General features: G+C 40.5%; 4 protein-coding genes across 5 annotated transcripts; 1 reads left to right on the forward strand and 3 right to left on the reverse strand.

Moving 5' to 3' along the window:
- Nucleotides 1-6,701: 6,701 nt before the first annotated feature.
- On the reverse strand, nucleotides 6,702-8,221 carry sox32 (SRY-box transcription factor 32). The gene is made up of 2 exons (XM_049565380.1): nucleotides 7,869-8,221; nucleotides 6,702-7,372 (listed from the first exon to the last, which is right to left on the reverse strand). Exons 1-2 carry the CDS (start codon nucleotides 8,176-8,178, stop codon nucleotides 6,702-6,704), a joined length of 981 nt encoding a protein of 326 aa, XP_049421337.1. The 5' UTR covers nucleotides 8,179-8,221.
- A 7,316-nt stretch (nucleotides 8,222-15,537) lies between these two features.
- mrpl15 (mitochondrial ribosomal protein L15) lies at nucleotides 15,538-19,355 on the reverse strand. Its single transcript, XM_049565382.1, has 5 exons — nucleotides 19,195-19,355; nucleotides 18,912-19,069; nucleotides 18,258-18,423; nucleotides 16,152-16,275; nucleotides 15,538-16,057 (listed from the first exon to the last, which is right to left on the reverse strand). Exons 1-5 carry the CDS (start codon nucleotides 19,297-19,299, stop codon nucleotides 15,720-15,722), a joined length of 891 nt encoding a protein of 296 aa, XP_049421339.1. The 5' UTR covers nucleotides 19,300-19,355; the 3' UTR covers nucleotides 15,538-15,719.
- A 465-nt stretch (nucleotides 19,356-19,820) lies between these two features.
- On the forward strand, nucleotides 19,821-27,168 carry lypla1 (lysophospholipase 1). Its single transcript, XM_049565330.1, has 9 exons — nucleotides 19,821-20,159; nucleotides 20,330-20,361; nucleotides 20,469-20,534; nucleotides 20,718-20,765; nucleotides 20,853-20,923; nucleotides 21,036-21,109; nucleotides 22,298-22,399; nucleotides 25,175-25,351; nucleotides 25,437-27,168. The coding sequence occupies exons 1-9, from the start codon at nucleotides 20,091-20,093 to the stop codon at nucleotides 25,494-25,496; spliced, it is 699 nt and encodes a 232-aa protein (XP_049421287.1). The 5' UTR covers nucleotides 19,821-20,090; the 3' UTR covers nucleotides 25,497-27,168.
- Nucleotides 27,169-27,348: 180 nt separating this feature from the next.
- Nucleotides 27,349-37,972, reverse strand: LOC125881901 (regulator of G-protein signaling 20). 2 transcript variants are annotated; one of them, XM_049565331.1, is made up of 5 exons: nucleotides 37,879-37,972; nucleotides 36,800-36,960; nucleotides 31,355-31,438; nucleotides 31,034-31,268; nucleotides 27,349-28,228 (listed from the first exon to the last, which is right to left on the reverse strand). In XM_049565331.1, exons 2-5 carry the CDS (start codon nucleotides 36,955-36,957, stop codon nucleotides 28,040-28,042), a joined length of 666 nt encoding a protein of 221 aa, XP_049421288.1. In that variant the 5' UTR covers nucleotides 36,958-36,960; nucleotides 37,879-37,972; the 3' UTR covers nucleotides 27,349-28,039. The 2 variants fall into 2 exon arrangements, with proteins under 2 accessions (XP_049421288.1, XP_049421289.1); XM_049565332.1 differs by lacking the exon at nucleotides 37,879-37,972 and adding an exon at nucleotides 37,325-37,402.
- Nucleotides 37,973-72,089: the final 34,117 nt, after the last annotated feature.

Genomic DNA, 72,089 nt, shown 5'->3' on the forward strand with positions numbered 1-72,089 from the left:
GTGAGAACAGAAAGCTTCACAGGCGTAGCATCAAGCAAACTGTCAGTTGGCATGTCAAAAAATGTAAATGAGGAAATACGAATGTTTAATTCCTGGTTACAGTTCTGCTGTTTTATTCCAGTGAAAAGGGGGTAGTGGTCAAATAACAAGGAAATGCACTTCAACAGAATATCAAAATAGAGTTGTGTCCTGGAAAAGCTCTGATAGGTGCGTCTCAGCTCTGTATCTGGAATGATCATTTAATCAGTATCCGAAAACAATTATGCTTACTCATCTCACACATGCACGCACACACACACACACACACACACTACACACACACTGCAGATACACTCATGGACATACTCGCAGACTGAGTCATAAAGTACCGACACTGAGGAAGAAGGTGTGATGTTATTTCCACACAAAATAATCTGGTAGGAATGACTCTGAACAACACGCCACATTTCATTCTAATGAATTCAGGTTTAAATACCTCAGTGTTTATTTTTGTCAAAACTGTACAGTAAGTAAATACACATCATAATATATTTAAAGATAAATATTAAAAAAACGCAGCCCAGACACAAACAAACACTTCCGGCCAGTTTGAGGATTGTGTTTGTGTTAATGATCCCCTGAATGTTTGTTGACAGGCGTTAGTGTCTTTGCTGATAGAGTATTGTATCTGCCCAGCAGGTCGCAGGGACACACCCAGCTGCTCTATTCTCCTCAGTGTGTCTGTCGGACCCTGTTACAGTAATCATCTGTCTGTCTGGCGGTCACCGACTGTCTGTCTCTTGGCTGGAAACACTGGCTGAGGTCATAATAACCACAGAGGAGTTGCTCTTTATGACTTTCTGCACACCAGAAGGAGACCTCAGCCTTATTTGGTGCTTTAATTATATGAGTGCAAAATGATATTTATTAAAGGACTAGTTCACCCAAATTAACACCCAGCCATGCAAATGATTTTGGTTTTATTTGGACAGACTTTGAAATATTTCTCCCGCCATTATAATACAATGGAGATGTTCATGGTGGATGTAACTAATACTCCATTACTGCACCTTTTCAGGTACTTCTTGCAGGTGCTTCTTTACTATACTACATTTAAACAGAAAATGGTATACATTTTGCAAGAAGTGACATTTAGCTCCTCTTCAACCAATGAAAACACCAGTTGTAATTACTTGCAATGGAATATTTTTTACAGTGTGGTGTTTGTGATAGTTAAATAAAGGATCCAAACACTTTCTGGCACTTACTTTTGGTAGTTTATAGTTTTATAGGGTTATATGATATCCATTGCTTGGATTTCTGCTGAATACAGTGAAGGTTCATCAAATTTTCTTCATATTATAAAACACATTTTACAGTAATTGTCATCAACGTGCAAAAACAACATCCTGGTTCCTCTGGATTATCGACTTTCAAGGTGAGCAGTTCTCGCACAGACTATTTCTTCTTGAGAAAGTAGTTCTGATAGAGGAGAAATAGATGTAAACCAAAATTTTGAAGTGATTTTTCATTCAGTTCCTTGCAGTTTCATCGGGGTTAAAGCAGAAATTTAAGAGACAGATATCTCAAAATCTGGGCAAAGAAGACCAAAACTACCTCTGGGGATACACGAGGAAGGAGAACATTAAGTTTGATAGCTACAGTAAACATATTTGAGTTAACTGACCCTTTAAAGGTGTCCATGAGATACAGTATACACATCCTCCTCCTCCTCCTTCTCTGAAGTACACAAGATACAAACCTGTGAAACATGCCGGTGAAAAGCTGCTGAAATTCCAATGCATGGCTCTCCTGATGAGGTTATAGTAATCAGACAGGCTGAATTAGGGCTTGATTAGAGGTGGAGCAGACTGACATAATGAAGTGATCACACAGACACCAGAAACTCCTGTTCTTATGAGCTCATGTGAACGCCTTGAGGTTTGGTTTATGGAATTACATTTTCCAGTTGCACACAATTCTCTTTACTTCATTATATAATGCAGAAACTGTCGAGTATCTCACTTCAGGGCTCTTCCTGTTTGAGTTTCCTCCGACGTCCCTGCAGGATAATACTCGGATGAACATTATCTGCAGACGGCAGCCCCAAATTTACCCAAAGGAAACTATTGATGACCTTCACACAGGAGGTAAGACAAGACAAACCTAATTATGGCTCACAAAATCTCAAAAATGTTACAGGTAGGTGATCTCCAACCTATTTTTAGGTTTAATATAAACTCTAGCTATTTGTGCTGGTTGATATTGGACATACAGAGTTGACATATTTACATATTTAATCTGCAACAAGGATGGTATTTTATGGCTGAGGAATCTGAATTACTGCATGTTTGACATGTTGGGATTCCTCACATTCCTCACTGGAGATAAGTTCAGACATGCCTCTGTGAGCTCTCCAGCACATTTCTGATATACATGTCCATAAATAACTCAGGATGGAGATGATATAAATGGTGGATGATCCAAAAATGCACACAAGAAACCCATTTAATCTAATAATAGTTTATTTTCTGTTGCACTTGACCTGAGAATAGTTGGGTTTGTTTGTTAATATCAGATGACATCTTCAGAAAATGAACCCACTAGTACTGCTAAATAAAACACTGTTCAAAGAGGAAATCTTGTATGTTAAGGTTTTAACATTACCTACTTAAATCATACAAGTTTCCTCCCCTTCCTTTTTTGCCCATTTATATTCCAGTTTAAGCTCCTCCACCTTCACTTTCAGTAGTTTTATATGATTTCATAAACCAGAAGCCTGTTAAAACACAATGCTGTAAATATTTGACAAAGATATCTGATTTGTCCAGCTGCCATTTCCATCTCTGTTTATTGTTGATGATATTTTCACCTGAAACCCTGATATCATCCCGTTGTTTTTCCTTCAGGAAGTTCCTGCAACTGCTCATTAATTGTTGCTGAGGGGCCGACGTTTGAGAAAAACAACAAGATGAACTAACGGCTTTGAGTTCAACTTACTTAAAAGAGGGAAAACAAAGACCGCCTGCACATAAACTAGTGATGTTTTAATGTCATCATGTGTATTTCGTGTTATTATTGTTGCACTTCAGCACATTTGTTCACTTCACATTGCAGCCTGTTTTGTATTAATGCCATGGGAATTGAACTGACGTCAGATTTCTTCCGCTTATTCAGGTGGCGTTGGATTGCATCAGGTCCTCACTTTCCTAATCAGCTCCTCTGCTCTCTCCTCCAGAAAGGTCATCCTTCGCTCAGCCACTGTGCTCGTCCATTTCCTCCCGACACCTCCACATCAGATTTCCAAACACAGCTGCAGGCTGTCTTCTCCACTGTTTGGTGGAGCACATTTAAAGTTGGGATATGTTGTTGAAAAATGAGTTGTACTTAATTTAACCCGACAGAGCCTCTAGTACAAAAAAAAATCCCCAGGGTACACTACTGTTGTCAGGTGGCTTCCTTCCAAGTGTTGACCGGCAGAAAAATCGTTCTTTGCATGGTGGAGCTCTGATTTCAAAGGCTTTACTGAATATAATGATGTAAATGCATGCTGCCAAAAATATTCTGATGGCTTTAAAAACACGTCCAACCAATCAGTAAACATGTCCATCAATGGTAAAGGTGTTATTATTAACAATATTTTACAAAAGCTGAATATCTCAATGGAGTTGCAACAGATTCTCACTGCAACCTTGTCACGAATCGACGTTTGGTCATGGACTTTCTACGTCCAAATACGACGTGCAAGGTACCCTGGGTGTGTTGGTTGTGGACGCTGTGTCAAGTTCTGCCTGTTACATGCATTGTCTTCTTTCATAATACACTTCCGTTTTCACAGGAAGTTGACCGTTTACAGTCTTTTTCAAACAAATAAAAAAATAAAATAAACACAATAGGTCAACAACGTGAATTGACGTTTTCTTCCCCTCCAACAACTAATGCGCTTCGGTTTAGGAAAAATTAAACAGGGTTTGGGTTTAGAATCTTACGGGACACAAACACTGCTCTCCTGGGTGAAAGTCCATGTTTGCTGGACCCATCCACCACCCCTCCCTCATGCCCATAGTCAGATTTTCGGCGCCTTGACTTTCGTTCTTGTCCTGCCATGTTTCCCCTGAAGCCGCCAAGCACCATTAAACTATAATGGCAACTGGCCATACATCATGCCAGCGTTAAAGGACAGCTTTTATTGTCAGTGTCTGACACCTCAAGTCACTGCCCAAGCTCCAGCTTTTGAAGACTTCGTAGTGAGACCAGGTTGGGAATACAGAGTTCCTGATTATAAACTGTTGTCAATACAAATTATATTTAATTTTATATTTGTTGAAATTAATATATCAGTATAAATTTGGGATAATATGTAATTGTTGTCAATGGAAATACAGTCATTACTGAAGCAAATGCAGGGCGATGTTTGTTATATTAACAATGACTGTTCATATAAAAAGACGTATTTAAGCACAATAACAGTTGTAGATGCGGACTCCTTCATACTGTTGACTGGATATGGTGCAACTTCTGATCACAGAGTGTGTTCAGATTGAAGTCTATAGGAAATACTTGGTTTTCTGGTGTTTGAAGTCAGCAATTATTTGTGGAATAAAGAGTAGTAATCACCCAAAATGATTAAGCAGGTCTGATCTAGTTTTACAAAAACTGCCCTGTGTATTACCAGACTTTAAAATGTTTATTTTCTTATTTTTACTTTATACATTTATCTCCTATTTGTTGATCTTATCCTAAGGAAAACACAAAAAGCCCACACATTTTCTTGAAGTACAACTAACGGATAATGTGCAGGATCTTTTTTTATTTCACATTTATTAATTGTTTTTAAATGTTTATCATATAGAATTGAGTTTTAGTCATTGCTCTTGTCAATAAAAAGAGATGCGTAAATTTTTTCACTCGCAAACATTTGTACTGATTAGAAGAGTCTCATAATTTATTGTAAATGTCCAAAGGAAGTATAAAATGCAACATGATGGAGTGCCTTGATTTTGAGTTCAGCCTCGAGGCTCTGACACAGAAAAGACAGGGCAGGGAAGTAAACATTCTCCTAAATGAGTAAACATTTGGCAGCCAAAGCCCAATAAGTTTGGAGATATGTCGATTTTTGGGGCATATTTTTAGAGCCTTTGTGAAATGTTTTAAAATGAAACAGGAAGTTGGGAAGTTTATGCCCCTGGCGCCCACCCTGCTTCCCTCTCTGGGCCGAGAAAGACATGAGGATGGAGATAAAACAGCGTGTCAACAGTTTGGCTTCTGCCAAAGGGCGGGTGGTATAGCTCCAACATTGTTTAATCTAATAGATATTTAGAATCATTAGCTTTTCTTAAAGGAGAACTCCACCCAAAAACTTAATTTTTAGGTTTACTCCCCTTGGTTTAGGTAACAAAAGTATGTGATTAGATTCACAAAATATCATGGTTTGGCTTAAAATTTGTAGGGTTGTTACTCACAAAATGTAAATCACATCACCAGCGTAGTATGCTACACATACTAGCACACTGTAATGTTAGTAAAATAGCTTGATTGATTTTTGGTTTCACACAGGACACAAAAAAGTGATCTCTTGGGTCAAAGTCCGGAGTTTGTCCGACTCATCCCTCTCTTCTTCCACCCATCCTACATGGACTTACATAGTCTTTATGCTACCCTAGTTTGCTGGAGCATAACTGTGTTGGTATCTGACACTGAGGGCTGCTGACAAGTATTTGACAAGTTGGGACAACACATTCTCACTCCGACCTCGTCACATATTGACGCTTAGTCATGGACTTTCCACATTGACGTGTGACGTGCAAGGTACCCTGGGTGTGTTTTTGTTAATGATCTGGGACACCATGTCAACATCGGCCTGTTACATGCACTGTGTGTTTTCAAAATACACTTCCATTTTCACAGGATGTGTAAAGTTTGCATACAGTCTCTTTCAAAATAACCCTACTATTGACATTTTTTACCTTCAATGACTAAGGCAAGGGGTTCAGTTTAGCAAACACACGCATATGGTTTAGGTTTCTTAAAAAAGAACAGGGTTTGGCTTTACATTCAAACAGGAAGTGAACACTGGCCTCCCGGCTGAAAGTCAGTGGTTGTTTGACACATCCGCCAACACTCCCACCCACCCAACCTGGTCTTTTCACTCTCTTATCTTATGGTGTTGTCCAGCTGTTTTCCCCCCTGACACCCACTAACAGCGACTGGCCGAGCATCATGCCAATGTGAAAGGCTTTTCTTTGGTGTCTGATGCTGGAAGTCACTGCCCAAGTGCCAGTATTTAATGACTACGGAATGAGGTTGGTTAATAGTAAGAATGTGTTGCAAATTTTGAAACAAAAAACATGTATGAATCATTCAACAGCCTTGGGATTCATAGAAAAGTGAATAGATTCAATGTACAGTTTGATGTCATTGGTGGAAACCAAAAAGGTTTGGCTATTTAATTTTACAATGCATATAATGGCCTTTGAACACCCAGTTTATGAAAAATGTTATTTTAAATCTTGCATTTTTGCTCATTTATTTTGTTAACAAAGACATGAACATTGAAAGTTGAATTAATTATTTATTAATACATATAATTACATTGCAAGACAATACAGCAGTCACAAAAGAACACAACTTGTCAAGAAACAAAATGCACAATATACACATTCAGCACATCAAATGACTCACTGACATAATTTAAATAAATACACAGTTTTTTTTTAGCAGTTTCATGACACTGAGCGTCCCTCTCTGTGGCTGCTCTGCTGATGGTAGCTGCTGGGATCCACTGACTCTGGCCTGTGAGAGCTTGGACCCAGGTACTGTTCAAACTCGCTGCGGTCCAGATCATACAGCATGTCCAGCTGAACCTGCTCCAGGTAAAACTCCAGGGAGGGCCCTGCAGGGCACAGCAGGCCCCCCTGAACCCTGCTGGACTCCCCCTGATCCACATGAGGACCTGCAGTGCTGGAGAAACCATACTGCATGTGCCCGTGCTGACTGCCAAAATACACCTGAGGCTCTGCGGGGTACGCAGGAGGGTTTGGGTACGCCACAGGCTTATTTGAAAAATCATCTGCTGCTGCTGTGTCTGGAAAAACTGAAGTGTTTGAGTAGCTGATGCGCAGAGGGGTGAAGTTGGCCGGGGAGTTTGGGAAAGCAGGCGTGCTCGGGTAGGTTTGCTGCTGGTTCTGGAGCAGGTAGGTGAGGTTGTACGGCACAGGGAAGCCTGAGTGAGAAACCTCTGCACCCTGGGGTTTGGAGCTCTTCTTCAGCTGCCTCCTCCTGCGGGGCCTGTACTTGTAGTTGGGATAGTCGATGGTGTGCTGGACTCTCAGACGCTCTGCTTCCTGCATGTACGGACGCTTCTCAACCAGAGACATGGCCTTCCATGTTTTACCTGCAGGAACACAAAGGGGTTAATGATCTGCACACTGGAAGGATTAATGAACTGGTCCAGACCAAGGGGCCTAAAGTGTCAGAGGTCCCCCCTGGCCTTCACATGGAAAATGTCATTCAAATTAACATATACTGACCAGAAATACACTCTAAGTGACCACAAGGAGACATGCAAACATGCATAAGGCCACAAATGGATGCAACACAACAAGAAAAAAGAGGCAGAACCACCACAAAGTGTGTGTCTTGCTCCTGTGTAGGAGAGGTGGTGGGGCCTTTTGCATATCCGTGCCCAGGGGCCCATTATCTCATAACCCACCCATGCTCATTCGTTTAGCAAAATTGACATTAAAGCAACACCACAGTGCATTGTTTCTCCCATATGAGACATGTTCTTTAGGCCAAGAACTACAAATATGAAGCATTTTTTGGCAAACTTGAGCATCTCCAAACTACAGCAACTTACTAATAACACAAGCTGTTGATCAGTCTCTTACCGAGTATCTTGCTCAGATCCGTGTTCTCCAGGTCTGGGTTCAGCTGTGCCAGCCGCCTGCGCTCCTCTTTGGTCCAGATGATGAAGGCGTTCAGGGGCCTCCTCACCCTCTGCTGCGTGGAGGCAGACTTGGCCTCGGGACTGGTGCAGCTGGAGTCCGAGTTCATGGACAGCGGGCTGGAGGGCCGTGAACTCGGGGAGCGCTCCCCGGTCATCTGCTCCCCGTCCACGGAGCCCGAGTCCTCGCTCTCGAACATGGGCTCTCTGTTTGCGCAAAGCTGGTAAGGAGCGGGGTCGTGGCTGAAATGCATGTTTACGCACAGTGTGGCGGTGTTTGGGACTCTGCTGCAGGCCGCTGTCATCCTCCTGGTGATGCACAGTGACGGATATATGTGGGTGCTCCACCAATGGGAGGGCGGGAGGAGTGGATTTAAGGTGTGAATTCCAGGTGTTTTCTCGGGTCGGTGATAGGCCCATCTGACGCCCCAAATCAACGATCTCACGAAACTTCAGGTGGAAAAGACACGTGAGTCTGAAATAAAACTTAAACTGGCTTTTATATAACAAAAGATCCCCAGATTTAAAGGCTTTACACCAGAGAGTGTTGAAGCCAGGGTCACAAAATGTGTCTTTATGGTGACGTATGAAGTGATAAATCAAAAGTATACTTGTGCAAAAGTTGCCACATTTACTCATCATATTTAATCCTCCTTTAATCACCAATAGGCCTGTTGATTGTTCATAAATAGGCGTATTTATTGTTCCTGTCTAATTTGAGAAAAAAGTACAAGATCTTTCCTTGATTCACTTATTTACTCCATATTAGGGAAATCAAATGCCACCTCTGCCTATCGGAGAGAAACGGAATCTAATCAATAGTGCAGGTAGGCAGCAGGTATTGATGGGTGAACATCAAAGTGTCCAGGAGGCTCGGCTGGTTACTAATTACATTGTGGCTCTCAGCTCTTATCGGCCCTCCACTGTCTCTATCAAAGTACATTTTACAGGACTGAAACAAACATGATCAAGGCGTGTTTATTACTGCAAATATTTGCCCGACGCAAAAACCGATAGGTGTGCACAAAGGGGCGTGATGAGCTCACATTTAGGACATCAAAACCACAGAAATAGCTGTGTTTAGTTACATTTATCAGATTAAATTAAAAGACAAAACAGACTCACAGAAAATATAGCTTTTCTCTTTCAGCCTCGTATTTATATTCCTATTTATTTGGACAGGTTTTTCTTCTTCTTTTTTTTTATTACAATTTTTTGCGTTATTTAAAAATAATGCAGCCCCAAAATTATATTTAAAGGTAAAAAACACATAAACGGAACGATTATTATTAGCAGAAATAAAGGTAAAATAGAATATCAGTCACTATTGAGTGTATAGACACATTTGTTGGAGAATTATTTTTGTTTTTGTTGTCGGAAAGTTAGAAAAAAATGCCATGGAAACTCATTTCTGAGCACTATAGCACTTTATTAATAGGACATAAGACACACAGATAAACTAAATCACTACAAAAGTCCAAGTACAATAACTTCATTACTGAAAATGCACTGAAAATAATATTATAAGACTTTTAGTCATTCAAAAGAGCTCAAATAAACAATGATAATTTTGTGTATCCACCATTAATGACTTCTCCAGAAACTCTAAAGGCGTGTGATCCCACTTGAATATAATAGGATGCCATTACAGGTTTCAATGAATATCTGTCTTTGACACTAACATTACACAGACAATAGACGCCATTACAGTGACAGCGGCGACGTTAAACCTGCAATACACGGACCCACAGTGGATCCTGCACCTGCTTTGTCCCGGCAGACGAGTCACTTACGCAGGCCTCTTTACATTGTAAATACTGTGTATTATAGTGTGGAGCAGGGAGGCTTAATACACAAGGAGAATCTAAACATCTGAGTCTGCACTTTTAAGGCTTTGTAACACGTGCACACTTTTATATCACGACTAATAAGGAGCATTTTGGACTTTGTGTCAACCCTGCAGGAGCGGTAAATCAGGCGTAATGGAGCCTGATATGTTCATCAGAAGATCAATGATCAATACTGTGACATTGGTAAATTCAATAAGTGATAAAGGTGACTGTGCTCCTCAACTTAAACCATTCCGTATCAGTCCAATCTGATGAAGTGGCATGTGGCTTTGAGGGGAGGCAAGTCTCTTTAAGATGTATTTGAAACAGAATTACTCATTTAAATGTGTATAGTTTGTTAGTATTTAGTGGAGTGAAGGAGGGGGTGAGTGAGGGGGGTTTCTTCACGGGTTGTCAGAATTAAGAGGTTGAATCCACATCCGGCGGTGTTAAACGGGACGCACGCTCCAACACACTGTGAACAGCACTAATGGATTTAATCAATTAGCTTGAACGACGCAGCGTGAATACAATAACGTTAGTTTCGGCTGAGCTTCTTCTGTGAATTGAGTCGGGGCTAAATATTAGACAGCGTGTGGGAGATCATATGTGTGTTTAATGTCTGAATATTAACTTTTTTATTATTAATTTATTACCGGCACCTTTATAGGGTGAGCTCAGGTATTTTGGGACACTTTTTTGGTAGATTACTAAGAAAGCACGCTGCAGATCACCTTAACTTTTACTGTTAGAACTTGTAATGCTTCTCTGCTATATTTCTATCAAGAAAATATGTTGCTAAGTAAAATATTTAGAAACTTGAAACATATCAAGATCCCTTACCTCACTCTAATGACACGTTCAGGTGAAATGGGACAGTCAAAGTCGTTTGTAGTCATTATGTCATCATAAAAGTTCACTCAACTTTTCTGCCATGCTTCCCTGTTCATTTGCTGTCCCTTTCCTTGGTTCTATATCACCTACAGTGGACATGTGTGTGTGTGCTTGCCTGCCTGCGTGCAACACCGATGGCTAATTCTGGACTACTGTGGCTGACATGGACTCACTGCATTAATATTTTAAAGTGACAAAAATACTACAAATGGTGACACCCAATAGCATAAGGCATGATTTTATGACACCTGGTGGCATCAAAATCATGGATGGATTACTGAATGGGTCAATCAGGTACGGGCCCAGGGGCCCAAATTGTCAGGGAGCCCCTGGCCTTCACCTGCATAATGTCAAATTAACACGTACAGACCAGGCAGAGAGAGACACAAAACAACAACAAAAATACACACAATTACCTCAGTGAGACACAAAACAACCACAATGAGACCCAAACCCACAAAAACATGCATAACAACTACAAATATAGGCAAAACAACCACAACATGACTACAAAAAGAAACATAAATTGACCACAAGGAGACAGGAAATGACTTCAGAGACACAAGATCTTTTCAAAGAGACTCAAATGACCAAAAAAATACAAAAAACAGCCATAAGAAGCCCCAAAACAACTGAAACAGGCATGCAGTTGCATCGAAAAGACACAAAATGAGTAAAAACACCAGCAACACAACAGCAAAGAAACAGGAAGCCCCAAAAGGATGCAAAACCACTACAATGTCTGTGTGTCCTGCTCTTATGTGGTGGTGGGGCCCTTTGTATATCAGTGCCCAGGGGCCAGTTGTTTCATAATCTGCTCAAAACATGCTGGTTTCATTTCAGAAAAATGTCCCGTTTTAGCGTATTAGTGCATTAAGTACTCACTCAAAACCCTTTCCTGTGAAAAGTAAGGTATATTGTCAAAAATATTTTGATTACAAGTCAAACAGTTAATAAAATGCAAAGTCCTGAAACGATTTTTATTGATACACACTTATCATTTTATTACCAAAAACAGAAAATCAAACTCATGACTTATTTTGCAAGTTTTGAGATTTTGACTCTTTAATCTGCCTGCAGTTATCTCAGAACAATCAAAGTGTTTGTTTCAGGTAAAGCACATTTGTAGCAGCAAAACATGTTTGACGATTAGCTGCTAATATTTAAAGAGTCCAAGATGTAAAACCTTATTTGTCCCATTTGACCCGACTTCACCCTCTGACATTATTTTGCTAGTATTTTTTTTTTACCCTGTGATTTGTCCTTTATTCAGGCCCTGCTGATGAATCCTAATCTATAAGGTGACAGTAGGGTATCACTGCATTGTCTCACAGCCAACAAGCAGAATGAGCACAATGCTTTCTGAATAGGGATTGTTCTGATCACAATGTACCATTGTATTGGACAGAACTCATATATGGGACACTCCTCTCCGTCTTCACTGTGGGTCAGTGATGGCCCAGCTGGCACAGGTAGAGCTAAAGACCTGCACGAGGAGGATTTACAAAGGCCGTTGTGGATTCTTGGGAACTCTTGGATGATGTTTGGGGTTGAATATCGGCTGGATTTTGGATTGGAGCACTTAGGGATTTGCTGTGCGGTGAGTCTACATTTTCAAGACATGGACTGGAGCTTTTTGTCAGTGAAGATGCCACAACAGACTCTTCTCCTCTCTCAAAATGGATATTTGAGGATTTGCTGATCTGCAGACGTCCATCCAAAGAAGATGCAGACTACGGGAGAGTGAAGCAGGAGAGCTCTGATAGTGAAGCACTGTATTCCACCGCAGTGCCATCCCACCGACTTTCCTTACAGTGGCTCATTCATAAAGAGCCGCATTGTTTCATAGCCTGAAGGTGTGAAGGGGATATAATGACCGTGATCTTCGCAGCGAGGGACTGTATTGCATTGTGTTGTATTGTATGGACACAGCAGGCCAGCACCAAGATACACTGTGTCAAGACTCAGACACCATTCTATGCAGCTCCCACCTCCACGCTCCCACCTCCACCTCTTAATCACATCTCTGAGCAGATTCAACAGTAGACTGAGGTCCTGAGTGCTAGCCTCCACACTCCCCGTGTAAACAGCGCCCTGCCCGGCCCCACGTCAGGCCAGCTGAGAGGATTACATGCCCCCCTGGTGTAGACAGGCTTAATGTAGCCTCATTAGCAGAACACAATGATGCCCCCACCTCTGAGCAGAGATAAGAGGCCCGGCTCAGCCAGACTTCAAACACAGACTCAAACCCAGGTGCTGCAATGTGCAGGATGCAAAGCCAAAATATTTTTATTCATGTGACATAATTTCAGGGCTGAAATGATGAGCTGACTTACCAATGATCAATATGGTGTCTCACAGTGTGAAGATTTACTGCTTTTCTCTGTTTAAGATTATTGTGAACTCCTGTATTTGGATTTTGGACTATTAGCTGGACAAAGCAAGCAATTTTCCGACATCACTTTTTGCACTTTGAATTTTTTTGTATCTTTCAACATGACATAACGGAGAACTTGACTGAAAAAAAAAAAAAAAATGATGAATTCAAATAATTAAATTAAAAAGGAGGGTGAATAAAAAGTCAGTAAATATCTAAAAAATCATGATAAATTTAAAAACAAGTTAGAATTAAGAATATTACTTAAAATATAGTCATTTTAATTACTTTTATTTATTAGTATATTTAAGGATTTTTGCAAAGACATCCAATTTATGGCTGTTTTAACCTTTAATGGGATTTCTTTTTACTATTTTCTTACATTTTTTAGAATAAATGATCTTAAAAGTAACTGACAGACTAATTTGACAGTGAAAATAATAATAAGTCTCAGCCCCAATCATTTTAAAACCCAATAAATGACTAACAGTGTGCACTTACTCACAATATACAGGTCTGAATTTTATTTAATTCAAGAAAAAACAACCAGTCTGGCTCTTGAATTGCCGTCACACTGCTCTCTAATTGTATTTCATCTGTCTATCATGCAGACTGACTAATGAAGCAAAGAAAAAAACAGCATTATTCTTTGTAAATTAGGAATTGTATTCTCCTGATAAGAGTCTTATCTGAGGAATTCAGTGAGACTTCCAGTTCTTTATTGTGCAGACAGCTGAGCTTTGGATGTTAGCCGCTTTTATTACATGCATGATTTTGGACACAAAGTCCCCCCACAGTATATACAGCATGTATAGGTCTGACCTCGATCCAACACCAGAGCCACACGTCTCTCCTCAGCAGACTGAAGAAAGGAGGCCAGCGGTAATTAGCCCTAATTATTAACTGGAACTAGACTGAGACCTGTGAGACACCATGATATCTGTGTCTGTCCTAAACGGCTCATTCAAGGCAGCAGATAACCAAAACAACCTGGCCTGCTCAGCTCCAGCAGCAATGCTTGGATGTTTAATTAAATAGTGTGAACTGGTTAGACTCAGACATTAGATTATATGGAGCAGAAGCCACAGATAAAATGTCTGCCCTGAAACAGACTAACGAATCGTTTTAGCCAAAGTGACTGTGTCCGTGTAAGTGATGGGGAAAGATTTCTTTATGCAAACTTTCTGCAGCCACACACTCGCAGAGCTGCTGTCTGCGCTCACTCTTTCTCTCTCTTTTGCTCGTCTGAGACCTGATACAAATTCAAAAGGATCTGCTGCTTTGAAGATAAGCGCTGCAGTTCTGCCATAAACAATGATTGTGCTGTTTCTTTCCTGTGGCGTGATTTATTTAAAGTATTATGCTGTAAGGATTTGGGCTGGTTTTCCTGGCAGGGCCGGCTGTGTATGTATCCACTACTTGTGTAGTTTATTGGATACTTGAGATTCAGGAAAACACTCAGGGAACCACAAGCAAAGTCATCAAAGTGTAACCTTTGTCTCTCATAGTCACAGATTATAAAATGTACAAACACTGACAGAAATTCACCTTGAAATTGCCTTTTTTTTTTTTTAAATTAAAAGCAAGAAAATACTTACTGAAAATCACTATATTTAACCCAGTTTGTTGCATCATATTGTTGTCACTTTTATTTTTATTCTTGCGTAACTGCCTGCGAGTAGCTAACATAGCAGAGGGGACTTTGTACAGAAACACAATGCTCGTAGTCTTGCACACACACTCACAAACATATGCTTCCTTTGATAAAGTGTTTTTATACCAGCAGAAATTCTATGGCAGCGTCCTTTAAGACAATATCTGCGCAAAATACCAAGTTATTTATAGCGAGTGTGCCATTTCGACTTCAAAAAATAAACATGAGCGTAATGGAGAGTTCAAACACAAGGGAGTCATTATAAAGCCAAAACCAATAGGGGTAAAGTCTGGTGCAGGCAGGGTGTAAATTGCCATAAAGTGTTGATTGTAATATCTCAAAATCTTAATGAGACTCTGTAGTACAACTTTCATTTAGAAATGACTGTAAACATGTGAACTCAGTGAAAGTGTGAGACATCCCTAAGTGACAAACACCAGGTCAAGATTAAATCAAAGTGATTTCCTTTGATATCAGAAGTGTAAACATTTCTCTGTGGCGTTTTTATGTCTCTAAAGCATAACGGGGCAAAGTTGTATGTATGTGTTTGCCTGTGATTGTATTCCAAGAGGATGGAGAGGGATCTTTTGAACGTCCACACCAGGATACAGCTGCCTATGACTAATTTAAAACTCCCCTTCTAGGGCCTAGGCAACCCATTTCACAAGTAACACACATCACCAGGCATCTGTTTCCTGTTTTCATTCTTTGAGTTATCTTATTTTCCTTATTTCCCCCTCACCTGTTACAGTTCACGTTCCTTCCATCAAGCCGCACGAGCTGGTTGTGCTCGGACACGAGGCTCTCAGACGTCAGCCACTCAAACACAAAGACATACTCATGAATCGAGTCATAAATATTCTGTGTGCAATGCCAAAAATGACATGAGATAAAGTTTAATGACAATGCTTCATTCAGTTTTCCACATTTTTAATATAAAATGGAAACATGTTCAAGACTTTTTTTTTTTTTTTACAACATCCAAAAAAATGTTACATTTTTCCTTTGAGATATACACACTTAACATTTTTCTCCTCACGCCTATGAGCTATAATATTTCAGCAGTTTCTCGTCAGTGGGCTTCAGGATCTTCTTCTCCGGCATGTTAACGACCCAGCCTGGAGCCAGGCCAAAAAAGATCTGTCGAACATCCTTCCTCATGGAGAGCATGTGATACAGTTCATCCTTTGAAATGTCTGGCAAAGTATATCCATACTTCTGAGCCAGGGCTAGCCGGGCCTGCCGGATCTTCTCCGGGTCTGCCAAGTAACCCCGGTTTTCAGCATCTTTGTAATACGGGACCATGTCCTCCCCTGGTAACATGCGCTTTGGTATGGGCTGCCCACGTAAGAAGAACGGGACAGGCTTGATGAGAATCCCTGCACCGAAAGAGAATTTTTTTTTAGTTTTATTATCTAAAATACACAAGATATATAGTGGGTGAGTGCATAAGACTGATCGTTCATTAGTTACCCAGACTTATAGGATCATAGAAACCGGTAGTGATGACCCCTCCGTTCCTCTCAATAGCAGCTATAGCTCCTTCAGAAGCTCTCTGAACCTCAATGTTGATTTTTGCAGCAAAAATGTCAGCACCCTGAGACAGAGAGAGCACATGAAAGGTGAGACTTCAGGCAGAGCAGGGTGGGAAAAAACAGGGGTCACAAACATCTTGATCTGTAACAGAAGGACAACATTGTTATGTGGTGCCACCTACTGGCACAAGATGATCCAAGATCCTCAGAGTCTGCATCCTAAATACCTAGGCTGTGGTCAAATAGTCTTTTAGGATGGTTCCTAAGTGAGCGTATCTGTTTGAATTCTCCAACACGAAGAAAAGTAGCTTCACTGCTTCCTTTATTATCTTCTTAAGCATAGGATACACTGAACCATATTTGACAAAAGGAAAGGAGGTCATGCCGTCTCACAGTTTATTGCAGCAGCAACATTTAAAAGCAACTCACCACATGGCAATTCTCTGGGAAATCAACTATTTTGTCATATTCCACATCCACAACCTTCAGCCAGAACAACTCCAAAGCACCATCAAGTCAAGATAAAAGCTGTTTAGTTGTGCAGTGGTTCTATTAGGCTTATAATCAGGTCTTTGCTTTGAATGTGTATTTTTCAAAAGCATATATTTTTATTGCTTCTTATATTCTCATTCTGTTATATGTCTATTTTTTGTTTTTCTTTAACAGAGCATCTCAAAAATATTATATAGTGGGTAGGAAAGGAGATTTTTTTCTTACTTTCCTAATGCAACCCTGGCTTCATTATTTAACAATTAAAAAACTAGGACCCTTGAACACCTTATATTGCACTGTTTGAATGTCCAAATAATAATAAAATGACCCAATGAGCAATGAAAACAAAACCAAGTGTCTACACTAAAATTATAGTTGCCCTATCTCCCCCTACTTCTATAATTTGCTGTCAGCATCCAGTCTTTTCCTTGTGGTTACATATAAATTATTTAACCTAAATCATTAGTTACAATGTTATTAAGAAAATGCAGTATGTTGTTAAATATAGTCAATCAATCAATCAATCAATTTTATTTATAAAGCCCAATATCACAACACAGTTTGCCTCACAGGGCTTTACACCATACGATATCCCTCTGTCCTTTGGACCCTCACAGCGGATAAGGAAAAACTCCCCCAAAAAAAACCCTTTGGGGGGGGGGGGGGCACCATGTATTTTGCTCTAACATTTTTGTTTTACTGCAGCTACACTTGGTACAGCAGTGTAGTGTAGTAGTGGTACGTGTTTTTAGACAGCAATATTCACCTACATTAGGTGCACTATTCCTTTATATGATGTACATTACTACTTTTCAACTTTGTGTGCAATATTACTTTTCAATATCATAAACACTTGTCAATGTAGTGCAATATCCTTTACTCAGTCATGTGCAGTACTACTTATTGTTATAGTATATTCAGTGTAACATTGATTATCAGGCGTAGTCTGCTTTTTATAGCATTTCAGTTCACTTTTAGTAACTTCTGTACTTCTCTCAGTCCTACTGTTGCTCTGTTAGGCACTGGTTTTGCATGTGCTCCTTGAAAACACTCATTATCTTGAATATTTGTATATTTTGGCAGATATTTAATACTCTACTGATCTAAAACTGGACCCAGTGAGTTAACCTGACCCGGGAAACCCACTGGTTGTTCTGTTAGTGTTCTACTGAATTAAGCTGATCATTTCTCAAGCCTGTAACATAAAAAAATCAAACACGAGGAAATGACTAGTCCGTCCATCCATCCATCCATCCATCCATCCATCTTCTACACTCACCCACCCGAAATCAGCTGTTCCCCAAGGTTTGTAGTAACACGTTAAGCTCACAGAAAATTTGATTTTACTCAAAAAATATTTATTTACTTTGACCAAAATTACAGAGACATGTTTTCTAATCTTCTCTCTCACACTGACACTAAATGCATTTCTATGACTTAATTATACAAGGTAGCTGCTGTTAAGTGTTTTTTTAACCATTGCAGATGAGAGAACAACTTTCCATTTCTCTTAAGCAAGGTGTGAAAAAGTCAGTGATCAACAAGCAATTACCTCATCAACAAGCTGGACTCCATAGTCCCTCTTCAAAGGCTGGATCGTCACTCCCCTGCCATTGACCAGCTGGGTCAGGTCTATGGGCTGGGTTGGGTCGACTCGTCCCAGATCAATGAGGTACTGCAGTCGTTTCAGTGACAGAGGCTGGTACTGAGGACGGCGACTGAGGAGGAGCGCACAAATGTTGTTAAATTGATGTGTGATCAATAGAATCTGGTGCTCAGCTTAGCAAAAACAAAACAGCAAATGCAAATGCAATTTCACTTCTTTTGGGAAAGGGAACAATTAGCGGTCTTTGGGTGAAAAATGTCTTTCTTCCTACTGCTGAAGCAACAAAAGTGCATCATCATGTGTTGGACTAGACGATTTAAATTTAGTTTTAACACCAGGTACAGTCACAAAATACCCAAATATAAGACTGAAACTCACTGAAGTAGTAGGTCAGTATTAAGAAATCCATCTAGTTGTGGATGCTTGTGAGAGGAATACTATTTAATGTAAGAGGATGAAATAATAAATAGTATTTACTGCTAGCATGTTATTGACAACCTGCATGTATGATCTATTAGTGTCATAGCAGAGACAATATTTTACTCGCCCAATGCTCCCTGGTTCGTTTCACAGGTGGAGTACAGTGTGACAAGCTTTTACCTGTGCCCTTCATTGTAGCCATATTTTGGGATGATCAGATAAAACGGAGTCTGACCCCCTTCAAACCCCAGTCGAGGCCGGTTGCCTCTCTGTCGCTGTCCTTTGTGTCCTCGGCCGCTTCTGTTGCCACCGTGCTGTCCTCTGCCCCGACGTACCTCCTGCAAATAAAGACAGGTGAGCAAGAGAGGGCTAGCATTTGGCTAACAGAGCAGGCTAACATGCTATGCTAGCTTGATTGACCTGCACAAGATAGCTTTAATAGAAATGCGCAAATAAAACGTACCGGCTTTCTGGCTCCTGGTTCAGGCCGCAAGTTTGCTAGTGTCAACCGCGGCAGAGTCTTTAACACATCTAGCGCTTTACCACCAGGTTTTTTGGGGAAAGACATGTTTCTGCTGCTCACATGTCAAAGTTAGCCAAACCAAGGACATGGAGGTCACATGACCGAGGTGAGCGGAAGTACTTCTTCTTAGCTCGTCGACGTTTCAAAATAAAAGCGGGACAGCCAAAATGTAGTACATACACTGTTGAGATGTGACTTTCTGATGATTCTCATTACACATTTGTATAACAAATGTAGAAAATAACTTCTTTTTTTAAAGATTAATCGGTAAACAGAACAAATGAAAACCGTTTTTGGCTCTAAAAACCCGTGTTAAAGGTCACGACACAATATGCTTCACGTCTAATGCATATATCTATTTCTTTTGTAATCTAATGCTTGTATTTTATGTAATATTATAATATTTTATATATTTTTTCTGGGGTGTGAAGTGTGCTTTGTTGTAATTTTGTTTGACTTAACCGTTATTAAACAGCGTTTATTGACATATCATCGAACCAATCAGTGCTTTGCATCTGTAAGCGCCTCTGTTGTCAGCCAATCACGAAGTGGAGGGGGCGGGATTACATAGTGTGTCAGTGCAGGTGGCGAGTAGTGTGGTCTGGCGGTGTATTATTGTCACCAAAATCCAACTTTTAAAAAGAAATTCACGACTGCCAGCGGTAAGACGAGGCGGCGGCACCTCGACCTCCATTTTCGGTCGACATTCGCCCTCAAACAGTTTGGTTTTTGGCAGCTGGAGTCGGGCTAACATCGAGACAGATTGACACTTGGGGATATCGTTATTAGCTAACAGTAGCTAACTTGTCCCTACACATCAGCTGCCTCAGCGCTGTATGTGCGGCAATAACATGTCAGCGCCTTTACCTGCCATTGTGCCTGCTGCCCGGAAAGCCACTGCAGCGGTGAGTTAACCAGGCGACACTAGTTAACATTTAGCTAACGTTAGGTAAAGTTAACCCAAAAGCAACTGTGGGCTCCAGTAATTACCCAGCTAACTACAAAACTGCTGCCAGATGTCGACATGTATTAGCTTGTGCCTGCCTCTGCAGTCATGTGTGTCTGGTCTTTACAGGTGATATTTCTGCATGGCCTTGGAGATACGGGGTAGGTGGAGACAGCTTTCTGTCCTCTTTTGGTGCAAAATTCTTATTGCCTGTCTCTAAAAAGCACAAATAGTATTTAAACTAGTTTCATTTTGTCTAATATGACAGACATGGCTGGGCTGAAACTTTCGCAGGCATCAGGATACCACATGTGAAATACATCTGTCCACACGCGTAAGTATTCATAGCAGCTGTAACATTACACAGGACGTCTGCAAGTGCTGTAAAAGTTGAGAACAGCTACTTTAAAGGCTTTATATACTATGTCTTCCTCTATAATTATCATTAAAGGATGTAAAAGAATATGTAAACAGCAGCTTTCACTTTGTGATGCTACTTTTTCCCCACTGATTACAGTCCTACCATGCCTGTGTCTTTGAACATGAGGATGTCCATGCCATCTTGGTAAGTGTCAAAGTGATTTTGAACATATTTGAAAAGACAGAGCAGTTGTTACATACTCAATGAGCCTTACATGTGTCTCTCATATAGGTTTGATATCTATGGGTTGAGCCCAGATGCGAATGAAGATGAGAGCGGCATTAAAAGAGCATCAGAGAACAGTACGTCCCGAAATTTCATTTCAACTCATATCAGCAATGTGCTGCTATTTTTGTCTGAGTTGCAGAAAGAGCTTGTACATGTGTTGAGGTGTTGTTTTTAATTTCTCAACAGTTAAAGCTTTGATAGACCAAGAAGTGAAGAACGGGATACCTTCACACAGAATTCTCCTGGGTGGATTTTCACAGGTAAGTGTGGAATGCACTCTGTGCAGATGAAGTGTTACATAACTCTGTTTTTACTGTGATTCACCGCTTATGTGCTTAATGTTTTTGAATAACCAATTCCAAAAGATACACACATACACATAAGTCCTCTTCTCAAGAGACAGAGTATCAAATGCATACATTTGAAAAACATTTCTTGCATGGTTAATTAAATGCTCCAAAACGTAGATTTACCGTAGAATGCTTTGAAGAAATCTGAGGTCAAGAACTCTGGAGCAGTTGAACTTTGAAGGGATTACAGAAGCTAATACCTATAAAAATGGGTGTGTGAGGAATAATATTATAGCAGCTTGTGTTACAAAATTATTTTGACCTTTCTTTCAGTTCATTGTAAGCACAAAAACCAGTGGTTGTTGTATTGCAGACGGTCGAGGGAAAGAGGAACTACTTTCACTTGGAGCAAAATAACAATTATTTCAGTCTTTATTAACTCTCAAGTTATTTTAGGTAAAGCACACTAATGAAACACAATTTAATGAGTGTAATTACAAGATTTGGTGTAAGTAATTGTGTGTTAGACTAAAAGAAAAAAGTTGGACTTTGGGAAATACATTTATTTGCTTTTTGGCAGAGGCTTTAATACCGCTCTCATATTTGCCTTTTAAATATGATGCAATAGCTGACAGCTGTTTGGCTTAGCTGGAAACAGGGAAACAGAAGGAACAGTTAGTCTGGCTTTGCCCAAATGTGACAGTATCCACCCACCAGCGCCTCTAAAGCTCACATATTAACACGTTATATCTCGGTTGTACAAAAAGCAAAGTGTCAAAACAACAATTCTGCATTTTACAGTGTGTTATGTGCAGGACTGTTTTTTGGCTCTGTGCAGTTGCCTGGCAACCAGCAGAGGATCTAGGAAGTTACTGTGCTTGGTCAAGAAATAGTCTGCCCCCCCCCCAACTAATCCTTTCAATATAGATCACAAGGTCAATACCAGTATTAGAACTTGAGAGATTTGTGATTCAATAAATCAGCTGTCAGTGTGCAGGTCCAGCTCTGCAGCTTTTTTTCATGCTGCAGGAACCTGCAGTCAACTCATTCTTTGCTGTCATGATGCTGATTCTTTTATGCTTTCTGTCTCTGTTAATATCAGGCACAAGAAATACTTGACTTGGAATTTGTTTTCTAACATTGTGTTTTTTTCTCCAGGGTGGAGCATTGTCTCTTTACACGGCTTTGACAACTCAGCAGAAGCTAGCTGGAGTGGTCGCTCTGAGCTGCTGGCTCCCTCTCCGCAACTCCTTCCCTCAGGTAGAACAAACAGGACTTGCACCATTTTGAATTAATTCAGTACATACTTAAACAGAGACTTAAGTCCCTGATCAGACAGAGCTAATTTGCATCTTGCTTTGCATCTTGAGAGCAGCAATTCAGTGCACAAATGCAACTTAATTCCTACCCCATCCTCCCTACCCACCTGGTGTAACATCCAGAAGAAAGGGGGTAAACATCCATCAGTAATGAAGACATTAAAAAACATAACAAACAGATAAATTCTCAATGAGGACTTTTAAGAACAGAGGACATACAGTCCACCTGACAGTGCTTGTGCCTCAGATGCTTCCTCCTTACCCTTACTCCTGTGCTCTTATGAAAGCAATATACCTTCCCCACATAAGCCAATACTTTTCTGCCCTGTTACAGTTCCTTTGACATTTACATACACAGCAATGTGTCCCATTTCAGTTACCCAATCCTGAAAAGCATATGTTCCAGGTGCTTTCCGGTTCCGAAGAAAATTCTGCTGTCCTATCATTATTGCTGTCTCTGGATCCATTTCTTTGTACCTCAAGGGAGCACCGGCAGAACCACACTGTCTCCCAAATCTTAAAGTTTTAGACCTAATGCAAATATGCAATGTTGGGGCATGACCACAGTGCGTGTATCAGTGTGCCCTCACACCTACATTTCCTACAAACCACAGAATGCTTTAAACCAAATTTATGTAACCTACTCTGGGTCCAATAGTAGCGATGTAGAATTTCAGACTTTATCAGTCACATCTTCAAATCTCTTGAGGTAGTACGAGAATTGCCACAAATTTGACCCCATTTATCCCCCTCAAATAATACACCCAGATCTCTCTCCCAAATACTTTTCAAAGCTGCCACAGTTTAATTTTGCCCAGAGGACAATAACAATTTGTAATATTTGGATACCTCATGTCCCTCTCCAGAAACCTTCAAAAAAAATTTCCAACTTCTCTGCCGGTTGTGGTGCCTTGCTGCGGCTTTTTTAATATTGTTGCTAGGCAACCACTGAATCAGCTGTCCTTATCTTATGCCCTGTGTAGCTGAGAAGTAAACCCACAGATCTGTACCTTGAGGTTTGCATAAATCATGGACAGGCGGACTTGCTCTGGCTCTGATTGAGGGGGAGAGACTGTTCCCAAAAAGTGCATTGGTCACAAGGAAACAGAGATCTGTGTGGGTACGTAAGACCCTCAGAAAGAGGAGAAATCACAGGGAGCACCACCAGCTGGTCCAGGAGCTTCGTCTGGATGATGGTCAGTTTAAGGCTTATTTTAGGATAAGGTGGGGATAATTTGACAATCTGCTGTCAATCTTCAGCTGTAATTACAGTTGGTAACATGTTAGAAAGTAGCTGAGGCTACACTTGGTTCCGATATTTCATGCAACTTGCCTAGGACGATGTAGAACAAGCTAATGTTAGTTCAACACAAACCATGTAAAGGTATTACTTGTTGTTATTGTAACCATGGAAAACCCGCCTCTCAGTTTATTTGACTGGACAGTGGAATAAAACGTCAGGCGCTTTTTCCACTGTAAATTAAAGTTTTTTCAACCGGAAGCTTTCAGGGCGCCTAAGCAAAAACGCAAGGCACATAGAGTGTAAAAATACAAGGCGCGCAGCAGTGCAAAAGCAGTGAGCAAACTCCTTCACTCTCATCGAAAACCATTATGAAAAAGCTGCCATGGGCTGCTAAAACTAGGCCCGTACTCGACTCTGAGTCATGTCAGTTGAATCAGATTTAGCTGTTCAATACGAATCTGTAGTCAAACTAGTTGTCAAACAAAAGTCAGAGACTGTATCATATTAAGTTGCTGTGAGCTGTAAATTCACCTCCTCTAAGCATAAGGCAGATCATAACGTTATCTCAGAGCCTTACAATGCAAAGTCTCTTCTCCTCCGGACAGCTGCCTGTACCAAACAGCAGCATGAAAGTGGATAGCGCTCACTCTGCAGCAAAATCTGGGGACCAAAACATCCCCAAAAGTACACTGATTGGCAAAAAAAGGCAACTGCTCCACTTAAAGCAATCTTAATTGACTGAGGGGTGTCCCGCTGATGATACAAATCTCCGCCTTTCAGGGTGCAGCCCTAGCTAAAACGTGCGCTAACCCCCAAAATGCTTATTTGTATATTATTTACTCACCCTGTTTTACGTCGCATTTTTTAAGAAAACTTTTTTTTTCTTCTTTTTTTTTTGCATGCCTCCGGTGATCATAGAATCCAAAAATGGAGAAAATTTTTGATGAACTGGAGTAAAAGGGGTCCACATTTAACAACAGCAAAACTACATCAAAACATCTGATTACGAACTCTCACATGACTCGTGCAAGTCTCATTTACCCACTCATATGATCAGTACTTCCCAAACACACAACTGCACATTTTTCGCTAAAACCTTACTACTTAAAATATTTGCATGTAAACAGTCTTACGCATGAAGTAGCTCACTTGGGCATGCGTGTGCGTTTGAATTCTGCTCATGCATTGCACTGAAAATGAAAGGCATCAGTAAGCAACAACAAAACTCCTGGCCAGTAAACGAGCCAGTAGGCAGACAAGTTCAAGTTCAAATCCATCATCTTGTTTGATACTTGAAATTTAATTTAGCGCCACATATACTTATACAGGTAAAAAGCCCCAATGTCCATTTTATCGTGAACTATTCCTTTAATTGAATTACAGTATGACTCACAGTAAAGGGATATCCCATGGCTAAATCTTAATCCGTCATGATTAGTTAATAAGAATAATCCTAATCTCTTCTATTCTCAGGCGTCTGCCAACAGTGCTAACAAGGACATGCATGTCCTACAATGCCACGGGGATGCCGACCCCCTGGTCCCCTTTGTATTTGGCAGCCAGACAGCAGAAAAGATGAAAAGCCTCATCAATCCAGCCAACATCACCTTCAAGTCGTATCGGGGTCTACCTCACAGCGCCTGTCCCGAGGTCAGTGTGGGAAAAGTCACATTACACTCTGGAGCTCTTGTTATGTTCTGTGTTACATATCCAGTTTTATTCTGTATCTGTGCAGGAAATGGTGGATGTCAAACGATTCATAGAGAAGCAGCTTCCTCCCATCAGCGATGAGTGAACTCAGGAGGAGCCGCACAGCAACATCAAAGTCCTTTGGGCTCCAGTGAGACTTCGTGGACTCCAGGAAACACTGACTTACTTGACAATAAAACCACGCTGCTGCTCATAGAGCCAGACAGGACTGGGGCTCCGTATTAACCCAGGAGAGGCATAACAAGAAACAATGCTGTACCCTGACCTCACACACAACCCCCAGTGTTAGAGTAACATTAGTTGCTTGATTGTAAAGCTATTTGCCATCGAGACAAGCCATTTCCTGCAGGAAACGTATGTATTGGAATAACTAGGGCTATACTTTATGGTTTAATATCTCACAATAAATGGCCTGTTGTTAAATGCTCTTTTTTATTAATGGATGTGTAGTAGTGCTAAAACATTTATTAGACTATAAATTCATTTAATTCAAGGCATTTATCTAGCAAAAATGAGCATTTGTCGCTTCTAGCTTCTTTGGGTGTTTGCTGATTTTTCTCGTTTGAATGATTGTAAATATATTTTCTGGTTTTGGATGTGTTGTCGGACAAAGCAACCAACTTAAAGACATCAAGCAGACTTACGTAACACCTGATGGACATTTTTCAGTTTTTTTGACGTCATAGACTAAACAGTGAATTGAAAAACTCATTGACAGTTACATCTGGGGTCGGCAGTTTAATTTTGGCATCACTGGTTGAACGTTTCATAATAGTTGAACATATTGTAATTCAAATGGGCTGAGAGAAAACAGGTCATTTCACAGAGAGGGCATTCTTATTGGCTGTTTTATGCAGATGTGTGTGCACATCTCTTTGGTAAAACCCTGATTCAGTGGCAGAGAATCCTGCAGAGAAAGTTGCAATTCCAGCATTGGCAACAACTGCCTACTTGGCAAAGCAACCCAAAAAAGGAAGGTGGACTTACCAAAAAGAGAGTCTGACAGCAAACACAATAAAACATGTCAGTATCAGCGAAGTATTTTAGAGATGGAGAGAAAATGGTACTAATAATTTAGCCGTCTGTTACCGGCAGCCGAAGGTTCATGGCTGTGGCTTCAAATTCATGTGTATGTAGCTAATGTTAGCCAGAGCCTTAAATCACAGTGTGCTCTCCGCTTCACTCCCCGCCACTACAGACCACCTTGTCAGAAGCAGCTCCAGAGACGGACCCCCGGTCAACGGCTGCAGCAATCCAGTTTCAGCCAGCGCAAACCATGGCTCTGGAGTCGCCGTTGGATCTGTTAACTTTCTGTGGCTGCCGTGACACAGGTTGGACCTGGCACTGTGAGACGTGGTGCTTAGGGGGTTTGCGCTGGCTGAATTCGAGCTGCTACAGCCACAAACTGAAGGTCTTTTTCCTGAGCTGCTGCTTGCTTTCCTCCGAGCAAAGCAGTCCACAGCGGCAGGGAGTGAGGCGGAGGGACTGCTGGATGGCTCGCCAAGTCTTGTCTCATGTGGTGATAGGCTGAGCGTATGTGTCGCAGGCAACTGTATAGTGAAATAAGGTTAAATCATTGTTAAGGAAACATTTCAATACTGGATGAAGCGCCTGCATGTGAATGTAGTTGTCTGGTGGGAGGGGCTTAGGACAGAGGGGAAAGCTGCAGGAGGAGGGTGTATTTCAAATTCTGCCATTTTGTTTTCTACCTACCCCAGCTTTAATTCTAATGGAAGTGATTGCTTTTTGCAGCAAGTATTTTGTAAGGTCCACAAATGTTCAGATAAAGCATTTCCACAAAGCACATATGCAAAAATGATATTAAAAGTATTTGAAAGCAGCTGTGTTTAGTACTATATGTTGACGAGACACAAGCAAAAACAACATACGATTGTGCTTTATTTAATTCGTGAGAATTTAAATAGCTATTTCACACAAACTCCTTTTTAAATACACAAATATATCAGTGGTCATGGTCATGTGTTCAGTTTTTTCCCCTCCTGTTTTCTTTAAATTAAATATAATATGACTAGTATCACAGTATTGAAATACACAGACAAAAAGATGTATTTGTGGGTATCAGCTCAGTGAGTTGTAAAAACCTTTGTCTTTGAGAAGAGCTGAAAGCACCAACATATTAAGTCATTGTCGCACCATTTGTTTTAGATCAAAGATGCTAGTGTAGAAGATCTTACTCCAAGGCACTTTCCTTCTTCTTAAGTTACTGTTAAATAAAACCTACTAGTTTCTACAAGAACTGGATATGCATTAAGGCTCACAATATACCTAAATACAAATGCAGTGCTCACAGATACATGCGTTCTCTCATTAAGGTAGAAAAGTGCAATGTCAAGCGCTAGGGAGTATATAAAAATATAGATATGTTTTCGAACAAGTTAACTGATGCCGGACCTAGCATTTGTTCTTGTTTGCTCCAAGTGTTTTGGTAAGCTAATCATGGGTAAATAAACAGCAGTTAACAGCTGGATAAAGACCGGTTTTTTAAGTAGTGTTCATTTTTCCTGTCTGTCTTTCTCTAAATAGCAGGAACTCCAACAGGAACACAAAACTTCTTCGGGTGGGACGCATGCGCCATTTTGAAAAGCTAGGTGTGTGGCAGTGGAGAGTCTATGGCTCGGGGGGAGGCTCCTCCAGGCTCTTCAGCAGATCTGTGTACGCAGATGAGTTTATGAAGCGGGGGTACGAGTCTCTCTGCATCAGTGTGTAGATCTGCTGCTGGGCGTCGTCGAACGTGTGTGAAGTCGGCTCCAGCATGTTGCGGTTTATCACCTCTCGAACACGTGAGTCCAGACTGACCTAGAGAAGATGAGCAGGTAAAGGATTGAAGCTCTGACAGATGTGAACACAACACACAGAATGAAAGTGGTCAGTTGACTGACAGAAAATTAAAGGGACAGTTCACCCCCAAATCAAAAATACATATTTTTCCTAATACCTGTTGTACAGTTTATCAAGCTAGATTGTTCTGGTGTGAGCTGCCAAGTGTTGAAGATATTGGTCATAGAGATGTCTGCCTTCTCTCCAAAATAATGGAACTAGATGGTACTCAGATATCTAGTTCCATTATATTGGAGAGAGGGCAGACATCTGTATTGCACCAGTCACTTTTAGCAAGCATGGATAGCAACAACTCCCTGACTCTTGCAGACAGGGTGGAGGAACTGTCCTCTCCAGAGCCTCAAATGAAAACTACCTGAGTCTTGGCTGTTTTGTAACGTTAGTGAGGACACCGAATTTGGCTTCACTGGCCTCTGAGGTGATGCATACTATACTATTTAGTGTTGCAAAAGCAGTTTTTAAACATGATAGGATAATTGTATTATTGGAAAAACCACTCGTATTAACATCAAAGCCAACAAAAATTGATGTGCTTGTATGTACAAGGTCAAAACAAAAAACAAGGCATGCCTGTGGATATTCTCATTCATCCAGGTCATAGTTATGTCAAGACAATGGAATCGAACGCAACTGGACTTGGTTTTGTCTTAGAAGACGTTTCACCTCTTATCCAAGAGGCTTCGTCAGTTCATGCTTGTCTGACTAGGCTGGAACTAGTCTGACAAACTGGTGTGGAAACAACCCAGGTATTAACCTCTGGGGAGGTCTTCACAAGGTCAATGATGTCACTGGTTCGTTAGTGCTCCAATGGTGTGTCAACGATGGTTGTTGAAACTGCTGCAACGGTTGTCATTGGAGTCGTTAGAGTCACATGGGGCCATTTGTGAACGACCATTGTTTTTAGAGGTTAAGTTGTTAAGCCTCCTGGGCAAGGATGAAAGGACAGCATTATAGGTGGGGGATAGGAGGTGTCGCAGACCTCCTCCTCTATTGAGAGATGGTTTTTCCAATTTCACATGGATGGCTTCTTTTACACCTCTTTTGAACCATCTGCCTTCCCTGTCCAAAATGTGCATATTGCTGTCTTCAAAGGAGTGTACTTTCTCCTTGAGGTGTAGATAGACAGCTGAGTCTTGCCCTGATGAGTTAGCCCTTCTGTGTTGGGCCACGCGTTTGTTTAGTGGTTGTTTTGTTTCACCAATGTACAAGTCTGGGCAGTTGCGATAAAAATAAAAAAAGGCAACTTCTTTGATAATAAATTAAGGGATTATTCAAGCAAAAATATCTCCTGCTGGTCTTGAGAATTTGTTAGAAAAATGTGTCTCAGTTTTCCAGCATACATGTCTTCACAAACTCACCCTGAAAATATGGCTTTCATGCTATATCGTTAGCAACTAGCTTTCACAGCTGCAATGCTAATCTCTCAGCTACGACTAAAAACAGACTGCAATTAACTTATCTTCTCTGTTCTCAGTTGTCCTGGCAAAACATTGTACTTTTTGCCATGAAGACTCTGATAGTAGCGCTGAATATTCCTTGGGCACTAAAAGGTGCTGTGAACACACCAGGCCAAGTGGCTTACCATTCACCTCTGTGCAGAAATAGGAACTTAAATGGACCAGCTCCAGCATGACCCCCGGGAGACAAATAGGGACAGCAGTGCAGTTTATTTAAAAAAAAAAATGGAATTAATGATTTAAATGTATTTTTAACATTTAGCAAAGTCATCCACGTTGGACCCTTTGATGGGCAGATTGTTTGACACCCCTGCTCTGAATGGATGTTTTCTGATTTTGGACTTTTGGTCAGTACAATTTACAAGCAATTTGAAGATGTTGTCTTATGTTCTGGGAAATTGTAACAGAAACTTTTGCGTATTTCTGAAATTGACACACACAGATAAATCGAGAAAATATACAGATTAATTTGTGATGGTTTTTATTTCTTTTTTTTTTGCTTAAACATTATCACACGTTAACGCGGGCGTTGTGACAACATAAAATTAAAATGTAAAGTTTAAATATAAGCACTACATTTGAAATGTTCAAATTTAACATATGAAATGAAAAAAATGTAACATATCTGTAGTTTGCAGAAACGTAACAATGCACACAACTATTCTGGTGATTGGGGTGAAAAATTAGCCAATTAATGTGTTGATATTCGGGAAGTTAATCAGCAGCAATTTCGTAGTTGATTAATTGTTATCCACTTTTTTTAGGCTGAAAATTTTAATGAGAATATTTGTTAATTTTCTCCATGTTTCATGATTGTAAATTAAATATTTTGGGAATTCCAACTGTTGGTCAGACAAAACAAGACATTTGCTGACATTTTTTGAGACAAAATAAGGAATCAATTGAGAAAAATGAAAATAATCATTAGTAGCAGCCTTAAATGATCATTTTTATGATCAATTGATCTTGTTAAGTTGGTAAAATGTTAAATAAAACATGAAAATGGCCATCACAATTTATTAAAGCTTGAGGAGATGTTGTAAAATTTGCTTAATTTGTCCAACCACCAATCTAAACCCAAAGAAATTCCATGTACAGTGATCTACAACAGAGAAAAGCAGCAAGTCCTCACATTTAAGAATCTGAAACCAGAAAATGTAAATGACTAATTAATTATAATTAGATTATTCAATTAATTTCTGTCAATCAACTTACTGATTATTCTTCTCATAATTGCTGCACTATAATCGTTGTAGCTGTGACATTGTACATCCTTTGTAACAAATATCATGCCTCAGTGGCTCACCTCTTTAGGGGAAAGGATTGAGATGAAGTCCTCGTATATTTGGCGGACCTTCTCCTCCACCACAGTCTTGTTGGTCTCCTTTTTCAGCTCCTCGCAGGCTAGCCAGAACATCATGTTCTCCTCGCTGAACTCTGTCCTCAGGAACTGCCTGAAGCAGCCGCGACCTGCTGCACTCTTCATCACCTTTTCAAACGACACTGACCAGGAGCGAGCGTCATCCAGAGTAGGCTTCGGGCTTAAAGATGAAACAAAAGTGGGTGCATTGGTTCACTGTTATTTAATTCTGTCCATAATGGCACATGGAAGGGGAGCAGCGTTTACCTTTCTTCACAATTAGCGGTTCCCTCTGTTCTGCGCTCAAAAGTGGATCTCTGTATTGTCTCGTCCTCGCTCCTGACAGTCAAACTGAGAATAAAAAACAGAGCACACACAATGAGACTGCTTTGATCATAAATAGCTCGTCATCCAGCGTTGATTTGAGGCAGGATGCTGCAGCCGAGCATTTAAAATAACTCTGGAGTCCTTTAATGTCAGCCTTCCTTGCTAAAAATAATGTGGTTGGTTACAGTGTGAAACCTGCTATAAAATACACTACATGGCCAAAAGTGTGTGGACACCTGAACATTAACTCCTACTATGTGACAGCCTCCACTCAAGGTTTCGACACCTGAAACCTGTGTGATGTTGGGCACAGAGTCTACCTTTCAGTTCATCCAAAAGATGCTGAATGGGGTTGAGGTCGGGACTCTGTGCAGGCCAGTAAAGTTGTTCAGCACCAAACTCCAAAATTAATTTTTAATGGATCTCACTTAGGACAGGCGCTGATTATCAGATAGAACACAGGAGACTCAAACTGTTGCTGCGACGTTTGATGCAAAATATTGTCTAAAATACAAAGGCAAAATGTAACAGTAAGATTTCCCATGAAGGAATAGTTTCACTATTGCCAAGGGTTGGTTGGTCTGTTGAAGGAATACTTCGCCCACAAAATGACTATTTGTATATCAATTACACCTTGTTACGCTGAATTTGCAAAGAAAACCTTGTTTTTTCTCACATGCCTCCACAGCGAACGGAGAAAAATTCTCAATGAATTGAAGTCATAGGGGGTGACGTTTAACAACAGCAAAACTATGTCAAAACATCCGTATACAAACTCTCACACAGCTCATGCAGTATAATCCAAGTCTCATTTATCCAGCCCTATGCTCACTGCTTCCTGAACACATGTATTTTTGCCAAAACCTTACTATTTATCACACCTGAGTACGGCGCCTGGGCAAGTGTGTGTGTGTGTTTGAATTCTGCTTGAACATTCCCACTGAATTGAACTGAATTGAATTAGGCACGCTATTTGTCCCTGCGTGAGACTGTTAGCGCAGAAGTGTTTTAAAGAGTAAGGTTTAAGTGAAACTGCATGTGTTTGAGAAGTGCTGAGCAGGATAAATGAGACATGAGCTGTTTTCTCATATGAATTCCAGATGCTGTCTGGACATTTCAGGTCTGGATATTGCCCCTTTCGCACGTGTAGCACACACCAGGAGACTGTACATGTCAGAAGCGTTTCCATGAGTTGGAAGTACTCTGTTTGGTTTAGGCATGGGGTGGAGCATCAGTGAGCAGGACGTGACACAGTTTCTATTCCACTGTGGAAGATTTAGTAAACAAATGTTATGATATACAACGCGGCCCCCTTTTACTGCAGTTCATTAAGAATTTATTCCATTTCATTCACTGTGGAGGCATGCCATGAAAGCCGCAAAGTTTTCTTACAAATTTAACGTAACACAGGGTGATGAATTCATATACAAATTATATTTTAGGGGTGAAGAATTTCTTTAATGAAGGTACAGGCAGCAGAATTAGCTTAGCATAAAGACTGGAAACAGGGGGAAATGGCCTTGCTCAGTTTAAAGGTAGCAAAAAAACACCCACCAGTGAAGCTCAGTAATTAAAACGTCATATCTAAGTTGTTTAAGCCATACAAAAACAACAACCAGCAAAAGCAAGAAAGCAAATAAACTATAGGAAGTAAATATCATAGCATAAAAAACAGCCCCAGACCAGAGGTATAACACCATATACCTCTTGTTACATAACATTTCATTGATTTTCTGTAAGCACTGTATGTTGGCTGTTTCACATTTGAAATCACAGAACACCTTCTGAAGAGTCAGTAATGATCTACTAGGAACGTTTGCGTAAATGGTAAAGTGTGTCAACTGTCCACATCATCCCGCGGGGATCACCTGCGTGTAATTAAAATGCTCCCAACACCTGATGGCTGTAGACTAATTGGCCCAGGTGAGGTTCAGCCACTCCATCTGGGAATGTGGCCGTTGTAGCTGTGCAACAATCAAATGAAATTGATATAGATGTAAGGACAAAACGTGTTACTCATCCCCAGCGGAGTGAACTAACGCGGACGTGCTCTGCACACAACAGGTTGGCTGTCCTCAGAGGAGGCACAACTTAACGCTTGATGATTTCAAAACAGATTAAAACCCCCGAGGCCTCCATCCAATGAGAGCCAGCGTGGGTCACAGGACCACTGTGTTCCTGTTTTTCTTGTACGATGATGTGGGCTGTGGTGTTGTTGAATGAGTGGGAGGGCGGAGGCAAAAGGAAGTTGTCCGCTACTGAGCTGCTACTAGTAAATGAGGCCCAGCGGGACGTTCTCATACTGTGAAACAATGCAGTTTGCTGCTGCGCTGCATTATGTTTAGTGTGTCACAAGTATATAATGTGTGATTTTCCACAGGCCTTTAAATGTGGTTGAAAATCTGTGTGCCTGAAAACCAAATTTCTGCCAAGAACTCCTGTAATTTTCAATTTTCAGATAGATTACGAGCTCTGCACCCTTTAATTGACTCAAAGTCTGCTGCATCACATTCACAAACTTGCTGACGAGCTACAGTATGCTTGCAGAAAATCTAACTTGGATAACACTGAATGACAATGTAAAAATAAATAAAGTGACAGCTTAACTTTTGAAGCAGGTGAAGCCAGAAACATGTACTTTGAAATCTAATGCAGAAGAGAAAATGGTCAACTATAACAGTGTAGTGTGTATGAATATTATATATGCATAGCAAATAGCAAAAACAACACGATGGTTAAAAAAACAAACAAACAAAAAAAAACAGTTTAAAAGCAAAGCAGTGTGGCAGCTGTGACAGGAAACAGATGTGTGAAAATACAAATTTGTGCAACCGCTTATTTTCTTTGTAATGACAAGTTAAATTGAATGCATTTTTATTTTATATGCTTGTATTTATGACACCCAATCACAGCTGACATTAATATGTATAATGTGTTTTTATAGACTTCTATCAAAAGTTGTCTGTTTCCTTTATAAATAGAAAAATGTATACTGATGAAACACTGACTTGACTGTTAGTGACAGTCTAGAATAGAGTAAAAAACATGGCCTGGGGCTGCCAATAGGGATTATATTCGTTCATTCATTATATTAATTTTCTTGAAATGTCAGTAAATGTCTTGTTTTGTTTGAGCAACAGTCCAAAACCCACAAAGATATTTAATTTACAATAATGCAAAACAGAGAAAATTAGCAATTATTCTCATGAAATTTTGTAACGGTGACTACCTTAAAAAAAAAGTGCTCAACGATTAATCAGTTATCAAATTGCTGCTGATTAATTTCCTTTTCACTGACTAATTGATTAAGCATCTGATATTTCGACCCAGACGACAAAAAAACGTAGACACTGTACATTCCTGCAAACCAAGATTAAGTTACATTAGTTTTATATGTAGCGGATGTGTTGAAAATCTATATTTCAGTTTGGTTATGGTCAGGAAAAGATCACGCTTTGCCTCTAAATACCAGGGTTGGTCACAACAAACACAGCTGGAAATGTCCCAACATGTCGTTAAAAATACCCAGTTCTGTTGTTGGTCTCAAACCATGGGCCTTCTACACAGCAGACATTTTGACTTGTCATTGTGGGAAAAGCACAGATGAAACTGATAATGATTAACAATGGCTCAGCTCCATTATGTGTGCTAGTAAGCTATTCCAGTGAACCATCATGTACAATACCAGGTCTTCCCCTAAATGGAATGCAGCCACCATTAATTTTATTAAATACACCTATTTCCTCCTATAACATGTCAAAATGTCTGCTGTGAAAAACACCAGTGGTCTGCTACTGTCTCGTCTAGGTCTCATGCCATCAACTGCCCCCTGGTCCTGATGAGAAACTCAGCTCATACACATGTTAACTGAGCTACCTCACTTTAGAAATATTCAAATGACACGTATGAACCTGAACGTAACGTATCCATGGTCTGCAGAAACGTACAACGCCAACATTTTATTCTGGTGACTGGGCTGGATTGTATCAGCTCTTCTCTGATCATAAAGCTGAGGTAAGCAGTTTAATTTTGGCTTAATTGGGCAAAAATCTCATAATAACCCTTGAGCATTTTGTAATCCAAGAGACTACTAGACTTCTGCACCTCCTCTTGGGTCTGTTTTCAGACTTTAGAAAATCTGGGCTGTGATGGGAGACTTTTGGCCAATCATTGCAGAGAGAAGGCGTTCCTATTGGCTGTTCTACAAAGGCAGATGCCAGTGCATGTCCCTTTGGTGAATGCCAGACTCAATGGTGGAGAATCCTGCAAATAAAGTTGCTATTCCAGAATTGCCAGCAACTGCCTACACTGTACAAACTAACAGTTTAACCCTCTGCTAACAGGAGCTAAACGCCCACAGCTATGGCCTCAAGTTCAGGTTTATGTAGCTAATGTTAGCAAACCACACCATGTCCTATGCGTATCACTCCCCACCACTACAGACCACCTCACTGGGAGGAGAGCAGGCAGCAGCTCCAGAGACAGACCCCTAGTCGGTGGCTGCAACAACCTGAATCAAGCCAGTGCAAACCCCAGCTCAGTGGGATCGAACAGCCTGACTTCCTGCTGGTTTAGCAAACTTTCTGTTGCTGCCTGTACACAGGTTGGACCTGACACTGCTGCTGGCCACCTGCCCACTGCGACACCCTGTTCTCGGGGGTTTGTGCCGGCTGAATTCGAGCTGCTACAGCCATTAACCAAGCTGCTGCCCGCTCTCCTCCAGTCCACAGCAGTGAGGAGCGAAGTGGAGGGATGGTTGGGTGGCTAGTGATCTAATTCTTGTCTCATTTATGGTCTGATAAAGAGCGAGGGGTAAGGAGGGCTGAATGAATGAGCTGCATGCAACTCTACAATGAAGATTAAATACAGCAAATATGGGAAATGCTGGATTATTGTATTAAGCCCGTGCATATAGGGGTTGTCTGGTGGGAGGGGCTTAAGACAGAGAGGGGAGAGCTGCATGAAGAGGGTGTATTTCAAGCGCTTCTTCTTTTTCTTTTTTGCCTTTCCCAGATCTCTCCCTACCCCAGCTTTAAATTTCTTTTGTGATTCTATTTTACGCTCTCTTTCTAGTACAGTAACTGCGTAAAATATAATGTAAACCAGAAGAAGAGCCATTTGTATTTGATCTCTATAAATAAGTTTTGAACTCTGCGGCACTGATTGAGTTCAGTAATGACAGCAAATGAAGAAAGGCAGGTATAGATAATGGATGGATAATCATTTTATCATAGTCTAGCTATCTCTCAGTAAATCTGTGTGTGGAGAAAATTAGATATTAAGAAGACAGAATACAGCAAATGGGCCCTTATTCCCCTCCTCATGCCTTGCACCACATCTCCCACCTCCAGCCCAGCTGTGTGGGACGCAGTGGAGTGTGATTACCAGGAGCAGCTACAGCAGCAGCACCAGCAGAAGCAGCAGGCGTTTGAGGCGTTGGTGGGGGTGTTTCCCATTCTGTGGCGCGCTTGGAGGACACTGGCAGCTGCTTCCTGATGAACCTGCATCTGTCTCTTACGCATCTCCTCCCGCTCTGAGCCCATGGACTGCATGAGGAGGAGAAGACATGGAGACCACAGTGAGAGCTGATATATATATATATATATTTTAGCTGGAATGTAATCCCCGCATTAAACTGGAGCATCACGCACACACGCATCATCACAAGATCCAAGACATCACAAGAGATTAAAGATGCTCCTGGATCCTGTACATGACATCTGCAAATGAAACAGCATAGAGGAAAACGTGTCTTGCGGAATGCGCGAGCACTTCACGACCATGAGGCGTGCATGGGGTCAACTTCTGTGCAATGCAACCTCAATAATTGACATTTTCCCCATCACGAAACTAGGATTGTGTTGCGTTCAGGTGCAATCATCTCAATGCAAACTGCTTTAAATGTCCTACCGGTTTGTTAGATCATGCTGGATGCAACAAAACCAAATAGTGGGGAGCAACAGCCGCCCTCCTCTCTTCTCCTGTCTCTTTCCCTCCGTCTGTGAGGGATGAGCAGTAATGATAGCGACAAGGCGTTACTCTTGGACCGCAGCAATCGCATCCATCAGTCGCACCCTCGGGAACACACACACACACACGCGCACACACACACACATGCATGATGGTCGATCCAAGACAAGCAATCACCCCAAAGCAAGCAGCCATTTATAGAAACATAATGACATTATTTGATGAGAAAAGCTGATAATTCACAGTCTGGTGATTTCTCTTTCAAGGCACAAAGCAGCATATATTCACACGTGTTTCATTATCATTTTAGTGCAGATTACAATATGCACGAATAGAAGATGAATGCTGTTTCTGCTTGCTGGAATATCCACATAAAGATGCTCTAGCTGTACTGGAGCCTGATATTTATCCGCCTCATTTTTTTTTTCAGCCGAAGATGCGTCAACACGAGGGTTTATAATGATTCCCAAAGACAAATATAAACGTTTACTCACTGTGTCACCATGAATGCCAGAATACAGGTGATTTTTGGCTCGATCACATCCGTCTGCCTCGGCTTGACACAAACCAGTTGGTACCCTCTGTGCGCATGCGTTTCCTGCAAGTGTGAAAAGATTTTTTCTGCGCCCCGTGCATTAACTGCCAGAACACAATGTGCGCGCACTGTTACAGCAGTGTTTTCTCCAGGACACACCGAGGCTGCCAGAGGATTTCAGTATACATAGTTAGATTTTATATTATTGATTGATGATCTGTAACTGTGTGGAGATGTATCATTAATACATTTTATAGTATCGGAAATATTTATAGTTGAAGAAAATGTCATATAATCCTTTTTTTCCTACCTCACTAAAACCCCTTTGGCAATCATTCATAAAACTGCACGACAATATAAGATTTATAAAAGCTGCTTGATCACTGACTGCAGCTGTCAGTTTGTTCCTTATAAACCGGTGAACATGGGTAGATTAAAGGAAGGTATGGACGCCAATGCTCTGAATAATTTAGTGAAACATCTGGAAAACCCCAATCCCCACATCTACAGCTTCACCTCTCCTGGTGCGCCCAGGTGGCGCAGTATCGAGGGTGTCCACCAGAGAGCAGCAGCGCTTTAGTTAAACACAGCGGGGCTCTACTGAGGCCTCAGAGGAGGAAGGAGACGAGGAGAGCAAGTCAAGAGAACTGAGCTGGATTAAGTGAGTGTTAAACAAGTGATTAATTGATTAATCAAGACAATAAGGGGCAGATTAATGGATAATGAAAATAATTGTTAGTTGCAGTGCTATTGTTAATAACTGAGGAGAAAACTGTGGGGGAATAGTTACTTTTTTGTCTTTTTTACCTTAACTCACACTGTACTCACCTATATAGTGAATTTAATTGTGAAAATAAACTATTCCTAATTTTTTTGGTGACACCCTGGGGCTCTCTCAAGGACCCCTGGGGTCATTATGCTGTGGTGGAAACTAACTAACTAAGAATATGTACTGTACTAAAGCTAGTAACTGTATTTAACGCAAATAATTATAGGCTATTGCTGTTATATGCACTTCTTCTTCCACTTCTTACTTCACTTCTGACAGACCGTGTTGGTCTGAACAATGTCTATTTTCTTATAAAGTAGTCTGTATATAGTTTGAAAATCAATGTAATATGTACCAGAGGAGCATGCTTAAGTAAATATATTGAGAGGCTTATTAAGTCATGACAGACTACAACTTTGTCTTTATAAACTTTTTAAAATCTTGTAAAGGGGCATGTTCCCCCATGTGTCTTGCCTCAGGAGTCATTTTGAGTCAAACAAACCGATGCAGAAGATTAACTTTATTTTCAAATTTTGATGCTGCTTGTACTTTAACTGCAACATAAATCTTACAAGAAACATAAATTATTTTTGATGGTTTTTAATTTCAAATTGACAGGTCTAGGACAAATCCCAATTGCAGAGGTATTTTTTTTTTTTTTTTTTTTTTTAAAAATAACTTTATCATAGTCTTGCTCACCAGACCTTTCTCAGGAAAAGAAAGGTCTGGCTGGGCCGACTCTCACTTTAAGATTGGAGAAAAAAAACGTACTTCTTGTACTTCTTTCACCCAATCACAATCGTTCTGGGCGGTGCCACAGCAACAGTGCGCTTGCAAAAATATTGCCGGGGGGAAACAGGTTTTGGTGTAACACGCCCACAAAAATATCGCCTACAGGACGCGAACCATGGCAGAAAAATGGCTACATCCCCGCAAGATCAAACACCGCAAAAGTTAGTAAAGGACATGTTGAAAACTGCAACCGGAGGTGGTAGGGCGGGACTTCAGCTGGTGGCTCATTCTGCCCAATGAGAGGCTGATCTATGCAGCAAACTTCCGCCCACTCAGACTACTTTATCATAAATATTTCATTGACTGACAAAAATATTTTATAAAACATGCAAGTGCAAATAAATCATTAAAATGGGGAAGAATTTAAGATGGATAGCTAGCACAACCCCCTACACACACACATACACACACACACACACACACACACACACACACACACACACACACGCAACCACATGTGTACACAGACCACAATTTGTTACATCACTACGGCACACTATTTAACCTAGCTACCTCATCTACAGCAGGCTAATTTTGTTAGCTAATGTTACCAGCTATAACGTTACTATCATAACATAAAGTCAACTAGTTAGCCATTTAGACTGATAATAGAGTGTTTCAGGGATGATGTTTTTCTGTAGGCCAGCACAAAGGTCAGCATTGCCCTGGTTCCTTCATCAAAGAGCCTGTGGGATTTTTCCACTGGATTTTCAATTATTGCAGAAAATCAACTCTGTGGCAAACAAACATTTATGATACTTATATATTTTGTTCAGCAAGATAATCTTCACAAATGAACACCATGTTTGTAATTTTTGAAGCCTAAATGAAATTGCCAGAAAGAAAAAGCTAACGTCAGGCTATAAACAAACTACACTACGGTCGCATGTGTTAATGTCGCCACCACAACGAGGCTGTAAAAGCCATGTTTGGTGTGATGACGTTCTGTAGTCTTATTTAGCCTCTTGTTAGCTTGTTTTGTAAGACGTATAAAAGCTTCAAAAGTCACAAATAGGGTATTAACTAACTTATTTTATGTTGTAGAACAAAACGTGAAAGTCTCTCAAGCTTATTTTGGGGATCTAAACAAAAATCCATTAAAAAAAAACCCACTGATTTTGAGACAAGGGAACTGGCACTACTTAAATGCTAACTCATTCCTGGGGCACTCTATAATATCTAAATTTATTACTGATGGTTAGCTGTTACTGGGATGTGGAATGATGGTGTACCCTACATACTTTGTTAAAAATCTACCATTAGCAAAGCTTCATTTTTCACATATTTTAAAAAATGTATTTGTAATTGTATTTTTTTGGATCAAACTAATGGATCACCCTCCATGTGATTCTTATATGAGCCGTAAACAAATTTTGTGTATGTATATCCTTATAAATAATCACAGAGGCATATTTCCACTATCAAATAATATAATCTTATCTCAGAGCCACTTCTTTTGATTTCCTCCCACCAGCAAAATGATTTTGCTGCTATTTAAAGATTAGCACGGCTACTACCACCCAAGAAAAGAGCTGATATGAAAAGTGGCTCCAGTATTGGGTCAGGAAGGGAATAACATGAGGGGGCAATTTACCGCTAGGGTGCACAAGCTTTAGCAGAATAGATGAATATACCCATTAACTTTTTTGACATTGCGAGGACACCCAGGAATATACACCTGGGTGTAAATAGCATGGTTGCAAATCTGTATCTGCCTTAAATATTGAATCCAAAATGTTAGAATTGGCCTTAAAGAGCCTGTCACATGTAGTCTGTGTGCATTTGTAGAAAGTATAACTCCTCCTTGGTTAATTAAAACCCCTAAATTCTGAGAAATGACTTGCATGACCTCAGTGTTTTCATCCTGCTTGGTCCCTTACATGTCGAGTAAACTGAACTTGGACACCAATTAAAAGGGTAAAATATTTCTTTGCATGAATGAGTCCTTAGATCTTCTAGCCAAAACAGAATTTACATATCTCACTGCAGTCCGGTCACACTTACAGTATCTTCCCAACACACACAAGAGGAGGAAATCTAATGGAACTGAATGTGTTTTGTCGCTCCTACTCCCTGATTTAATTGCACAGCACATACTGTGGAATGTGATTATCGGCCGCAGCTGAAGTTGCAAATGCGACATTGGAAATATGGTAAACGGTGATTGCAGCAGAGGAGGAATATCCATCTCCTTACACTTTGTATGTGCGGCACAGCTATAAAACAAATTCAATATACAGAAGTCCCTCTCTCTAAGCCCTGCAGTAAATCATACATCTGGTAGTCGTTGTAATCTTTGAGAAGAACTGCCTCTTAAATGGCCCCTGCTCTCTGATGAGACCACTGTTACTGTGATCTACAGCTGGAACACATAAGCACACGACTGAGTCTTTTCATCTTCCATGCGGGTTAAAGCACCTATAAACCGTCAGCAGATCTCACTCGACTGTACGTGTATTATCTCTAAATTCAATACGGTCTTGTACAAGAAAGATGCAGCCCTCCAAAACACATTCAGTAAATCAGCCAGCCAGCTGTCTGCTGAGGTGCTTTACAACTCAAAGTGCAGTTATATTCACTCTGGTTATTATGTTGTCCATTTTCCAAGTCCGGACCTCGATTCATTACCAGTCATTATTCCTGCTGTGGCAGCGCGTAAAAATCTTTGAATGGGTTGAGGCTGGAAAGTCTCCTTTTTTGCTCTGTAATACAAAGTAGAGTTACGCACTGCAGAGTTTATCTCAGAGCCACAGAGGTTCCTGCTGTAATGAACCGTCTGCTTTTTTATCCCACTGATTAAATGCCTTTTTTTGTACTTTGTTCTGGACTGGTGCATGTCTGAGCGAGAGGGGAGACAGAAAGGGCCTGCAGCATGCCACAGGGCTCTGCTGCACAACACCAGTTTCGAAAGGAGAGGACACCTGGATGTGTCCTCTCCTCACATCCACTGTTGACAGGTTTGACTTGATTCAGAGACTTCTTCCACACCAATTTAATCAGTCTGACTCAGCAGAAACACAGTATTAACAATGTGAAGAAAAGGACAGGAAAAAAAAAGTTATTGTAAGAAATATTATGTGCCTAATAAAAAATGGGAATTTAAAACCCTTTATTTATGCATAGCACTATTTTTTTAAGCAAACAGTTGCATATTGGAAGGATCAGTATGTCATTTTCAGAAACAGCGCTGGCCTCTGGTGTGACATCTAGACCCTTTTACTGTTAGTAAACAGTATGTTGTTTTTGGGGGTGGGGCTTAGCTGGAGGCAAAACCACTGAGAGAACGAGCTAGCAAGTTCTGTTGGTTTGTTTTCAACAATGGAGGAAGATGATGTGAGTGGTGCATTCAGAAATCCTCGTTCCTCCGTCCAGTCCTTTCGTCTTATCACATTAACCACATTTGTCATCATTTTTGGTACACAAGCAGTGGTGGCTGGTATGTAGTAAAATTTACATTGAGCCATCACTCCTTCTATTCTAGCAATTACACACAATTACCCAATTACACAGCAAGACGACATTTTAAGACTCCTATTTAGCCTACAGCCCTGTTTTGGAGAGACGTGTTTTGCCTCCAGCTATTAAAATAACGTCATTGTGACATTGGCCCTAAAAGGATCTATAGCACACACATCGGCAGGACTTAATAAACAATAACAATGGTATTTAATGGCAATAACAATCATTTAGGGTCCCAGTGACGGCTGATCTTGAGTAAGGAGCTCCCAGTAGATAGTCTCGCCACCAGACAATCAGAGATCTCCCCTTCTGACTGATTTAGTTAAGCAAAGCGTCTAAAGACTGACTTGTGAGTCTACCCAGCAGCTAGCTCTTCTTCTCTGAGTTAGCTGCTAACTGCTGCTAGTGTCTTTTAAAATCTCCTGGCGGTGGGTCGCACACGTACACACGTAACATGTATGTCAAAACGTCCTACCAGCTGTCCCTTTAAAACAGACATTGATTTGGTGCTGTTACTACCTCAACTGTTGACTTAAAAGTAAGACAACTCTTACAGCAGATCCATGAAATGTAGCTTTACAGCTAGCTGGCTAACCTTAGCTTGGGTTACAGTCATTAGCGGCCAAGCTAGCTGTAACTTAGCTACACTGCATAGATCTGGCATTGGTTGCTTTGTAGCTGATAAAGTAGGCTAATTTGCAAACCAGTCCCAGTAGTCTGGATGAATAAGCTGATGTTTATCTAGACAATACAGGATTATACTACATTTGCTAGCTAGCAATTTGTCTGTGGTACAAAGCAAGCTAATGTTAACTAACATTAGCAAGCTGAAACCACAATATCACATTCAATTTCATGTCAGTGTTTCCTCTGTGATTTATTTCAGCACAGGAGGGCAGTAAAATTGTAATATGGGACACTGATTTTGATGAATTTACTGTAAATCAGACCACAATAAGACAGGAGTCTTATCAGAGATACTTTCTGCGCAGGCACATGCTGCAGCTCTGGAGATGGACCTTAAGTCAGTGGCTTTAACAGCTTGAATTCAACCAACACGAACCTCAATGGTAAGTGAAGCTCTGTCTTTGGGCTGCTGCTGCAAGTTGTAGCGTTATAACAGAAATGTGTGGACTCTGTAGTGATGAGTGCTGGTCCCTTGTTGACGCTAGCGGACTCTATTTCTTAGTTAACATTAGCTAACGTAACTGAAACACACTGTAGCACTGTAGTGGAGCTGAAGAGAGATGCAGCACGCTGTTGAGAGATGTTTGCCTCGAGGGCTTTCGGCCAGAAACAGATTTTTATGGACAAGGTTCATCACATCCTATGGATTTTCCATGAAAAATTCATCCTGAGGTCATTTCATAGAAGTCACTCCACAGACTGTAGGTAACTGAGAAAGTCAGGGAAGGTCTCAGTTTTTAAGGTACATCACAGTCCATTCACCTATTGGCAATAAATCATGATAATTACATGTAAAAAGTTACATTCAGTTCCTTTAAAGATCGCAGCTGTTACTAATGGACATTATCATTCATTCTGAGTCATGTTTCTGTCCACCTGATTAATATGTCCAATATTCAGTCTTATTTAAGCTCTGTCCTTGGTCTTTGCCAACTCCTGAGAGAAATATCAGTCTCCTCATCTGCTAAATTCACCACTATGTTCATCAGCTAGTCTCTAACTGTGTTTGTCTGCTGTTTGGTGCTGAGAGTAGAGTATAACAAATTAACAGCTGCCGGCTGCGGCCAAAAATGAGACTGGGAGAGTGGTGACACAATGACCCAAAACTCACTATAAATCTGCATAAAGCAAAACCGCAGATAGTTGTCTGTCGGTTCATCACTACAAATGACCCCTTTCATATTGTCATTTGATACTGTACATTAGAAAAATATATATTATTGGTGCTTGAAGTGTTTATATACTATTTATATTTTGGTCTGAACTACACAGTGCCTCAAAGTCTCATGTATTGGTGGTTGCAAATAGTATCCACACATTGTGTTTGGCGCTGAGTGAACAGAAATCCTCACCATGACTTTTGATACAGGACTCACCTTAGACTTCAGATCCCTCTAGTCTTTCTATCAGGCCAGGTAAACATACTAACTCCCCCTGCAGGATATTGCACAGTATAAGCAACATCAACACGAGGGCAGGCAGGAGTGAAATTAAGACGTCCACTCAGTGTCAAGTCATTAGGACTGCTTCCTCTCCAACTGAGCTATTCCAAAACTAACCACTAGATGGAGGTTGTTGCTTATAAGGGGCCTGCAGTGTTACTATGTTTGAAGACCAGAGAGAGTATTGAAATATTGTTTTATAAGAATGCTGTTTAAGTTGAAATGGTTTGCTGCACACACTAAACTTTTTGGAGTCTCTATACATGAAAACTTTATAGGTATAAAAAAACCCACAACAATTCTTATTTTCAGATGTTTATGCACAAAACAAACCATACTTATTATATTATACTCCATTTCTGCCAGTAGCCTATATCCTCTGGATACTGGACATTTAAAGGGCCATATCAGCATTTTTATAAGCACTTCCTCTACTGTTTAAGGCAGCTGTTGCTCTCCATTCCTTTCATTTCTGTGCATAAAAAAATAATTGTTATATTGCCTTGTGGGAATAACTAAACTATGACAAAGTTTCAGGCATCACCCTATTAATTATTATAAAGACATGAATAGAAATCAGTGGATACATGAAAGGTGGGCAAAATACAAATATCTACAACATAAAATCAATATCTTCAAAGCTGTTGTGTCATAAATGTGATTAATGCTAGCTTTTGAAACCACCCGTCCTTCAAAGCAATGTCAGTGAGATCCTTTCCTAAACATAACCAAGTGGTTTTTGTGCTGAAACACATCCACACGTTAACCGCAGCGTTGTTTAAACATTAAGAAATGTGAAGTTTCAACATATCCACTACATAATGACCTATAAATGTTACATATCCATACACAGCCACTGGGTTGAGCTGATTGTCACTGGCTACGTTTGCATGCATGCTAATATGTTACTATTATTCTGAATATGACAATATTCTGAATTAGATGTGGATTATGTTAACAGGAACAGCTATCCGTAACCACTTATCCTAGTTCAGGATATTCATCCTAGCACAGGGCAGGCACACATGGAGACAGACAATTATTGACGCTCACATTCACACGGCCAATTTAGAATCACCAGTTAACCAGAACTGCATGTCTTTGGATTGTGGGAGGAAGCCAGAGAACCGGGAGAAAATCTGACACGGGTAGAACATGCAAACTCCTGCCAGCTGGCATATTCAAACCTACAACCCTCTTACTGTAAGGCGACAATGCTAACATCTGTACCACCGTGCTACCCTTAAAACAGCTTATTCTGTTTAGATATTGCGAATTAGTAATTTTTCTGAGTTGTGTCCGCCCTCCCTCCCCTACAGATTTGAGGTTGCTGGACAGCGGCACGCTGGAGACTGATTTGTTTGCCCACAGGCGGCTGCTGTGGCAGGGCCGCATCACCGCGTCCTTGATCTTCGGTTTTTCAGTGGACCGTTCGAGCAAGTCCGGCTTCTCTGCTGCTAACGCTGCTGCCGGGATACCGCTGAGGAGACTGCTAATGCTATGTACCGGGACACTGCTAATGCTGCTTGCCGTGCTGCTGTAGCTCAGTCGTAACTGTAACTGATGCTGAGACTCTACTGACTGCGTGACTGGTAGATGGCAGTGGGTGGCGCAACAGGCCAAAACACAAATTCAAAACATAAACATGATTTGCGGACTGTAAAAATGTTTTTTAATTGCGAATATTCTGGCTGTACTATTGTTGTCGGTGAGATCAGTATGTTATATGAACATTATTCCTCAGTCTCTGTGACATATTAGGAGGATTTTATGACTATTTGCTTTAGATTTATTACATATAGCTCCTTTAAGACGTGGAATTAGCCAATGTTATTCAGGTTTTAGGAGCATTCTTTGGACATGTATATAGAGAATATGTGTTTCAATTTCCCCCCCAACTTCATTTTCATTGAGCAAAATTAAACAAACACTGATTTCAATTATTACAACATTTTTTCCTTTTCAGTTCTCCTATATGTCCCTGTCCCTGTCTAAACTCTACTTTCATCCACACCTATATTCAAGCATATGCCCCTGCTCATACACATCTTCATCCCTACCCTCATCCGTTGCCCTCTGCCTCCTTATCAACTCTTTTTCATTATCTGTGGGACATACCCAACCAGAAACAATGTGCTTATAAAACCATTAGTGGCCCAATAAAACTGGAAAGAACTGAAAAAAAAGCTCAGTGTTAAAGCCTTCTTGGGTATATTTCTTCCCTGTTCATCACTGCCCCTGGAGCAGCCCAAAGGATGGCCAGCAGTGGGTCCCTGGGTAGTTGAATCAAGTGAATCAATTATCTCTTTGAAACTTTGAAGAAATCCTTTTTTGATGCAAAGAAGCAAAATGGCACAAGTGGCTCCAGTTGTTCCACTTTTCCATATTTTGATGTGATAAACAACATGTTGAAGCCTGTTAATCGGAGTATGCATGGCTGCATATTAACAGTAATATTAATGGAATATTTATTTTCATTTGCCATAAAAAAATGCGTAGTAGGAATATTGCCTTTTTTGTACTAAGGGCAAAAACTGGAACATATTGTGCATGGGCTTGTTGGGGAAATCCTAATGCTACAGCATTCAATGATATGTTAGACCAGGATTATTGAACCTTTTTGGCTTTTGACCCCTTGAAATTAATCAGCATCTGCTCATTACCCGTCATGACTAGATATGGCCTCAGTATGAACATGCATTGAGCTGCAGGTCAACCAAAGAGTGATTTTTCCTTCTCAGATTGTTTCATTTGAAGAAGTTTTGGAGGCCTGAAGAAGTAAAAGTAGAGTTTTTCACAAAAATAAACCAAACATCAAAGACAAGTCAGGAAAACTTAACATAACAGCAATGTGTCTATTTCTTATACTTCTCTTGAAACACCCGTGACCTCTTAGATTTATCTTCCCATAGTTGGGAACCACTTTTTCCCAGTTTGGTGTGTAAGATCTTGACTGACCTGCACTGAGGGGTGAACTCTACTCTGTCCAACACCTCTGGGATGAAGCTGAATAGCAACAGGACTTCTTGCCCAACATCAGGGTTGACCTCTTTGATGCTCTTGTGGTTGAGTGGGAGAAAATCCCTGTAGCCAGGTTCAGAAGCCTGGTGGAAAGCCTAAAAACCTATGCATGGTTTTGGATTTAGGGTGACATGCTTGCTTGTTCACATATCGTATTAATGTACAGAAACATACACTATGGATGTAGAAATACAGTACAAGTCCACACACACCGGTGGGTCATAAAAGCATTATTCATGATGCAGAAACATTGTACAGAATAAAGTAAGGAAACATACATTTTTAATTCAAGTTCTGAATGAAAAATAAAAGTTTAATGCTCTGCTGTGAATCCCAGAGAGGTTATATTCATCATTGTGATTCCACCTCCCTGCTGCAAAGAATTACAAGGATGATGTTCTCTCTGAGTGCTGTCACAGCGTATAGCTTTCCACAACATACTGCAAACAAACAACTCTCTGAAAATGACAGCTGTAACCAACACTTTAGACAACTGTGGGGGAAACAAGTTATGACACTTCTGAAGTCGTAATTTTTTCAAAATGAATAATGATGCCCCTCTGTTGAGCTGTATGCAGCCTTCTGTTCCTTTCTGTTGCTCTCTCCTGCAGGCATATGACAATCCATACAATAAGATCATGGCGAGACAGTTTCCTCCAGTATGAAAGCTTTGCTGTGAGTTAAATAGGAAATCAGATGCAATTTGCTAACAGGGCAAAATTCTTCCTATACGTGCGCTGAAGTTTGAATTAAAAGAAAAGTAAACCTGATCAATACACAATTATGGTGAGCACATTTGTGAAATCCTTCTAGCAAAGGCTCGACGCAATCAAATGGGGAATTAAATTTTAATCTGAGCTTTGTTTGACTATTGTACATGAAGAGAGAGGGTTAAATACTTAGCATTTATAAATTGTACATTAATGCTTTAAAAGGCATTCATCTTTTGGGAGGGGTGGGGCTGATCTGCTGGGCTCAAGGCTGGACTCAAGCCTGAGCTGCTGCAGTGGAGATGGAAGTGTCATTAGTTGTGCAGGTATTTGGTTTTCAACCAAAGTATTAGAAAAACTCAAAGTTTGACCTGATGATAGCACTAGACTAAAAGATCCAGTTCATCTGCTTTAAAACAACTGGTTATGCTGGCACAATCATGGCTGAAAATGCCCCCTATATCTCGCTACAAAACAACCAAATGCTGTCTGCTGTAATCTAGCCGAATTTTGTACTGTTACCTTTGTTAAATATTACTGTTGTCCCTGGTTTCATATGAGAAGAGGAAAAGTTCGCTAGTTGGTAGGCTAATTTATACAATGTAAAATGCCATAGGCTTGTGCTAATAACATTAGCATGTTGTATTTGTGGGGAAAATGTGTCCAGATAAAGACAAGTGCTTTGTCTGTGAATGTTGCAAGTTATAGTAAAGCTGATTTGTGTACTTGTGCTTGACTGGAGAGGCCCCTAACGTCTTGCAAAAAACACACAGTTTTAGTGGCACAGTCTCAGCTGGAAATATCACTGATGTCTCACTATAAAACAACCATTTTTGTTGTTTGTTGGTCTTGAGCAGTGGTCTGCAGCTTGGCAGCTGTCTTGTCTAGTTGTCCCGCCATCCACCATCCTGTCCACCTCCTGATGACAAAGTCAGCTTGTCACTACGTCACTTTAGAAATGTTGACATGATAAGTATGAAATGTTTAAGATAATACATAAAAATAAATGTAAAAATGAAACATATCTATTGTTTGCAGAAATGTGCAATGCCAACATTTTCTTCTGCTGACTGGACTGATCGGCCCCAGGCCAGAAGCACTTGAAGTCCAACATAGAGTGCAGTCACTAAATCATACAAACCTTTCTGTTGATATAGCAGAGAAAGCACAAAAGGAATCAATATGTTTTAAAAAATCAGATTCCAGAATTCAAGCCATTATTTTGATTTTTTTCAGGGAGTAAAGATCATCTTATAATACATGTCTGAACAATTATAAATTCAATGTAAAGACTGTGATTTTAAATGCTCTGTCCACTGATTTAATATTTGCTGAAATATATACACTTAGGGATGAACAACAACAGGAACACCTGACACTAACTGAATGTAATCCAATACAGTAGCCGTGCAGTCAGTGGTTCCTGCAATCTCAGAGGGAAGAGGCTGTAATGAGAAGCACGGAGAGCAGGTAATGAAGTGACGAGGATGAAGGTTCTTCATATTCACGCCTCATTTACTGCCAGACAGCGACAGTGTCCACAGGAAGTCTAAAGGCAGACACGTAAAAAAGATATCAGGAAACTGAAACAGATTCTTCTCCTGATGTGTTTGTCTTCGTACACCTGGGAAACTGAATGATTTAGTGGATAACCCTCTGGTTTCTGGTGGAGTCCGACTGATATGTCACCTCCTCTCAGTCTCTGAGTGCACATACATCCTATACACACCATACATCTTCTGTGTTTTCAGCACAGCCAGTCAGGTGGCTGTCTTTAACACTCATCTAGAAACCTGTAAAGGTTTAATGACCCTCCACATCTATTACTGTTTCAAGGCTTAACTCATCTCCTTGCAGTCAGCAACGTGGAAAATACAACTAATTAGAGATCTCTCAGGAATAAAATGAAGGTTGGGAGAATGGTACATGTTCCTCCAAAATAATTGGACTGAGACAGTTGATGGCTTGCAGATATACTGCTGCTCTGGGGCAGTAAAAACAGACCTGGTGTCCTCTTCCACCTCCTTCATGCCGGTTGGTCTCATATTTCAGGATTTGTCAAGAATCCATCTTATTAGTTTAATACAGGAGAAGAGTGGATGTGAAAACAGGCTCCTATATCACCAGCAGTGTTGAGCATTACTTTCATTTCCCCAGCAGCAATACAGTGAGCTATATACTGTACTACCAACTGAGAGCAGGATGGAATCAGTTAAATTGAGAAAACTGTGTAAAAGTTTAATATAAGTGTCTTGATTTTATGCCTTCAGGCCAAAAATCATTTCCTTTGAACCTGAACACTGCTTAAAAATGCAGATACTCTACTTTTGCACAGCATGCAAGAGAAATGTAATATCTACTATCAGAATGTGTTCTTTCATCTTTCTTGTCCATTTGTTGCCATAAAAATAAACTTTATAATGTTTTTTACAGCCCACAGTGTGCCCACAAATGTCTACCATTTGGACTTCCAGTCTGAGCCCTCGTGGACTCGTACGTGCTGTGATGTGTTCATTGTTAACGTGTTAAGTCTGTGAGAGCAGAGACTACAAACCACTGATAGACAGTCCTTAAGTTAGTTTCACTTGTTGCTGTGGGAACGTTTGACCGATAGCTACTACTGTCCTTGCATTTTCTCTGTGTTCTAATACCCATACTACCATACTATTTAGTATGCTGGAAGCTTTAGTATGTGCCAATACATAGTATGTCAAATGCAGTGTGCCTAAAACACCAGGATGTTCTAATGCATCTGGTTGCATTTTGCAGTATGCAAAATGCTTTCCTGGCTATTCTGACCCACAATCCTCTGCACAGCAGAAGACTCATCACATCAACTGAGCCACAGACAGTTGACAGCTTGACAATTCATTGACAGCTCATTTTGACAGCTGTCAGGGGCCACAATGATGGATGACAGCGCATTCAAGTGACTGGTGACCAGTCGAAGAGGGTGTGAAAATAGTGCATGAATGTTGAATACATTCTAAATATGTAATTTAAAGGTAGTTTAAATGTCCAGTGTGCAGGATGTACAGGGATATCTTGGCAGAAATGAAATATAATATAATAAGTGTGTATCGCATGGATGGGTGCCCAGGGCAGTTGGGGATTTGGTGTCTTGCCTAGGGGGTGGCACTGGCTCTGGCACCTCTCCACTCCATGCTTGGTCTGTACAGGGACTTGAATCAACATCCCTCCAGTTTCCAAGCCAAGCCCTATAGACTGAGCTACTGCCGCCCCCACTGCCACTGATACTTGCATAGGGGTGAAGTTTCAGCTGGTTGCAATCTGCAGTCCTCACTGCTAAATGCCACCAAATCCTACACACTGCTCCTTTAACAACTTCAAATTGCATGAATTATACTAGAGTCAACTCCACTATGCTAGTTAGCTTTAGCAGGAGTTTAGGTGCAAGTCTGTGTGTTTAGATTGGCTGAGTGGTGGAAGGAGAACACAGGGAGGCTGTAATCGTCACCCAGTGTATGTGTGTATGTTAGTTTGCTCAACACCAAAAGGCAATTCAGGCTGGTTTTGGTAAGGCTGTGAAAGAAAACAGTATAAATAAAAAATATATATAATAATAAAATAAAAATCAGTGAAATTAAATCTTTAAACTGAACACTCCTCAGTCAGCAAGCACAGAAGTTAGACTAGGAATACACACAGAAATATTAAGTGTACTTAGAAACACTCTGAAACAGTAAAACCCCCCTCTACTCAGCATGGTACAGTCTGACTTCCCTCCGCTATAAAGCCTTTTGGAAGCTCCCACTTCCTGCTTGCCTGCTTGCCTGGAGTGGAGCCATGACCAGCAGGTAACATGAATGAGTGCTCATGCAACAAACATAGCAACAACCATAAAAATAACTTAAAATGAAATGTATTAACTGAAATGAACAGACATTAGTACCAACAGGTTAGCATGCTACACCCACAGAGACCTGGCAGAGCCACACAACTTAGCATCACTAAGACTACAGATATATTGTGCAGGCAGTATGGAATAAATTAAATAGGTGCAGAAATTATACAAGGCCAGTGTGCAACCTCCTCTGAAGGGCTGGGGTCAGCAGTGACACAGTGGTTTGGTTTTGAGCTCTGTTTTTCTTCAGTTCATCCTGTTTCCAAAAAAATGGTTTGTTCTTTTCTGTGGCACAATATTTTCAAAAGTGATGTCCAAAAAATTCCAGTCCTATAATATATGTTGTTGTTACTGTGTTTTGGCTTTATAGGGCACTAGAGCGTGCACCTATCCTTGCTGCTGGAAACGAAGACAGTCCTCCCTGCACTCCAACGCTCTGTGATCTATGGAGAGCTGCCTCGTTGCATCATCACCAGCGCCCACAGCACAGTAGGTAATTCACACCTAACAATGCTGGCATTTTCTTTTTTTATTTTCAGCAGTTTGTTTATGACAAAAGGAGCAGAAGGACTCTGGGTGGCAGAAACATGCCCACACACATGCAGCGGGTCATTAAGCCCTTGACGGCTCAGCACCTCGACATCACATCACCAAATACATGGCTGCAATGACTGAAATGCAGTTTTTAGAAATATAGTTATATTTTTCCTTTCCTCTTGAGATCTTTCCCGAATCTGCAGGCTCCTTTGAATAGCAGCTAATAGTTTTGCTCCATAAATGGCACCAATGGACGAATTATTTGTCAACTTCAAAGCTCCCCAAAGACGAGTCGGCTCTCTGCTGCTGTTTGAATCAGTTAACCTCCATTAATTTCCCTCAAGAGGCTGAAGAGGTAAATTATTTATTCGTAATAGAGGTGGCTGGGTGAAGGTGGCGGAGTGGAAAAAGTTGTAGAGCTGCAGTGTTTGCAGACAGTAATGTGGCTCACTGGATTACTTCACAGCAGCTCAGGGGCATCAATACAGAAACATCTGAAATCCTCTCTTATCTCAGTGTAGCATTACATTTAGGATTTTTGGTATTAGAGGAACATGTTTCCTAGCTGCAGTTTGGAAAAAATCCTTTCTGATCTGAGAATAGGAATTGAGAATTAAAGAACTATCCTTACTCAGGATTTCCCAAGTTAGAAAACCTGCCAAAAATGGCAGCAGCACTGTTGTCCAGTCGATATGTTAATTACTTTGAAGATGACCATAAAATTATCACAGAGGTATAATGATTGAAAGCCCACTAAAACTGTATGATGATGCTGTAATTTTTAATGAATAATTCAAATTAATTAATTAATTGTGACAAGTGACAAATGAGAGCCATTGATCATATGGCCCGTCCATCTTGAGTAGCCTACCAGTACATTTAAAACATGGATTCAGACATGACAGGATGAGTGTCAATTGAAGAATTAAATTTACAGTTGTAGTCTGTAGTTGTAATTGTAGTGATTCTTAATGTCTACAATTAAGATAAGGTAGGAGGTCTGAGATGAGTTAAGAAATTGCTTCTGTAGTAAGGCCCTGACACACCAAGCCAGCAGTCGGCTATTGGTCAATGTTGGGGCATTGGTGAGTGGCTGTTGCCCTTGTCTTTGTGGTGTGTACCGCATTGTCGTCCCTCATCGGCCCTTGTCAGCTTTTTGTCAGCCACTTCAGCATGATGAATTAGTGACTTTAGTAGATGAGGTCACTCTGATTGGCAGTTCAGCTCAGCGCACGAGAAGAGAAAAGGAAGAGGGGAAAATAAACAAACAGCTAAAGTCAAGAGGGCGTTAGGTCAAAACAAACTTGTTACATAAGGTAAAATGATTTTTGGTTACTCCTTGATGGTTACTGATGTAAAGTCTTGACCTGGCTAGCTAACAGCTAGTTACCAGAGGTCAGCAGAGGGAGAGTGAGTTGATTTCCTTGTCCCCATAAGTGACTTGCAGCCAACCACAAAAAGCACCACCAACACTTTCAAAATAGACATAAGAGCCTTAATTAAGCACAAATTTATTGGTAGCTGACACAGAGGCATCTGGAAGCGCCCATGTCCTGTGCAACGATTATGTAGTTGTTGTGGGGTTTTTTCAACCCATTCTTGTTCTCACGTTGTCCGACGCTTCGTCACGCCCTTCAGTGTCAAATAGCTACACACTGGGTAACTTTTAGTGTATCTATATGACACGTAGCTGAAATAGATTGTAACACATGGTTAATGTTCCAAAATGGTTGTGGTCAGGTTTTGGCAAAAAAAATACTTTTTAGGTTTACAAAAAAGATCATGTCTAATCACATCTTTTAAATAACATAACTTGATGTGATGTAAATACATGTCAGTGTACATAAATTGCGTAACGTTACATTCAAACAACACTGATTTTTGGTTTCACGCAGGACACAAACTGCAGTCTCCTGGATGAAAGTCCTGTCCACCCTGTGCAGACTTTGTCACCTTTTATACTCAGTCAGTTGCCTTTAGTGTCCAGTATTGCTGTGAATAGGTTTACACTGGAGATAGTGGAAAGACCGCTGTGTCTCATAAAGATACTTAAGGCTGGCTTTGGCATCTATATATGGTTTTTTTATCCTCCACAGTGAGTCATGGTGATTTATATTCAGTCTCAAAGGTCTTCTTTTATTGCAGAAAAAGATTGTTTATTTTGTGAGGCATGATTTTACTCTGTTGGATGCAGAACCTTAAGACTCAAAGTCATCCAGATCTCTGTTGATGTTTGCAGTTAATTACTTTAAACTCTGTTATTTACTGAATAATTTAATTTCTAGAGAGGATGTTTCAGTAATCCATCACTTGAATGTGTCTTCTCCAGAGGTTAAATGATGATTCACTTAGGAAGTTGAGATTTATTTATTCACGAAGATCGCTTTTACAAAATGAACCTGAAAACAAAGGCAGAAATTCAACAACAAGACAGTTTAGTCACACCAAAACACACCAATTAAACTAATCCATAACTATTATTGAAAACATTCAGTAGAACTTAGTTTTGCAATACTGTGATAGATTACGGTGCAGCCACTGAGGTTAGACCTCTCTGTTTTTTTAAATCATCTGCCTGCTCAGTCTCAGTTCAGTGAATAACCTTCTCTTGGAGCTATGAGTGAGATCCTGGGCAGCCTTGTGTAGACTGGAGTCATTTAAGGGGAATCGATGACCTTTAGCTCAGCCAGAGCTGCTCAAGATATAAATGCAGACGGGAGTCAAACAGACTGATTCAAGTGGGTACTTCAACTGTTTTTCGTTTTGTTTGTAAAGAGGTTAAGGGAGTTATTAATCCTGTCTTGGACTTAAGCCTTCCAATTAGCTCTATTTAAAACAGCCAAATTAATCTAAAATGTATTAAGACCCAGAGGTTCATATCTTTGAACTGCACTGATGCAGAAACTCATGTCGGAGGCTGCCTATCCATTATTAAGGTGCTAAGAGGAGAAGACAATTGCACAATTTTGCTGTTAGACGAAGTGTTTTGTTAATGTTCAAACACAAAGCTGTGAATATTTATGTAAAGGTCAAACATCTTGTTGCTGCAAAGCACAAAGAGATGATTAAATAGCAGGAGCTGTATGCAGAGAGGAGATATATAAACGAAAAGAAAACTCATTGTGAAACAGAGGAACCAAGATTTCTGCCTACAGGGTGCTTGTTTCAGTCTTCACTCATGTTTACAATATGCACAGTGTGACTAAAGCTGAAACGGTTTGCCCAGTGAAACGCCACAATCTTGTCCCAAAAATAATATCATATAAAATTAATATAATAAAGTGTCAGTTTAGGCCTTTATCTCAAGGTAAGCACCCATATGTGAAAATCCCTAGGCAGCATTTTCTTATCCTATCAGAATGTAGACTTACATAAGCAGATATCCCCGGACCTGGATTAATATTCATTAATGAGGCATGAATATGGAGGACCACTGCCCCCTCCGCTCTGTAACATTCTCTCTCTGCCTTCTTAATTTTATGGCTATTTTACATTAAACTATTAATTATTCAGGGCAAGACAACGCAAAGCAGACAATGCAGTGATTTTCCTGCAGTTGAGAGATGATATTCCTTTCTGAGGTTTCAGAAACTTCTCTAAATGTATGAGTCTACTTCTACAAGAAAGCTGTTTTTCTTATGCTAAAAATTGTGGCATCTTCAAGGTTTTCGCCTCACAATGTGTCCTATCATCACCTGGAAAAACATTAGACAACAATTTTTTGTGTCACAGTCACGACACAGGGCTTGGCAATGGAACAACAAGTGATATGTTATTTTTATGTGTGTCTGGTTTTCTTGTTTTTAGCCATGCTGGCATTGTGGCTCTAGGAATGGCATTGGTTCGTCCATCTTTTCCTTTCCTTCAGGGCCACTATGAGAATTGACATTTGTGGTTTGAGTGAAATATCTCAACTACTAATGGACAGATCAACACAATCCCATTCCTACTTGTCGTATTTTGCTGCTTGGGCCGAAGCCCAGCATTAAAATGATGCTGGTAGCAATCTTTTGCATTGTATCTTAATGCAGAAGGGGTCAACAGTTTTAGGCAACAAAACTACTTGGTTATGGTTAGGAAAACACAGCAGATGGCTTTGAATGCTACAAACACAGACAGTGTGTCCCTAAAAACTACTGGGCTTTAAGTGGCACAAATGCAAGTGGAAAAGCAGTGGCATGTTGCTAAAAAAAAAACACATGGCATTGAGTGGCACAAACCAGGATGGAAAGGCAGCACTGTGTTGATAAAAAAATACCCCACCTGAGTGGCACAAATGTACCAGGAAAGGAAGAAAAGTGTCACTATAAATACACCCAGCTTTAAGTGACACAAATGAAGACAAAAAGGCAGCGGCGTGTCGTTTATGAAAGCACCTCGCTTTGAGAGGCACAAACACGGCCGGAAAGGCAGCAGCGTGTAGCAAAAAATATACCTGGCATGAGTGACACAAATGTGACCGGACAGGCAGCAGCATGTTGCTAAAAACACCATATTGCTTTGGGTGGCTCAAATACAGGCTGTAAGTCAGCGGCGTGTTGCTAAAAAACACCAGGCAATGACTGGCATAAATGCGACCTCAAAGCCGTGTGTGTTCCGTAAAACAGAAACGGCTTTGACTGGCACAGGCGTGGGTGAAAATGCAGCAGTGTGTTGCTAAAAAACACCTGGCCAGACAACAAACAACGGATGTTGTTGTTTGTTCGTCTTGAACACTGGTCCTCTAGGTCAAAGTCTGGTCTTTGTAAGACCCATCCAGCTTCTGTCCTACCCACCCTGAGTGGACTTTCACACTCTTTAAACTGTGTCCATTGCTTTGAGCTTCTGATAATGATCCAGATGGGTTTACATTGGTTTTGTTGGATTGCCCGGTGCGGCCAACATGGACGCTAAATGGTGTCCCCATCGTCATTGTAGTGATGCAGGGCAGACTGACCAAGCGGTGTATATTTTTACGCACTAGGAGTGAGACCAGTTTATCCAATACTTTATGCTATGGGCAAATACCTGCAAAACTTACAACATTCCCATCATCTTGTACTCATGTTTACTGGTAATAAGCAAACGATATCATGCTAATATGTTAAACTATGATGGTGAAAATGATAAACATTATGCCATTGTGCTAAACATCAGCATATTACTTTTGTCAAGCATGTTAACATTAGCTGAGAACAACAGTCTCATGAAGCGCAGCTTTAGACTTTTAGTTTTGCTGAGTATACATTCCTGTTTAACAGGGCAACATTGCATTGACATTGGGAGTTACCTCTTACGTTATTCTTGCTTGATTCTGCACAGAACGCCTTATGCGAACAAACTGCGTTGCAACTTTCAAATAATTTCATTTGAAGTACCATTTTGTTTTTCCTAGATTTAATGTCTGTATAAAACAATGGATGTAGCCTCCGTGATGTCGCCCAGTGGTTTGTGGGATACTGTTCTAAAGCCTCGAGTTTGACATTTCGGTTGTCCGACATCTTGGGGGGGTTTTTGAGCCAGAAGTGACCATATTTGGATGAGAAGGTTGAGCTGTATGGGGTGGATCTGAAACATACCCTGCTTTATGGTCTATTTTCCTCTAAGTGGGACCATAATTTACTAAATGAACATCATGCTGTGTTGAAGAAGACCTGAAATGAGTGACTGAGATCATAAACCCTTTAGGAAAATGTTTACTGAGGTAATAAATCAAGTGAGAAAGAGACTCATTTTCTTATACAATCTGACTTCTTTTGCAACCAGTGGAGTCGCCCCCCTGCTGGCCATTAGAAGGAATGCAGGTTTAAAGCACTTCCACTTTGGCCTCACTTTTCAGACCTGGATTTAATCAGTGTACCCGTTACATGCGTTACCCGCAAGTGTACCTGTTACATGCATTCTTTGCAATGAAATGCTGTAATTCACATGCCTACGTGACTACAAAGAGTAACGTTAATGATATTTCGTGCAAGACTGTCATGTTGTAATTAAGTTTATTTACGGCTTTGATCAGCAAATATAATGTGACTTGGGATGTACGCTAAATGCTGGCTTCAGTTATGCAGCAGATCCAGGTGTGCCGCCGTCACCAGAATAGAACGTCGCTTTATGTGACACTTCAGAGTAAGGCCGTCTCATGTCTCTTATCAGCAATCCTTGCTCCTAACTCCTGACTCCTTAAATGTTTTCCTAAGTGGGAGGGACTAAAGAGTTAGATAAGGTGGCTAGGTTAGGTGGTTAGCAGTAATTTCAAGGGACTTGGGATGCAGCCCAGGCATGCAGTCATTGTATTTCTACAGTTCCTGATTCTTAGCAGAAAGCTGTTTCTACTGAATAAATTCATGATACCTGGAACAGTATGAGCTGTCAGAGCAGATCTGATGGCTGTCTAGTCTGTTTTAGTGTACAGCTGTTTGGACCAAGTGCACACAGTTGAATAATACTGCATCAGCCAGGGGGAACATTGGTGTCGGACTGTGTATCCACTCACTGATTTTACTGCTCCTTGTTCAGTGTGAGCCATAAAGAAGAGGAGAATTTAATGAGATTCTCACAGCTACTGTATGAGGCACCATGCTGGTTTTATACATCCCAGGAGGAATTGTATGGCCATTATCAAATCCGCTTGTGTGAGCGTATTGTCTTGAAACTTGATCGACAGCATGCTAATGTGTGTGTGAGGTTAAAAAAAAACCTCCGGAGATTTACCAGAGCAAAAATCACACAGTTGCTATGTTAGAGTTTTTTATTCCACTGTTCATTTATGAAAATAAATTGGAAAATGAAAAAAAAAATGCAAAAATGGTGGAGGAGAAGGAGTCAAAACAGCATACTAAAGTGACATTACCAGTTCACTCTGGCAAAGTGTCAATTAATTGAGCTTTTTCACACGAGTCTCAGTCAAGATTTCCCACAAGAGCGGACATAATGTCGGATTTGATCATTTATTAGGCAAAATCCCATTAAGACAACCTCCATGTTCTCACTCAGCATTAGATAAGATATGAAAACATCAATCAAAACAAAGCAAAGAGAAGCACAAATACAAAAAGGAAAATAAACACAGCAGAGACTGTTTCAGTCTAATTGTTATTTGTACAGTACAATGAAGATGAAAGTTTGTGTTGCAGACTTGCAAAAATAGTCAAAATTATGCTGGTTGCCTGGCAACCTCACAATGATAACAAACTCTAGGAAGTCACTGCGCCAAGACAAGACACACATAATACACTGTAACACTGCAAGGCATTTTTGTGCACAGTAAACAAACTAGATATAATGTGTTTTATTAGTGAGTTTAAGGGGTGCGGGTGGGCGGACTTTGTTATGCTTGGAGTGGATAAGAAGCAACAGCAGGCTTAATCAGAATATTAAATCCAGAGGGCTTACTTAAATGAACTAGATAGATTGCGGTTTCATGTTCATCTGAGGGATTCTGTGCATTGGACGGGAGAAACAGGGAAAGCGATGTTTAAACATTGGCTCAACTAATTAAACTGTCAAGGGGAGAGTAATGTTTAGAAATGACTCCCCCAATCCTCGAACATAATGAACCTTAGCCACAGGGAAATTGAGGTATTAGAAAAGGGACTCACCTTCATCCCAACGCCCAGACCACCTGACAGATTGGAGCTCCATATAGAGAAATTTACGTCCACCACAGGAGGCCCTAATTGATGGGCTTCTAAGACTAAATATATTGGGACAGCATTTGCTAATCCCTCTTATTAGGAACCAGAACATAATACATTCTCCCTGAACATTCACAAGTTAATCCAAAAAAGACAAAGCTTCTGTAACTCAATTTAGGATTCCCTAACCCTGTCTTAATAAAATGTTATTCTGTGGGAAGGTTCAATATATGTTGTTTTATTAAACTGGCGCAGGACTCATACACTTTACTCACCAAATAAATGCATATGCAGGTTTGTTAAATGCAGGAAAACCTGTTCTGGACACATCCTGATCAGATGCCCAAACCACCTCAACTGGCTCCTTTCGACACAAAGGAGCAGCGGCTCTACTCTGAGCTCCCTCTGGATGTCAGAGCTCCTTACCCTATCTCTAAGGCTGAACCCATGCACCCTTTGGAGGAAACTTATGTCGGCTGCTTGTAACCACAATCACATTCTTCTGGTCGCTACCCAGAGCTCATGACCGTAGGTGAGGGTTGGGACATAGATGGACCAGAAAATCAAAAGCTTTGCCTTCAGGCTCAGCTCCCTCTTCACCACGACAGTCAGGTTCAGTGTCCACATCACTGCAGATGCCATGCCAAACTGCCGATCCATCTCAAGGATGGAAGGTGTTCTGCGTATGTCCAACTGGAAGGAGACTCTTTTTCCATTGCCAGCAGATGAGTAGGAGGCCCAGAGGCAGATAATTGTATGGACAAGTGGATGAAAATTGATGGATGGAAGAGATGAATGTGCCTCTCTGTTTTTTTGTTTAGGTTTTTTTTCTGTTTTGGTGAACAGTGAGAGCAGCATGGAGGCCAGTGAAAATGTCTCTTCCATCTCCGAGACTTGCAGAAGTTACCAATGCGCATCATAGCATTGTGCCGGAAAAGGGGCGAAAATTAGCATGCCAAATGTTAGGGGTTTTGTCCAATGAAAAGGGCTTTAGAGCACACACAGAACACAAGATTAAAAAGTCATATGTTGACAGGATTCTTGTCATTTTTGCATCAATATCCTTAAAGATAAACTGTGTTTGCGTTCAGACCTAACAGTTTTGATTTTGTCACCTCAACTAGCCTCCGAGAGGTGAACTCGTTCTTGCCTCCCCAGAATCCCCTCCATGTTTACTGTCTACCTGGATTGCTGCTCCCTGTTTGGTGCTGGAGAGAGCACAGCTATTCTTAACTATTTGCAAGACTAAAAACCTAAGATAGTATTAAACATGATTGATTTTGTTGCAATGTCAAGGCGACAAAAAAATTGACTTCAGACAGCTCGGGCTGACTTTTATCCCAACCTTACACCAAACAATCCAGATCATGGGAGTGCTCACCAACTGAGGTAAAACTCTCATGATTTTATTCTGACACTGGAAATTTGTCTGCAACAGTGACGTCAATTTGTAAAGTCATTTGGTGTGTGGTCAGCCTAATTTACAGCTGAAGCGAAGTTGTCTTAAGTTTCTATCCTTTCTAGTCTGCTGTTCGACACAGGTTTTATCAGGACAGAAATATCTCTAATGACACTCTTATTCCAGTCTTTGATATCTTAAACCTGTAATCAGGGTGTCTTTGATCTTCTGCTGTCTTTGAGACTCTGAGTCCTTTCCATCAGCTGAATCTGTTTGATGAGCTTTGATGAGCTCATATCAGGCATTTCCCTTGACTGTGATGGCTTGAATTTTGTCCCACATCATTTCCAGGGGATGAGTCACATTGAAATTATTCTTCCGTCCCTACTTATGCATGCTCTGTTTAAATCACTCCTGCTTCCTTGTCTTTGCAGGCAGGCAGGCCTGTGTGGGACAATCTACATCAAAGTAGAGACATATAATTGCAGCTATGTTGGGATTACATGTCTGAGAGTAATAACAGAGAGGAAGGAAATATGCAGCTCAGTGTAAAGACCATATCACTGTTGCTTTATGACAACCTTGTAACTCTAAGTCGGGTAATGTTTATGTTCTGCAGCGTGAAGTCCATCATTGTTGCAGTTGTTATCCAATTTTAAACCATACTGGATAAAAACAGAAATTGTTCCAACACCACGCAACTGATTCCTCACAGAAAATGGAACAGCAGGAGTCTGCTTTAATTCTGTTATGTAGTTTGTGGGAAGACCGGTGTGGATGTAAATAGGAGAGTAGGCACAGGCAAAGAGAGGAGTTATGTGAGAGTACAAATTGGCAAACACCAGACTTCACACATATTTGCCTCACTGAAGCGATGGAGGAAGAGGGTGAGCAAGTGTGCTGTGAGGAGGAGAAACTTCTAAAATATTTACCAGCTTGAACAACAGCCACCCAATTTATTTAGCCTGTAGTCTAATCTACAAGGTAATTAATTAGGTCGCACAATAAAGTCTCTGTGTTTATTTTCTTTAGAGCTGGATGACCAGTTTAAAACGAAGCTGGTGATCCTGGGTCTGCAGTCTGGTTGTCAGCTGTCTCTGTGCGTCTGAGTGAGCTTGTTCAACTGATTTATTGAACACAGGATGAGAAATCCAAACTTGCTGGGCCATTAACTCCAATGATAGCGTCTCACCCGGTACACACACCAAAAACATTTTCATGCTCCGCTGTTTGCTTTGTGTTTGGTGGACATGTAACACATGGACAGGCTATATTCACATTAGAGGGCTCAATGCTCAGTTATTTCCCCAGGTCTGATCGTCCTGCTTAGACTGTTCACATTCATGTTTGAAGTGACCCACATCTGATGTTAGTGTGACTGGGTCTCTGCCCTGAAATGCCTTGCATGCAACCAATAACGTCACACACATGTGCGTTGGAACAACAATACAACATGTCACATTTAAGAGACAGGTATTTGGGGCAAGAAAATTAATGACATAGCTTGAAGCGCAGCTGCCTAACTGCATCATACCCCTTGGTATGGTTTGTTTGGGCAGGTGTGAACACAGCAAACGCACTCAGGTGCGGACCACACAACCTGACGGAGAAGGTGGTCTTGGTTTGCTTACAAATGAACTCTACTATGGTTTGTTCGTGGTGAGAAGCTTTGTGTCTTTTTTGGATTGAACCTGTAGCAAGCTGCGTTGTGATGGTGTGTAACTTGACTACAAAAGAGCTTATGCTTGCCACATCAGATCTTGATGAATTAATCATTCAAGTTGAAAATCTTTACTGATATACACTGTATAATTTATTGAGAACAAAATGACATTACAACAATCAGTGGAAACCATAATCATCAACCCACTGAGGGCTGGATTCAAAATCAAACCAAAAATTAAAGTAAAAAATTGAAATCACAGGCTGATACAACTTATGTGAATTTTATCACAGCAACTCATAATGTGAAACAGTAGTGTGTGTGGCCCCCATGCACCTGTATGAACTCCTGGGCATGTTCCTGATTAGGGCTGGGGCTTAAATACATCAACGCAAATTATTTGCGTCGATGCATTGGTTCAAACAAAAAAAAAAGGCGATGCGCAGCAGCAGCAGCAGCAGCAGTAGCAGCAGCAGTGTTGTGCTATTGTGCTATGGCCTATTCAAGTGCTGGAATTTGTCATTTACGTGACAACACCTGAACGCAATACAGGCTCCCCAGGCATTTCATTTGAAATTAACCCATTGTTTTTTAAAAGGCTTCCATCAGTGGTTTCAGGGTGATATGATCAGTTGGGTGACAATCATCAAAGCCTCCTCTTTTCTTTATCAATTAGGACAACAAAGCTCTAATTAACTTTTCAATCACTCCATATGACGTGTCTCATGGGAAATAAGGTCTACTGAGTTGACCTCAGCCTGTCTGCTGATGGGTGCAGTTATCTGATCAGTTTAAAACATTCCTCTTTGTATACTTGCTTTTCCTCTCCGCTGTGCGGGCAAAAGGGCAATTGGTCCAGCACACCTACGATGTCAGCTTCAATCACTTCCAAATGAGCTGACATGTCATAACTGACGGCCGCTGACTGTGATCCTGTGGAGGGCCAAGGGAAGGCAGGATAGAGACGATAAAATGAAAAGGCAGGGAAAGAGAAAGCTGGAACACAGTTTATTGATCTGAGATAAGCCGTCTGTGCTGTTTGTTATGTGGAACAAATGCTTTTACTTTACAAAGGGATTTCCAGGTAGATTCTGGATGTGTGTCCCTCATTGCGTCCTGAAAGAGGTTAACCAATTACCGTGTGAAGTTCTTCTTCCAGAGCACACTCCGGCCTTCAGGGATGACACGGTTCAGTAGTAAAAGGTAAACAGTGAAAGGGAATATTCTGTATGCTGCCCACAGCTTCCTGGGCTGCAAAGACGAAAGCATAGAAGAAAAAGCAATTTTCACTTTCACTATAAATCAGCTGCTGGAGATTGTGCTTCACTGTCAACATCTGATAATTTTCTGACCAGCAACCGATAAATAATGCACTGTTGATTGAGATATTTGTCTGGTGAATCCATTTACAATCAGTCCAGCAGTGAGCGACTCAGCCACGCTTTGAATAATTCAGGTTTCTGTGTATTTGAATAATTAAGCTATTTGTATTTTGCACTGGCCGTACTTCAAAGACAGAAAATCCATCTGACATTAACAACGTGATTTGGAGGAATAAGGGAGAGTAGCCCTCGAGGAAAAACTCTGCTCTGAGCAAGTGCAGCTTTGATGGTGGGATGTTGTGCTTTTAAGACTGTTTTCAGTTTAGACACGGAGACACACACACATGTTTTGACCACACAAATCTCCCCCTTTCGAATGTTATCAGCCCATTAAATGGGTCCAACTTTTGGAAATGTTTCAGAGTTTTGTTTGGTTTCACTTTGTGATTTTTAGGCACCAAAACTACTTTATTAGATTTAGGAAAAGATTTTGGTTTGGGTTAGTGAGTGTGTTACGTTACCTCATGGGTGTATTATGGGCCAGTGGGGCCCTGGGCACAGATATGCAAAAGGCCCCACCATCTCTCCTATACAAGAGCAAGACACAGACTGTTGTTGATTTACGTCTCTTTGTAGTTGTCATGCATCTTTTTGTTGTTTTGTGTCTCATTGACGGAATTTTGTGTCCTTTTCTTGGGTCATTTTGTGTCTCTGTATAGTTGTTATAGTTGACTATCTGTGTATCATTGCAACATACAAATACTAATAATATATGTATATATTAATATATATACAGTACAGGCCAAAAGTTTGGACACACCTTCTCATTCAATGCGTTTTCTTTATTTTCATGACTATTTACATTGTAGATTCTCACTGAAGGCATCAAAACTATGAATGAACACATGTGGAGTTATGTACTTAACAAAAAAAGGTGAAATAACTGAAAACATGTTTTATATTCTAGTTTCTTCAAAATAGCCACCCTTTGCTCTGATTACTGCTTTGCACACTCTTGGCATTCTCTCCATGAGCTTCAAGAGGTAGTCACCTGAAATGGTTTCCACTTCACAGGTGTGCCTTATCAGGGTTAATTAGTGGAATTTCTTGCTTTATCAATGGGGTTGGGACCATCAGTTGTGTTGTGCAGAAGTCAGGTTAATACACAGCCGACAGCCCTATTGGACAACTGTTAAAATTCATATTATGGCAAGAACCAATCAGCTAACTAAAGAAAAACGAGTGGCCATCATTACTTTAAGAAATGAAGGTCAGTCAGTCCGGAAAATTGCAAAACTTTCCATCAAGCGCTACAACGAAACTGGCACACATGAGGACCGACCCAGGAAAGGAAGACCAAGAGTCACCTCTGCTTCTGAGGATAAGTTCATCCGAGTCACCAGCCTCAGAAATGGCAAGTTAACAGCAGCTCAGATCAGAGACCAGATGAATGCCACACAGAGTTCTAGCAGCAGACCCATCTCTAGAACAACTGTTAAGAGGAGACTGCGCGAATCAGGCCTTCATGGTCAAATAGCTGCTAGGAAACCACTGCTAAGGAGAGGCAACAAGCAGAAGAGATTTGTTTGGGCCAAGAAACACAAGGAATGGACATTAGACCAGTGGAAATCTGTGCTTTGGTCTGATGAGTCCAAATTTGAGATCTTTGGTTCCAACCGCCGTGTCTTTGTGAGACGCAGAAAAGGTGAACGGATGGATTCCACATGCCTGGTTCCCACTGTGAAGCATGGAGGAGGAGGAGGTGTGGGGTGTTTTGCTGGTGACACTGTTGGGGATTTATTCAAAATTGAAGGCACACTGAACCAGCATGGCTACCACAGCATCCTGCAGCGACATGCCATCCCATCCGGTTTATGCTAGTTGGACGATCATTTATTTTTCAACAGGACAATGACCCCAAACACACCTCCAGGCTGTGTAAGGGCTATTTGACCAAGAAGGAGAGTGATGGAGTGCTGCGGCAGATGACCTGGCCTCCACAGTCACCGGACCTGAACCCAATCGAGATGGTTTGGGGTGAGCTGGACCGCAGAGTGAAGGCAAAGGGGCCAACAAGTGCTAAACACCTCTGGGAACTCCTTCAAGACTGTTGGAAAACCATTTCAGGTGACTACCTCTTGAAGCTCATGGAGAGAATGCCAAGAGTGTGCAAAGCAGTAATCAGAGCAAAGGGTGGCTATTTTGAAGAAACTAGAATATAAAACATGTTTTCAGTTATTTCACCTTTTTTTGTTAAGTACGTAACTCCACATGTGTTCATTCATAGTTTTGATGCCTTCAGTGAGAATCTACAATGTAAATAGTCATGAAAATAAAGAAAACACATTGAATGAGAAGGTGTGTCCAAACTTTTGGCCTGTACTGTATGTATGCATGATATATGAACTGGAGAGCTATTAGTGTGTTTCCAGCTCACAGTAAATAAATCCTCATGCTTAAAGGTGCAGTGGCAACAGTTTAGTTTTGTGCTAACTGCTAACATCTAACTGTTAACCAGAAGCTTCAGCCAGGTGCTTCAAAATAAAAGCACCAGTGATTGAGCTTTGATTTATTAAATTATAATAATACATTATGTAACTTTATTATAACCGTACTTCATTTAACTTTTTTTTCTCACATTACTTTATTTAACTTTATAATAACAGTATTTTGCTATACTTTCTGTTGTTGCTGTACTGTCTGCTATGTTTTCTTTGAATGCTGCTGCTGTTTTTTTTATTCTTTTATTTCTAGAATTATTGTTGTTGATCATTCTTTGTTTGTCAAAGCACTCTGTAAATGTTGTTTTTAAAAGGTGCTATATAAATATTAAATATTATTATTTTATTTAACTTTATAGAAACTGTTTTATTTAACTAAATAATAACAGCATTTTATTAAATTTTATAGTAACAGTATTTTGTTTAACTTTATAATAACAGTGTTTTATTTAGCTGTATAATAACACTATTTATTTAACTATATAGTAACACTGTTTTATTTAACTTTATAAAAACAGCGTTTTATTTAGCTGTATAACACTATTTTATTTAATTTTATAGTAACACTGTTTTATTTAGCTGTATAGTAACACTATTTTATTTAAGTTTGTAATAACACTATTATAGGCTCCAGCTACTATGCATTTATACCCAGTAACTATGCGTTTTATTTTTATTAATAAAACACAAAGAAAGGTAACGCTTTAGATTATGACACGCAGTTTACAGTGTAATTGTTCCCACATTACAGCGTAATTTTCCAGTGGGTATAATAGAAATTTCCTTTAAAGTACCTGGTAGTTACACCTACAGTAATTCTTTTGAAATAAATATTGAAGATATCAGTTCTGATGATGTGGCAACACTTATAGGTAACAGCAATTGCTAATTAATACTGCAGGTCACAGAGTTCTCGGGCCAGCAATACAAACTATTGTCGCTTTAATAAAGAAGTCAGGCAATAAAACGCCTCTTCCCATCATGGTGCGAGCTACCGTGATCTGATTGCTTTCATTATTAAATTGCTTTCATTTGTCAAATACAATGCCTGTGCAAGGAACATAACTTGCTTAGTTGCTACTGACAATACACGACAGTTACAACACGCAGGGCTGACACTGTAGCTGCAGGCTGGATGGCATATTGGGTGGGTGACACATAAAAGGTTTTAGAGGAGGAAAAATGCATAGACATGCCATTTAGCTGCCTCTCAAAACCTGACATTGGGTTTATGTAAATGCCCGGGGGATTTAATATTTGCTTTTCACAGGTTACTGTACAATTTGTATCCTGGGGTCACTTGTTTGGTCCTCCGCTGGATTACAACATTATTTCCGAGCACATAGCCGCCATCATACCAGCACTTACATTAGATGTTAGAAACAAACAAATCCTCCTCTGCCCTGGAGCCAGTGAGCTATAGACACAAGCAATACCAATACTAGACATAATGGAAATTTAGTCATTAAAAGTTATTTTAAAGTTTAGTGTTTTTTTTTCTTTGTCCTACTTCATTATTTTAACATTTAGTTGAGTAGAGTTTGTAGTTTGATTGATTTTAAGCTTTTTAAAAATATTATACTTGTATTTTATCTACTGCACTTGCCCAACCTAAAATCTCTTATTCCGAACCCCTCCAAGACATATTTTATGATTCAAGCTGATTCAAAATGTTATTAAAGATCGTGGAGATGCTGACACTTCAGTCACACAGAGCTGTCCTCTTCTGACCCCTCAGGCGCAGCTCTGTGCTTGAAAATATATGATTTTTGTGTGCCCTGAGGACTGATGCAGCTGTCTGAATACATCGGCACAAAAAAACTTATTAAAGGAATCACGTTGCTGTCCTGAGGCCTGAACTACAGAGCTGGATTTGGGGTGTGTGAGGTTACTTCCACCTTGAAAAAAAGAGTTTTCAAGGTTACAATGGTGGTTCACTTCTTAGGTTACAGTTATGCTGCACACATAACCTGAGGATCTCTTAGGAGGGCAAGAGTGGTCAGGGAGCAGCAAAGACCCTTGGCTTTCCCTGACCATTTTTTATATAAGGAATAAAGATTCTCGTCAGAGGGAATAATTTATCTGTGTCAGTTTCTTGAGCCATATTGTGCCAGTGTGACATGTTGGGGTCTGTCGTTTACAGGACCACAGACTGTATGTGTTACTTTGCTGTGGTTACTTTTCTGTCTGCTGTGGATGATGTGGAGAACATAAGCAAAACCACCTTGGTGTTTTTTTTTCCTGATGGCTATTTTATTGTGCTTTTGAATATTGATATCATCCTACAGCACAGACTAGTTGAAGAACTAGAGCCTCCTACTTACAAGATATGAATGTAAGCCTACCTGCTGCTTTGAGTTATGTTTTTAAATTCATTATTTATTTGCACACATTATTTTACACCGCTGCAGTTTCGGTTAAAAATACATAGCTAAAATACACGTCATAAAAATACATCTAAGCAAACACTGATTTTTACCCTTTAAGCATATTGTAATTGAAGTGATCTTAGAGAACACTAGACTTCTGCACCTCCTCCTCGCTCTGTTTTCAGGCTTTAGAAAATCTAGGCTGTGATAGGAGACTTTGGCCAATGACAGGTTATTATAGAGAGAGGGTGTTCCTACTGGCTGGACAGCCCTGACTCTTCGCTGTGACATTTGACGCTGGGGGGTTAGTTCTGAGTGAATTTCAGCTGCTACAGCCACCAACTAAAGGTCTGTCCCCCAAGCTGCTGCCTGCTGTCCTCCTGGCGAAGCAGTCCACTGTGGTGGGGAGCGAGGCGGAGGGACCATGGGGTGGCTAGCTAGCTAATTCTTGTCTCATTTGTGGTCTGATAAACAGAGAGAGGGCGGCACAAAGGGGTGAGTGAATGAGCTGCGTGCAACTCTACAATCAAATAAGATTGAATAAATCAATGCATTGGGAAACACTGAGCATTTATGCGGTGATGTGTCTGTGTCACTCTGCAGTTACACCAACAAAACACTGGTCGGCGGCGGAGGTTTCTGTGAAGTGCTGTCAAGTTTAGTTGATTCAAAACACATCCAAAACACACATTAAACATGGCTTAATAGAGACAATTAATTAAAAAGTGCACAAATCAGCTTCACTATAACTCGCAGCATTCACAGACAAAGCACTTGTCTTTATCTGGACACATTTTCCCCACAAATACAACATGCTAATGTAATTAGCACAAGCCTATGCCATTTTACATTGTATGAATTAGCCCAGCGGCTAGTGAACTTTTCCTCTACTCATATGAAGCCAGGGACAACAGCAACATTTAACAAAGGTAACGTTACAAATTTCAGCTCCATTTCAATTCACAAGGTTCACCGACAAAACAACTGTCTTATACTCAACACGTTTTGTATAAATTAGCCTTGCGACTAGCAGAGATTTCCCCTACTCATATGAAGCCAGGATAAATCACACACGAGAATTAAAACGCTATTTTTGTGTGGGGACTTCACAATTTATTGTTTCTTATGTGTGGCATTAAAGTAACTAAAAGTTTTGTTTCCACTGAGGGAAATGGTTTCAGCTTACAAAAATAGACAGGAGGTCTACGGGCAACAGTGTAGGGTTCGGTGTAGGCTCTATGTCAATGCAGACCCTACGCTGTGGGTACAGCGTCGCTCTGCCGCAGAACTCTAAATCCTACTTTAGTGTGATTGTGGTTGTGAGACTCAGTGAAGCCAGCTAAAAAAAGAACAGAAAGCTTGCTTCGTATTACAGGTCCTTTTACTTCTTTACCTTCTTGGCATTTAGATCAAAGAAAATGGTGCCTCACGCTGATCTAAACCCATATGTAACTTTCAAGTGTCCTCCTGAGGATCATAAATGTTTCCCAGATACTTTGGATGAAGTGATAACAGTTCGATTTAATTGCCCCAGGAGTGTAGCTCAGAGCAGAAGGTCAGTTAGGCATGTTGACGAGGGATACAGCGCCCATTAGCAGGCTGCCTGTCAGGATATTGACCATTAGCACAGTGGTACTTGCTGGTTGTCACATCTCTTAGACTTAGCTGTCTGAAGAGCCTCTGGCCTCGAAAATGCTTAAGCAATATGGTGAATAATAGCTCTGATACTCATAAATTATTCATAGCTTGAGCAACTGCATCGTGTTTAAGAATATTCATGTGTTCACCACTGAAAATGATCAATATTTTATTAAAAAAATCATAAGTGGTGGTTTGGAGATGAAAACTCAGCAGTTTCCACTTATGACATGACAATATTGATGAATGCATCTGTTGATCTTGTTGTTGCCGCTTGCATTAAAAAGAAGGATATTAGCATTACTATTGATGTGCTTAGATGAGATGTTTTGCAAAATTATTGTTGTTTTCTGACAGCAGGTGATCCCCAATGACTTTCCATC

This window comes from Epinephelus fuscoguttatus, linkage group LG21 (genome assembly GCF_011397635.1).
Source record: "Epinephelus fuscoguttatus linkage group LG21, E.fuscoguttatus.final_Chr_v1".
In the NCBI taxonomy this organism is placed as follows: domain Eukaryota; kingdom Metazoa; phylum Chordata; class Actinopteri; order Perciformes; family Serranidae; genus Epinephelus; species Epinephelus fuscoguttatus.

Coding starts and splice junctions, on each gene's coding strand:
- LOC125881901 (XM_049565331.1), bottom strand. CDS start 36,957: ATGGGCTCAGAGCGGGAGGAGATGCGTAAGAGACAGATGCAGGTTCAT. Junction 31,439..36,799: donor TGCTGCTGTAGCTGCTCCTG/GTAATCACACTC, acceptor TTTTATTCTCAG/TTTGACTGTCAGGAGCGAGG. Junction 28,229..31,033: donor CAATCCTTTCCCCTAAAGAG/GTGAGCCACTGA, acceptor CATCTTCTCTAG/GTCAGTCTGGACTCACGTGT.
- sox32 (XM_049565380.1), bottom strand. CDS start 8,178: ATGCATTTCAGCCACGACCCCGCTCCTTACCAGCTTTGCGCAAACAGA. Junction 7,373..7,868: donor GGATCTGAGCAAGATACTCG/GTAAGAGACTGA, acceptor GTGTTCCTGCAG/GTAAAACATGGAAGGCCATG.
- mrpl15 (XM_049565382.1), bottom strand. CDS start 19,299: ATGTCTTTCCCCAAAAAACCTGGTGGTAAAGCGCTAGATGTGTTAAAG. Junction 18,424..18,911: donor GGCTACAATGAAGGGCACAG/GTAAAAGCTTGT, acceptor GCTCCTCCTCAG/TCGCCGTCCTCAGTACCAGC. Junction 16,058..16,151: donor CTATGATCCTATAAGTCTGG/GTAACTAATGAA, acceptor CTTTCGGTGCAG/GGATTCTCATCAAGCCTGTC.
- lypla1 (XM_049565330.1), top strand. CDS start 20,091: ATGTGCGGCAATAACATGTCAGCGCCTTTACCTGCCATTGTGCCTGCT. Junction 20,535..20,717: donor AAATACATCTGTCCACACGC/GTAAGTATTCAT, acceptor CACTGATTACAG/TCCTACCATGCCTGTGTCTT. Junction 25,352..25,436: donor CTCACAGCGCCTGTCCCGAG/GTCAGTGTGGGA, acceptor GTATCTGTGCAG/GAAATGGTGGATGTCAAACG.